We start from the raw sequence: 50677 nt of genomic DNA on the forward strand, positions 1-50677 counted from the left end.
TCTCTAGTTCTTCGTTCGTGCTTTGACTTCTCTTCTCGCTCTCTTTTGGGAACAGGTTAGCCACCATATATGCTAGTCGCTTGCTGCAGCTCCACATATTACCTTACCTTTCCTATAAGCTTAAATAGACTTGATCGCGAGGGTGCGAGATTGCTGAGTCCCCGTGGCTCACAGATTACTTCCAAACCAGATGCAGGGCCTGATGACTCCGTTCCAGATGATGCGCTTGAGCTCAAGTGGGAGTTCGACGAAGACTCACGCCGTTACTATGTGTCTTTCCCTGATGATCAGTAGTGGTGCCCAGTTGGGGCGATCGGGACCATGTCGCATGTTGGGTTGATCTTTTATTTTGGTACCGTAGTTGGACCATGAGTGATTGGATGATTGTAATGCTATTTATGTACTTTGTTTGATGTGGAGAGTGTAAGCCAACTATGTACCTTTCCCTTTATTATCTATATTACATGGGATGTTGTGAAGATTACCTTACTTGTGACATTGCTTTCAATGCGGTTATGCCTCTAAGTCGTGCTTCGACACGTAGGAGATATAGCCGCATCGAGGGCGTTACAACTTGCCACAGTCGACTACACATCAAGCATGCATGGAACATTTGCCTCACCTATGCTAATGGTTGCACCCGTTGGTGGTAAGAGTCTCAAACCCTCTATGTTAATCATGTTTAGGTGGTCTAATGCTAAGCTAATGGTCCTATAACAGTAATCCTAAAGTTTTGTGTCTGACACTAAACAATTAATTAGATCCATTGCAAAGTTACTTATTTTTAATGAGCTAAGGGATTGTATAGCACAATGTTATGGTAGTACATAGCACATTTGTATATTCTGAGATTTTGTGATACACTTTTCTTTTCTTTCTTTCTTGATTTCTAATAGAGAAGATTGCTATACTAGAGTAACAAATAACTTTAATGGATAAGCAAAATTATTATCCACATATGATAAGCATAGTTCTTGCAAAATACAACAATTCCTACAACTGAACCACATTGGATAAGCAAAATTCTTGCAAACCATTGTGGCATGCAGACTAGATATTGTTATTAGACAACAATAAGCCTACAACATACAAAGAGGCAATGATGGGCCTTGATTCGATAAATTGGCTGAATGCCAAGTCATCTGAGATAGTATCTATGCAAAAAAAAGGTTTGGAACTTGATAGACATAAAGTGTTAGACCTAACACGCATAAATGGAACTATATATTGATACGAATGAAATTGTTTATATCGATAAAGCTCAACCTGTTGCAAAATGTTTTGACTATGATGAGATCGTCTCGGCATACGATGCCTAAATCATTTTAGGTTATTATAGCAATTGATGCTCATTTCGATTACGAGACGTGGCACATGGATGTCAAAACAATTTCCTCAATGGAAGTTTACTCAAGGACGTGTATATGATACAAGCCAAGGTTTTGACGATCCTAAGGATGCTAAAAGGTATGCAAACTTCAAAAAGAGTCTAAAGTAAGCATAAAGGAGTAGGAATCTTCATAATGATGAATGGTCAAAATAGTTTGATTCGCGAAGAAGGACAAAGATGCTTGTATTTACAAGAAAGTAAGTGGGAGGTCAAATAAACATTTCTAATTCTCTATGTGGATGACATATTGTTGATCGGAAATGATGTAAATTTCTTGACACGAATTAAGACTTCATTGAAAAATGGGTTTTTCGGTGAAAAACTTGGGCTAGGTAGCATACATATTGGGCATAAATATACCTGCCCATATCTCGGGCCGGGCCAAAAAAAGCCCGGTGCTGAAAACCCAGGCCCGAGCCCGCCCCGACCATCGGGCCTACTAAATTAGGCCCGAGCCCGTCCCGAACCTGGAAAAGCCTGACACAACACGCTTGGCCCGGCCCGGCCATGGCTAAAAATCCATTTTTCACAGGCCCGAGTCCGGACCGATCTGCCCGTCGGGCTTGATTTTTAGGCCCGAGCCCAGCCTGATGGCATGTTCGGGCTCAGCCCAGCCCGGGATTTTCGGGCCGGGTCGGGTCGGGCCGTCCGGGACAGGCTGCCCATGGCCAGGTCTAGGCATAAAGGTCTATGGAGATAGATTATAACTACTAATCAGGCTAAGAAAAGATACATATTGAAAAAAAATACTAAAGTGGTTTAGTATGAAAACGCCAAGAAGGGGTTCTTGCCGAGGTCACATGGAAAAGGTTTTAAGGAAGACTTGGTGTCCTAAGATACTAATGAGCAAGACACATGAATGAAGTTTTGTATGCATCTGCATTTGGATGTTTCATGTTAACCATGGTACATACACAACCAGATATGTCATGCACTCTAAGTGTTACGAGCAAGATACCAAAATGATCAAGGTGGTGGTCATAGGATAACACTAAAAAGTATCCTGAAAGACTTGAGAGGGACTAAGGACATATTTCTCCTAATAGACATGGTGAGGAGCTAATTTGTAAACTATTACAATTATGCATTTTAAGTGTAAGGAGTTACATTTATGTAATCTTCACCATTGACTTGGACAATTTTTTATTTCAATCGGGATTTTGCAAAGACATAAAACAACGACGTAGTAAGTTGGAATTCTTCCAAGCAGGATACTTGGCAGATTTTACAACATGCGCTAAAGTATATCGCCGCATTGGAAGCAAGAATGAAGGGTGTTTGAACTAAAGAAGTTCATCACTGATCTTGGTATGGCTTCAATTGCACCAGAGCTAATGAAGCACTACTGAGAATAGTGGCGCCATAAGCTAGGCCAAGGAGCCAAGGTCCTCCCAGGAATTCAAATATATATAAAGCTGATTCCACATAATTTTTGAAAATTTGTGGAGCATGGAGACGCAAAGAAATGCAATATACATATGGATCTGAAAGTGTCAGATCCATTGATGAAGTCTATACCACAAGCAAAGCATGACAAACACCATTATGCCATTGGTGTTCGAGAATTTAGGTAACTAGATTATTAACTCTAATGCAAGTGGGAGACTATATATTGAAAATATGCCCTAGAGACAATAATAAATATATTCCTGTATTTCTATATTCATAATTAATTTTATTTTTTATGTTATAAATGTATTGATTCTTGAACATGAGATTCAAAGGAAAACCCAATTAGATATGTGGAAACATAAACACCAATCCTAGGGGATCCCTCCCGCATAACTCCACGCTCAACCCAGTCTCATTGGTCTTAAGTTTTGACTCCTAATTAGATGGGCTCTAATCTCAATCTAATTGTTTTAGTAGAATTAGACTCTAATTAGACGGCATGCTGCTAGTCTCTCTCTCTATCTCTCTCTCTCTCTCTCTCTCTCTCTCTCGTTTTCTCGGAGCTCTTCTTCCTAGATGTTGGAGTGTTGCCGGATTACTATGATACCTCAGATGGGTCATCTAATTCGTCTCTTGATCGGTGGATCATCTCGGAGAATTTCTCGCGGCTTAGAGGTATAACCTAACTGCGGGAATTGTTGCACTCACTCGCAAACTACACTGCTTCCACTACTCTGCTCATTGGTGAGATCATCGTTACCTGTCATATTCATAGTGTTCTTGGGTGCGATCGTGTGCATAACTAATACATGTAGAAGATATGCCCTAGAGGCAATAATAATTGTTGTTATTTATCTCCAAGTTTGTAATTAATGTTTATGTTCTATGCTAAAACTGCAATGGTCCTTGAGCCTGTATATCCATAAAGGATTGGAGGAAACTCCATGTGCATGTGTGGAATAATAAACGATAAAACACATTCCTAGTCTTGCCTCTAAGACTAGCTCAACCGTTCCGTGATGGTCGCGTTTTCCTGATCATTGGTATGACTATGCAGGCAATTTTGAAGACACAATGTTGTAAGAACACTTGTATTGAATTAACCCATATTGATGTTATGCTATGGGATACATTCGTCAAAAGTTAATGATTTTATAACACATGCAAATTTAGCGTTTGCATAATTGCTTAGACCATGAGAGTATCGAGTTCCTTCATACTTGCTTCATGAACTTTGGGGTTAGTTAAACATCATCTGTAACAGGGTGGCTATTACAGCAGCTTTCGGGTTGATGCAAAAGTATGACAAGGGAATTTATAACTCAAGATTGGGATTTTCTCCTCCTATGATGGAGAGATATTCTTTAGGCCCTTTTGGTGTTATGGTATCCATCATCATATGGCCAGACACAGCGTGATTTGATCACAGGGATGCCAGAACGCGGGAACCCGGTAACGAGGAAATTAACATATTGAATAAGTTGTTGATTCATGGGGATGTTGTTAAATCTCACCTGGGGTATTTGTAACATATCGCGAAGCAGCATGAAGATCATTCTGTAATTACGGGTTCGCTCGAATATTCATTCATGTGGGTATAGGGATTAATATGAATGTCCACGGTTCCGCTGTTGATCACTAATCAGAAAAGTTCCGGTCATGTCTATACTTCACCGAACCTATAGGGTCACACGCTGAAGGGTCATCTATCTGTGAAGTAATAGACAGGGAGTCCAAGAGATTGTTTCCAGAAAAGTTTCGGAGGCGACAGAAAAGTTTCAGAGAGAAAAACTGGAAATGTTTCAGAGACAAACTACATATCGGAAATGTATCGGAACACGTCTGGAATTATTTTAGGGGGGTGCCAGAAATGTCCTGGACCTTCCATAATTTTTTTGGATTAAACAAACACTGAATTTTTTTCATGAAAAGTTGTCATGAATAGTGGTAACACTATTAGGGTACAACCCCTTTTTGGTGGCCTTTTGGAAAGCCACCTTGTGGGGCTTTTGTCCCAAAATTCAAACGAATGACATGGGGTGGTGGGACTACCTTTGAGGGGGCACACATGGTGGCCGGCCATGGAAGGACCTCCTCCATGGAGCTCCACTAGCCGCCCCATATTGCCCTTATGAAGGACATATATCATAGGCATCTTGTTATTATCAAGTGGCCTCTACCCCCCTTGCCTCACACTATAAATATAGGTGGAGAGGGCTCTCCATTTCACTCAAGTTCTCTCATAGACATGCCAGGCAATAATCTGGCTTTCTATCTCCTCTCCATGAAATAGTTTCGTAGTTGAAGGTTGTCTATGAAGGAAATATGCCCTAGAGGCAATAATAAAGTTATTATTTATTTCCTTATATCATGATAAATGTTTATTATTCATGCTAGAATTGTATTAACCGGAAACATAATACATGTGTGAATACATAGACAAACAGAGTGTCACTAGTATGCCTCTACTTGACTAGCTCGTTAATCAAAGATGGTTATGTTTCCTAACCATGGACAAAGAGTTGTTATTTGATTAACGGGATCACATCATTAGGTGAATGATCTGATTGACATGACCCATTCCATTAGCTTAGCACCCGATCGTTTAGTATGTTGCTATTGCTTTCTTCATGACTTATACATGTTCCTATGACTATGAGATTATGCAACTCCCGTTTACCGGAGGAACACTTTGTGTGCTACCAAATGTCACAACGTAACTGGGTGATTATAAAGGTGCTCTACAGGTGTCTCCAAAGGTACATGTTGGGTTGCATATTTCGAGATTAGGATTTGTCACTCCGATTGTCGGAGAGGTATCTCTGGGCCCTCTCGGTAATGCACATCACTTAAGCCTTGCAAGCAATGCAACTAATGAGTTAGTTGCGGGATGATGTATTACGGAACGAGTAAAGAGACTTGCCGGTAACGAGATTGAACTAGGTATTGGATACCGACGATCGAATCTCGGGCAAGTAACATATCGATGACAAAGGGAACAACGTATGTTGTTATGCGGTCTGACCGATAAAAGATCTTCGTAGAATATGTAGGAACCAATATGGGCATCCAGGTCCCGCTATTGGTTATTGACCGGAGACGTGTCTCGGTCATGTCTACATTGTTCTCGAACCCGTAGGGTCCGCACGCTTAAGGTTTCGATGACAGTTATATTATGAGTTTATACGTTTTGATGTACCGAAGGTTGTTCAGAGTCCCGGATGTGATCACGGACATGACGAGGAGTCTCGAAATGGTTGAGACATAAAGATTAATATATTTGAAGCCTATATTTGGATATCAGAAGTGTTCCGGGTGAAATCAGGATTTTACCGGAGTACCGGGAGGTTACCGGAACCCCCCGGGAGGTATATGGGCCTTAGTGGGCCTTAGTGGAAGAGAGGAGAGGTAGCCAGAGATGGGCCACGCGCCCCTCCCCTCCCTTGGTCTGAATAGGACAAGGAGAGGGGGGCGGCCCCCCTTCCTCTTCCCCCCCCCCTCCGCGAATCCTATTCCAACTAGGAAAGGGGGGGAGTCCTGCTCCCAGAGGGAGTAGGACTCCTCCTGGCGCGCCTCTCCTGGCCGGCCGCACCCCCCTCCCCTTTGAGCCTTTATATACGGAGGCAGGGGCAACCCCTAGAGACACAAGTTGATCCACGTGATCATATTCTTAGCCGTGTGCGGTGCCCCCTTCCACAATAGTCCTCGATAATATTGTAGCAGTGCTTAGGCGAAGCCCTGCGACGGTAGTACATCAAGATCGTCACCACGCCGTCGTGCTGACGGAACTCTTCCCCAACACTTTGCTGGATCAGAGTCCGGGGATCGTCATCGAGCTGAACGTGTGCTAGAACTCGGAGGTGCCGTAGTTTCGGTGCTTGATCGGTTGGACCGGGAAGACGTACGACTACTTCCTCTATGTTGCATCAACGCTTCCGCTTCGGTCTACGAGGGTACGTAGACAACACTCTCCCATCTCGTTGCTATGCATCACCATCATCTTGTGTGTGCGTAGGAAAAATTTTGAAATTACTACGTTCCCCAATAGTGGTATCAGAGCCTAGGTTTTATGTGTTGATGTTATATGCACGAGTAGAACACAAGTGAGTTGTGGGTGATATAAGTCATACTGCTTACCAGCATGTCATACTTTGGTTCGGCGGTATTGTTGGACGAAGCGGCCCGGTCCGACATTACGCGTACGCTTACGCGAGACTGGTTCTCCCGACGTGCTTTGCACATAGGTGGCTTGCGGGTGACAGTTTCTCCAACTTTAGTTGAACCGAGTATGGCTACGCCCGGTCCTTGCGAAGGTTAAAACAGCACCAACTTGACAAACTATCGTTGTGGTTTTGATGCGTAGGTAAGATTGGTTCTTGCTTAAGCCCGTAGCAGCCACGTAAAACTTGCAACAACAAAGTAGAGGGCGTCTAACTTGTTTTTGCAGGGCATGTTGTGATGTGATATGGTCAAGACATGATGCTAAATTTTATTGTATGAGATGATCATGTTTTGTAACCGGGTTATCGGCAACTGGCAGGAGCCATATGGTTGTCGCTTTATTGTATGCAATGCAATCGCGCTGTAATGCTTTACTTTATCACTAAGCGGTAGCGATAGTCATGGAAGCATAAGATTGGCGAGACGACAACGATGCTACGATGGAGATCAAGGTGTCGCGCCGGTGACGATGGTGATCACGACGGTGCTTCGGAGATGGAGATCACAAGCACAAGATGATGATGGCCATATCATATCACTTATATTGATTGCATATGATGTTTATCTTTTATGCATCTTATCTTGCTTTGATTGACGGTAGCATTATAAGATGATCTCTCACTAAATTATCAAGAAGTGTTCTCCCTGAGTATGCACCGTTACGAAAGTTCTTCGTGCTGAGACACCATGTGATGATCAGGTGTGATAGGCTCTACGTTCAAATACAACGGGTGCAAAACAGTTGCACACGCGGAATACTCAGGTTATACTTGACGAGCCAAGCATATACAGATATGGCCTCGGAACACAGAGACCGAAAGGTCAAGCGTGAATCATATAGTAGATATGATCAACATAGTGATGTTCACCATTGAAACTACTCCATCTCACGTGATGATCGGACATGGTTTAGTTGATTTGGATCACGTGATCACTTAGAGGATTAGAGGGAGGTCTGTCTAAGTGGGAGTTCTTAAGTAATATGATTAATTGAACTTAAATTTATCATGAACTTAGTCCTGGTAGTATTTTGCAAATCATGTTGTAGATCAATAGCTCACATTGTTGCTTCCCTGTGTTTATTTTGATATGTTCCTAGAGAAAATTGTGTTGAAAGATGTTAGTAGCAAAGATGCGGATTGGATCCGTGATCTGAGGTTTATCCTCATTGCTGCACAGAAGAATTATGTCCTTGATGCACCGCTAGGTGACAGACCTATTGCAGGAGCAGATACAGACGTTATGAACGTTTGGCTAGCTCAATATGATGACTACTTGATAGTTTAGTGCACCATGCTTAATGGCTTAGAATCGGGACTTCAAAGACGTTTTGAACGTCATGGACCATATAAGATGTTCCAGGAGTTGAAGTTAATATTTCAAGCAAATACCCGAGTTGACAGATATGAAGTCTCCAACAAGTTCTATAGCTAAAAGATGGAGGAGAATCGCTCAACTAGTGAGCATTTGCCCAGATTGTCTGAGTACTACAATCGCTTGAATCAAGTGGGAGTTAATCTTCCAGATAAGATAGTGATTGACATAATTCTCTAGTCACCATCACCAAGTTAGTAGAACTTCGTGATGAACTATAATATGCAAGGGATAACGGAAACGATTCCCAAGCTCTTCGTAATGCTGAAATTGACGAAGGTAGAAATCGAGAAAAACATCAAGTGTTGATGGTAGACAAGACCACTAGTTTCAAGAAAAGGGCAGAGGGAAGAAGGGGAACTTCAAGAAGAACAGCAAGCAAGTTGCTGCTCAAGTGAAGAAGCCCGAGTCTGGTCCTAAGCCTGAGACTAAGTGCTTCTACTGCAAAGGGACTGGTCACTGGAAGCGGAACTACCCCAAGTGATTGGCGGATAAGAAGGATGGCAAAGTAAACATAAGTATAATTGATATACATGTTATTGATGTGTACTTTACTAGTGTCTATAGCAACCCCTCAGTATTTGATACTAGTTCAGTTGCTAAGATTAGTAACTCAAAACGGGAGTTGCAGAATAAACAGAGACTAGTTAAGGGTGAAGTGACGATGTGTGTTGGAAGTGGTTCCAAGATTGATATGATCATCATCGCACACTCCCTATAATTTCGGGATTAGTGTTGAACCTAAATAAGTGTTATTTGGTGTTTGCGTTGAGCATGAATATGATTTGATCATGTTTATTGTAATACGGTTATTCATTTAAGTAAGAGAATAAATTGTTGTTCTGTTTACATGAATAAAACCTTATATGGTTACACACCCAATGAAAATAGTTCGTTCGATCTCGATCGTAGTGATACACATAATCATAATATTGAAACCAAAAGATGCAAAGTTAATAATGATAGTGCAACTTATTTGTGGCACTGCCGTTTAGGTCATATTGGTGTTAAGAGAGGGAGTACAATAGTGATCTAGGAGTAGATCAATGGACAGCGGTCAAAATTATCCTTACTGGAATAAGGATATGTTTCTCGATTACGGAGGTGACAAAAGGTTCGTCGTAAAGGGTTACGTCGATGCAAGTTTTGACACTGATCCAGATGACTCTAAGTCTCAATCTGGATACATATTGAAAGTGGGAGCAATTAGCTAGAGTAGCTCCATGCAGAGCATTGTTGACATAGAAATTTGCAAAATACATGCGGATCTGAATGTGGCAGACCCGTTGACTAAACTTCTCTCACAAGCAAAACATGATCACTTTTTGGGTCTTAATCACATAGCAATGTGAACTAGATTATTGAATCTAGTAAACCCTATGGGTGTTAGTTACATGGAGATGTGAACCAATCACATAAAGATGTGAACTATTGATGTTAAATCACATGGCGATGTGATCTAGATTATTGACTCTAGTGCAAGTGGGAGACTGAAGGAAATATGCCCTAGAGGCAATAATAAAGTTATTATTTATTTCCTTATATCATGATAAATGTTTATTATTCATGCTAGAATTGTATTAACCGGAAACATAATACATGTGTGAATACATAAACAAACAGAGTGTCACTAGTATGCCTCTAATTGACTAGCTCGTTAATCAAAGATGGTTATGTTTCCTAACCATGGACAAAGAGTTGTTATTTGATTAACGGGATCACATCATTAGGTGAATGATCTGATTGACATGACCCATTCCATTAGCTTGGCACCCAATCGTTTATTATGTTGCTATTGCTTTCTTCATGACTTATACATGTTCCTATGACTATGAGATTATGCAACTCCCGTTTACCGGAGGAACACTTTGTGTGCTACCAAACGTCACAACGTAACTGGGTGATTATAAAGGTGCTCTACAGGTGTCTCCAAAGGTACATGTTGGGTTGGCGTATTTCGAGATTAGGATTTGTCACTCCGATTGTCGGAGAGGTATCTCTGGGCCCTCTCGGTATGCACATCACTTAAGCCTTGCAAGCAATGCAACTAATGAGTTAGTTGTGGGATGATGTATTACAGAACGAGTAAAGAGACTTGCCGGTAACGAGATTGAACTAGGTATTGGATACCGACGATCGAATCTCGGGCAAGTAACATACCGATGACAAAGGGAACAACGTATGTTGTTATGCGGTCTGACCGATAAAAGATCTTCGTAGAATATGTAGGAACCAATATGGGCATCCAGGTCCCGCTATTGGTTATTGACCAGAGACGTGTCTCGGTCATGTATACATTGTTCTCGAACCCGTAGGGTCCGCACGCTTAAGGTTTCGATGACAGTTATATTATGAGTTTATACGTTTTGATGTACCGAAGGTTGTTCGGAGTCCCAGATGTGATCACGAACATGACGAGGAGTCTCGAAATGGTTGAGACATAAAGATTATATATTGGAAGCCTATATTTGGATATCGGAAGTGTTCCAGGTGAAATCGGGATTTTACCGGAGTACCGGAGGTTACCGGAACCCCCCGGGAGGTATATGGGCCTTAGTGGGCCTTAGTGGAAGAGAGGAGAGGTAGCCAGAGATGGGCCGCGCGCCCCTCCCCTCCCTTGGTCCGAATAGGACAAGGAGAGGGGGCCGGCCCCCCTTCCTCTTTTCCCCCCCTCCGCGAATCCTATTCCAACTAGGAAAGGGGGGAGTCCTACTCCCAGAGGGAGTACGACTCCTCCTGGCGCACCTCTCCTGGCCGGCCGCACCCCCCCCCCCTTTGAGCCTTTATATACGGAGGCAAGGGCAACCCCTAGAGACACAAGTTGATCCACGTGATCATATTCTTCGCCGTGTGCGGTGTCCCCTTCCACAATAGTCCTCGATAATATTGTGGCAGTGCGAAGCCCTGCGACGGTAGTACATCAAGATCGTCACCACGCCGTCGTGCTGACGGAACTCTTCCCCGACACTTTGCTGGATCGGAGTCCGGGGATCGTCATCGAGCTGAACGTGTGCTAGAACTCAGATGTGCCGTAGTTTCGGTGCTTGATCGGTTGGACCGGGAAGACGTACGACTACTTCCTCTATGTTGCATCAACGCTTCCGCTTCGGTCTACGAGGATATGTAGACAACACTCTCCCATCTCGTTGCTATGCATCACCATGATCTTGTGTGTGCGTAGGAAAAATTTTGAAATTACTACGTTCCGCAATAGTCTAGTCTTTGGTAGGGCCTAGTTTTGGATGGCGAAGCCCTGCTGGATAGTTGACACTGGATGTGTGCAACCTGGTAAAGAGGTCATAGTTTCAATCTTAGTTCGAGTGATACCTAGAGGTTATATCTGAGGTTTTGTTCGAGGATCTGGCCCTGAGGCTCCAAAGGGTTGTCCGAGGACTGGTCGAGTTTCTACCCGAGGGCCTCCCGAAGGGCTGTCCGAAAGACTATCCAAGGGAGAACATCCTCGGGGTTGGGAGGTTGTAAAATCTTAGTTGTGGAGATCTGCACAGACGATCTCCACCAACTCTCCTTCCGCTGCACTACGAGTTGGTAATGATCAAATCAAACCTTGTATGCATCTTCATAGTGTACCTGGCCGTGTACGTACTACCGAAATTTTTGTTTTTTGCTGTGTTACTCTACAATACACTGCCCTACATCGGCTGACACGTTCATGTTGGTGTGTTGCCGACACTTGTGGAAGCATCAGAACGGCGTAGTGTTCTATGGTCTACAACCTTTCCTCTAGCTCATGCCCAAGTGTTTTCGCCAAGATCCTGCACTTCCGCGTGTAGACTGGAGTGAGACATGCAAGATGATGTCGACTCTTGGTTTCTTGCCCTTGCAGCCTAGCATGCGCAATGGTACACTTGTGGAATCCCCTATGGACTGCTTCTTATGGACAAGTTTCCCACCGCCACCACCACCCCTAATTTTCACTAGTGGATCCCACCTCCTCCTAAATCCCAAATATAATTTGACAACTCAAATTCTAACATCAATCTTGTAAGTACTCCCCATAAATGTACAATTGTTTAGCTCTCTCCCGTTGTGATATTTCTACATGTGTCTGAATGTCGTCCCCTACCCCTTTCTCTCTAACTATCATCGGTGTAAGCATCATGTCCCCTGGGGTCTTGGCCCTAGTTTTTATGAAAATGTTTAGGTGGGGGAACCTCTACGCCCACCCCCGGTGAAAATTCTAAAAAAATTGTACCATTGCCGCTCAGAAACCATGTATGGACTGTAGACAGGCTAATGTGGCGTCAGCTTGCAACATTCGTTGTGTATGCATCCTCTGTTGTTAAGCACCGACAAATGTGGATAATACATTGCTTCAATGCCCATTCTCACGTGAAATACTGAATCACATCCTACTCCCCTACAGGTCACATCGCTTTACACCGTGTGGGCAGTCGTCGTTGTTGGTCTGGCGGCCGTAGGTCAGTCACGCGATTGGCCCAAGATTCTCCCATGCGCAGTTTTACATTGTAGGTAAGTCACACCATGTGGTTGGAACGTAATAAGCGGTATTTCTTTTACAAGAGTTTGCTACAATGTCATGTCTGTCTATTGGCTGGATAAAAGGAAGAATTTGCATTGCGGAAATAGGCAAGTAGAAGTGGGTATGTCAATTGGATTACAAGAGTATGTGTGTGTGTGGGTGGGGGATGCTTAACACAAGTCTCGTGCATGTTATTGAAAAAGAATATCTTTAGCCGTGGCTGCCAAGATATTTAAATATATTAAAATAGTAACTATAGCATATGAAGACAATACAAAATATGTAAGTAGCACACACTAAACTTTGATATCAACATTATCAAAGTATTTATGTATTCAATATTATTAGATAAAATACAAATTACATTCTATTTAATGATGTATTTATTAAAATAAAATAAAATTTAGTCACAGTAAAATATTAAATTAAATGTTTGGTATAAATGGATAACAAATGAACTTATATATTGTTCTAATTATTAATTATTTCATAAAATATTAATATTAATATAAATGGCATGTTCCTACATGTAAAACTACCGCTTGCTTAACTCCTGATTAATGAGGTCAGTGTATAAATTTTGAAAAAACTAGTCTTATAACACAAATCGTCGTTCTAGCCAGTGTTGTAGGCACTACTTAGAATAAATGTGCAATGTTATCTGTTTAATCATTCTATTTTTTACAAAAGACAACTTTTTTGTTTCAAATCAAATGTCAAACCTGCTTTGTGTGAACTCAGTATTGTTGTGCCTTATTTTGCTGCCTTTTTGTTTTTTGTTCAAAAAATAAAATATCAGTATGAGTATTTTTTTTAAAAATAATTACTTTAGCATCGTACAATTTGGATTAATTATCCGCCAGATTGAAAATATGCACATAAAAAGTTTTCTCTTCCCGAGTTGAACTATTTATACAAAATCGTCAAAAAATGTGTTTAAAACAATAGACAATATACAAACGTAAAGTAGACAAATAATTGAGATAATGCGGTTGGGAGTTTATATGAAATAAATACCGAATTAATCTCTAATTTGTTTGTGCGACACATGACCAACTACATCAATTGTAAAAATTATATTCACAATTATGTTTTTTTAGCAATTTCAGGAATGCATATAATCTTACTGTAAATTTTATTACCCTGACACCTAACGCACAACTAAATAACACTTAACCGAAAAGTGATTGAGTAAATCATGAGAGGGAATGATCCTAAAGGAAAATGTGAGGGGTCCAAAGGTGTCGCTACCAAAGTCGGGGCAGCCCAATCCCGCTCCTCCTCATAGTGGGTTTGGTTTCTCTCTTCTTTCAGTGGCAGAGATGTTTGCAGTGTGGTGTTTTGGTGTGTCTGCTCTGATTGCCAATAAGAATCTCAAATCCTCTATGTTAAGCATGTTTAGGTGGTCTAGTGCTAGGTTAATGATCATATTATGGCAATCCTAAAGTGTCGTATCTGACACTAAACAACTAATTAGATCCATTGCTTAAAGTTACCCTTTTTAATGACCAAAGAGATTGTGTAGCACAATGTTATGCTAGTACGAAGCACAATTGTATACTCTGAGCTTTTAGTGTGATACACTTTTGTTTCTTCTTTCTTTCTTGATTTCTACTAGAGAAGATTGTTGTTAAAAAGCAAATAAATAACTCCCGTCTCGGTGACCCAAGATTGTTGTGTTGTTGATGGGACCAAAGAAAATCCCAAAATTGTTGGGCTTATTACCGACCACGACCCTCTTAACCTTGAGAGCTGAGAGATCTCGGCCTGAAGTTGGATGAAACTCATCTTTCTTAATCTGAAAAAACATACTACAATGATGTATACAGTTAGTTGCAATGTGAACTGATCCTTTTCTGAAAGGTCAAATGCTGGGACTGGTGAGATGATGATGATGGATTGCCACCAACCGCACTCACAAACCAACCTCACGAGCAGAGGCAGGTCAGCTCAGACTCTCACCAACCAGCTTCTCATTGCCAATAAAAACATATAGCCATCAAAAGTATCCACCCTATCTGCAGAGCATCCTCAAGAACACAACGTCCCCCATGGAAAGGTAATCTCTGAGTTCTTCTCTAGTAAGCAGGTCCAAAGATGTGATCTTTCTTTCTTTTCTGGTTCTCAGTAATCTCTCAGTTCTTCCTCTGTTTTTCTTTCTTTTCTTGTTCTCAGTAATCTCTGAGTTCTTCCTCTGTTTTTCTCTCTGAAATCTGAATCATGTGTGCGTTCTGCAATCTGCAGCGGTGGGAATGAGATCTGCCGGGCGCCGCCGCTGGAGGCGCTGCTGTTCGACATCGACGGCACCATGTGCGTGTCCGACCCGTTCCACCACCGCGCCTTCTCGGAGCTCCTCCAGAACCTGGGCTACAACGGCGGGGCGCCCATCACGCCAGAGTTCGGCATGGCGCACATGGCCGGCCGCAGCAACGAGCAGATCGGCCGCTTCCTGTTCCCGGACTGGCCGCAGCCCCGCCTCGACGCCTTCTTCGCCGAGAAGGAGGCCCTCTTCGCGCGGTACGCCGGCGAGGGGCTCCGGGAGGTGCCTGGGCTGGCGGAGCTGTGCCGGTGGGCGCGGGAGCGCGGGCTGAAGCGGGCGGCAGTCACCAACGCGCCGCGCGCCAACGCCGAGCTCATGATCGGGATCCTCGGCCTGGCCGACTTCTTCCAGCTCGTCGTCGCCGGCGAGGACTGTGGCGAGGGACGCTCCAAGCCCTGCCCCGACCCATACCTCCGCGCGCTCGCCCTGCTCGGCGCGTCGGCGGAGCGGTCTCTGGTGTTCGAGGACTCCGTCGTCGGCGTGCAGGCCGGCGTGGCCGCGGGGATGCCGGTCGTGGCTATCGCGAGCGAGAGCCGGGAGGCCAAGGTCGTCGCCGCCGGCGCGTCCATGGTCGTCAGGGACTACCGCGACGCCAAGCTCTGGGCCGCGTTGGACGCCGCCGCCGGAGCTCCCAAGATAGATTCAGAGCTGAGCCTGAGCGCGGTGGAGCCTCCTGTTTCCGTTCCCGTGGAGAATTGTTGAGCTAGAATTCCATTTCCTCTTTCCCTGCCATAGAAGTGCAGAATCCAGATTCCAAATTCTGTTCAGAACCAGAGAAACAAATGAAAGTAAACCGTGGTTCAAATTGAGATTTTCGTACAACCAAATCAAGCATTTCTTACAATTTTCATTCAACCAATCCTTGGTGGTTTCATACATCTCATATACACTAACCGTATGTATCAGGCCTTGTAGTGGTGGGAGCAAACTCAACAAAATAACTGTCATGAGATGGAAAATTAAAATCATGATGACAAGTTCATGGTTATCATTATTCAATATAGCATACATGTCATTACCATAATCATCATAGATAGCAACTTTGTTATCATAGTCAATTGAAACATCCTTTAAAGTAGTGGATTTATCACTAAATAAAGTAATGACCTCTCCAAATCCACTTTTATCAATATAATCATCGTAAATAAGAGGCATGCTGCCATTATAACAAATTTTCACATCAAATCTCCCCGCCCACGCCGAATCCGCTCGGTCTCCGTGCATGTTGAATGTCGAAGCAATGTGATCAGACAGGGCGATGAGATGGCTTTCTACCACATTGAACCCGACTGCTCGTTCATCTGTTTGTTAGCATTAAACAGGCGCAACAGCTGAGAAATCAACTCCGACGCCTGCATTTAAACAGACTGCCGCTTGGCTTGGTCGGCGCACGCTATTAAAACATGGTCGCGCATGGCACGATCCGTGCACCTCCGCTTCCTTCCTCCTTCGTGCACCTCTGACGCAATGACAGCGAGCTCTAGCTCGTTGCGGGAGGGCTTGTCGACAGAGCAAAATCTCGAGATGACTCGTCTTGCAGGCGGCTTGCAGGCCTGTCATGCATGACAGATAGAGGCCGGACTACCGACGAGCTAACCAGAGGTAAGCAAGGGGATGGTGACCGGGCTATGGAGGATGCGCCCCATGACGAACCCGAGCCCACACTAGCGCCCATGCTGGTTGTCGGCTTTTATTATGGCACAGGCGTAGAAGCACTACGAGGTTGTCATGGCGGAGAATGATACATTTCAAACGTATCTATATATTTTTATTGTTTAATGTTATTATATTATCACTTTTGCATACTTATTATATATTATTTTTCTAGACCAACCCATTAATTCAGCCAATTGATGTTGTATGCATGATTTTGACTTTTCAGAAAATCAATATTTATGGAGGTCAAAAATCTTGAGGATTTAATAAGTTTTTTTTTTCCAAGACACAAGGAGTCCAGTAAGTGTCGAGACCTGCCAGGGGGCTAGGCAGGGGCTCGACACGGCCTGGAGGCACCCGTCTGGCTATGCCGCATGGGCTCCCTGGGCACCGCCTTACGTTCATTCTTTTGTCTATAAATCCTATATTTTGTGACACCTTTTGTACCATTTTTTTATATTTTTTTTGTCGTTGCAAGTTCATGTTCCAAGGAGATCCAATCTAGAGGCCACTTATGGCACACTGTTGGAGGGAGAATCCATCATCGAAGGCTTCTTCATCAACGTTGTTGCCTCCATGACCATGTGTGAGTAGTTTTATTAGGACCTTACGGTCCATGGTAGTGACTAGATGGCATGTTATCTTTATTATGATTCAATACAAAGTTCCAATGAGCTGCCCCACATGATTGGGATCAATATGATCTAACCAGTGGTGTGTTTGTTGGGGTAGGATGAATTGTCACTTTATGATCACATTGTTTATTGAATTATATTGAATATTTTGAAGTTTCTTTGTTGTATAATTAAGTAGCTATGTATGCTTTCAAGATTGATAGGTACTAGAAGGGTAGGCGTGCTTTGCTGCGCCCGTAATGAGCAACGAAGAATCAAACATGCCCTATTGTCGCAAGTTATATTCTCCTATTTTTTAGATGTGCGACAAAATACTTAGGCTTCTTTCAGGTATGTGATACCGCCAATTCATTTCAGTGGAAGAACATGTTACATATGTGGCTAGGCATAGAAATTCTGGTGGAAAACCAAGGTAGAAAAAACAAAAACTCAAAAACTCAAACAGAACATAAAGCGATCACTCCTGATGAATGGGCAACACGCCTTGAAACACGCCTAGCTTATTGTAATGTTGAAATACATAACTTCTCATTTCATTCAAAGGTAATCATGGATGCATCACAACATAAAGTAAGAAAATGTGCACCGCTGATTCCTAAAGGCACTGAACAACATTCATTATCAAGCACTCTCAACATTTATTGCATCTTCGCTCGTGTCACCTTTTTTTGGCAAAGTGCAATCACGGGCAATGAAGTTAACCAATACTGGGTAAAAGGCAGTACTTTTTGCAGTCTTGATAACCAATAGTAATAAATATAGTTGCAAATTCTTGAGTAGGGCGTTTTGGAGCTCGGCCTCCATGGAGGCCGGATTTTTTGAAAAATTCAAAATTCACACTTTTCAGTTTCAAAAAAATCTGAAAAAAATCATACAAGTAAACAAGGATGTTATGTGTATGTATGTAAAATTTGAGGATGAAATACCCTAAAATGCGAGCTGTGCAAAAAAGACAAATTCATGGACTTTTAGGATGAATAGTGCATCTACTAAAAAGCCTCAGATTTGTTCTTTTTGTGTAGCACTCATTTTAAAGTGTTTGTCCTGAAAATTTACACACATATGCTTTATGTCTCTAAGTATGTGTGTATTTTTTTTCAAAAAATTTTGAAACATGAAAATTTGAATTTTGATCAAGTCAAACTCGGGCTCCATGGAGCCCGAGCTCTAAAGAGCATTTTTGCATATTCTTTGGTTTCTGAGAGTATAATAAGCTCTAGCATAAAGTTTCTTTGTTATACACGGACATAGAAGGGAAAAACAAATTGCAACAAATACATGGAACAATTCATAAGGAAGAGGAGAAATAATCGGTGCATAATGTGAGAATAACCTGCTCAAAAACAATGATGTGCATGTGCCCAAAAGTGTATGTTCCCATCAAATAACACATGATAACTCATATAGACATACAATTTAGTTCTAACATTTTATTTCAACAATACTTCTATTCAGCGGCATCAACTTGATAATTATATTGGGATTCAATTTACTTGGTGGTAATTTAACATAATGTAGCATAACTGATTGACCAAACTAAGCTCTGTTATGGCATGACTTGAAAAGGGGAACCTTTGTTTAACAAATGCTTACTGTACTATATTGGCTTTTGGGACACATAAGTGCAATTCCTTGAGTTGCAAAAAATATAAGGACAAAACCACAAGAATCAATGAATAGTTGTCGTTGCTTGTTACTCCCTCCGTCTCAAAATAAGTGTCTGAACTTTAGCAAAGTTAAGACACTTATTTTGGGATGGAGGGGGTATGATTTTGGGTCTAATAAATTGAGAGTACGCGCACAATATGGAAGAATTGGTGTGTCAAATAAAAGTTAAAGAAGCAGATATGTAATGAAACATTGGAAAAATGTTATTATTAATTGCATAATATAGGGTAATATAATTAATCAGTAACAATATTGTGATTTACATAATTATTTAAAAATTAGGTCTTCCTTATCAGAAGAACATCATCGAGAAACCAAACTAATTTCATCATGTACTAAATACTTTCAGTTAAGGAGAACATCGTGATGATCGTAAATTAAATCAAACCGTACTATGCAAAGCACTTATCCAAAGAATATGTCAACATCACTATAATGTATAACATGTCATGGATTATTTTACACATAAAGTAAAAAATGTAGGATATTTCAAGATCATAACTATAGCTCAAAGAAAATGTATAATGTCTGGTGGATAGGAAAATGACATAAAACTGAAAATTAAAATCACAACATCTAGGTGATAAGTCTCCTTAAAGAGAAATTGAGTTTTTCTTTATTGTAAACATGTTAATCTTAACTAGGTTCAATATAGAGATGCAACATAGGGCAACTATGAGTGTGGCCAATCCTTATTATTTCTAATAACTAAATCTTGCCACTGAAGACAAATTTACAAGTGTTGTCCCTCGTGATATTTATATTTTATTGGGTTATCAACTTTCATTCATTTATACTAAATATTTTTAATTCTTTACATTTCACTATCACGATATTTTTCAATTGTTGTTAATTAATATATAAGGTTCAGTATATGTTTTATTATTTTGTCTAGTAATACGGAATACACAATTGCATTGGTACTAATAATATCAAATTTTATCATTTACAACTCAAACATGTATAATCATAAACACAAAAATGATATATTGAAACTATAATTTGTTGTGTAAAAATGTATTGTTTGTTCATCTATTTTTAGTTTGGACATTTGTTAAATCAAATTCCTTTTAAACCTAAACAAAGCATAAAATATCACAAAAATCATTTCCATCCATAGAATAATTTGTGCTTCTTAACTATATTCTAGTGTCTTTATACGTTGTTGTTCCTATTTAATATATTCAAGTATCTTGGTCGAGGCTTCTATAATACACATGTCTATAAAATATTCTAATAAAGTTCCATGGAATATAATAATGTTGCTTTCTCTTGATTGATAGAAAAATATCATCTTAAAATCCTAATAAGTAGAAAAATATCGAATATACAAGGGTGTCCACAGGTGGTTTGTCAGCGTTTTCTAGTCGTTGTAGCTCAGGTAGCCCTGCCAAGTACGGCGAGGCAGACACCGGTCTTTGTAGCTTCGAGATCTTTTTCCAGCGGCGAGCTGCCTCATAGGTGGGATCCACATCCATGTTGGCCCTGATGATGTGCCATGGGATGTTCAAATTGGTAAGGAGAAGTTGCTCGGTGAGGCTTGGTTAATTGGTGAGGTTTTGGGTAATGTCATGTCATACATCATCTGACCGGTTCTACCTTTTGTCACTTGCTTTCTGAAAGAAGCGGTTCCGATTGCGATGTTCATCATCGCCATAAGTGTTTTTAGATTAACAAAGAGAAGTTCAATCAAACATAATGATCTGAAGATTAACAAGTCAGAATTCAGGTGTTAACAGATTTGCAATTTTCATATGTTCCATCAACACAGCAATCTCATGTCATTGGTTCTAAAGATATTTTATTTGTTTTTAAGAAACACGTATACCAAACTAAAAGCTCGAAATGCTTGGATGAGCTCCGTGAAACCATAACTTCAGGATGTAGAATCCCTTGAATCATAAAGAGAGGCTCTGTGTTACCATAACTTCTGTCTAAAGGAGCAATCCCCATTGCGATGTCCATCATTACCATATTGTTTTCAGATTAATATAAAGAAAAGCTCATTCAAACAGAGTGGTCAACAGTCAAAATTCAGAGCTGGTAGGTAATGAGCCTGACAGATATGCCATTTTAATAGGTCCCATCAATCGAACAAAACTCATGTGTTGGGCACTAAAGTTTTTTATTTGATTCTCTACTAGAGACCAAAAGAAACATATATCAAACTAATAGCTCAAAATACCTAGATGAGCTCTGTCCTACCATAATAACTTCAGGGCGTAGATTCCCTTATAAATAATAAGAATGGGTAAATTTGCAGTGGTCTAATCAACTGTTCATCACAATCATCTTTTTCAGGCTCCACCAGTCTTTAGCTTCGCTTCCTGACTATCAATCTCCTCAAGCGCGTTCCACAGTTTCTGGTCTTCATAGTCACTGATGATCAATGCGGCCCCAGCTTCCTGTAGGGACTTCTCTGGGTTCCTCGTCGAGACGGCGACGACGGGCATTCCCGCGGCAACGCCTGCGCGTGTCCCTGAAGCGGAATCCTGCATTCAAAGCATATACTGGTATGATGTATCTGTAAACCCAATCATATTTCAGACGGCGAGTTCAATGGATACATATGCAAGGGTATGCGTACCTCGAAGATGAAGGTGTGTGCTGCGGACACTTCGAGCTCCTTGAGGGCCTTCAGGTATGGAAAGGGGGCGGGTTTTGGCTGCTCGCATTCGCCTCCAACAATCACAGCCTGGAAGAAGTCTGATAGACCAAGAAGTTTGATCATGAGCTCTGCATTGATCCTTGGGGCATTGGTTACGGCGGCACGCTTGTAGCCGTGATCTTTCACCCACTGAACCACCTTGTGGAGGCCCTTTACAGGCTCTAGGCGCTCCATCGCCAAACTGTAACAAACAAGGGACTATAAATATTTATCCTCACCAAGTCATACTAGCCAACTAGTGGTTCTCAACAGAATTTTTAAAAATAAGAGAAAAACATTAATAGTGAGAAAAGCCCATTAAGAAATAACAGAACCATCGACAACCTTACATAAAACCAATTGCTCATTAAAAATAATCAGATAACCAAGAAGTAGTTCGCAATTGGTGTACCTTCTGTATTTGACGTCTTTGTCCTCTAGGAATTTCAGCCCCTTTTCGAGGGGCCAGTCTGGGAACAAATTCTGGGCAGCTTCAGCATCGCTCCTTCCAGCAATGTTGTTTATGAAGAACTCGTCATCAATCGGCACACCATTGTTGTACCCAATCTGTTTACAACCATTTGCCCAGTCAGCTTGTTCGCGATACTTGATAAGGAATAATAAATATCACGCACAGGCCTGATCACGCATCGTAAAGCTTGTTACCGCAAGAAGCAATTCTTGGAAAGCGATGTGATGAAGAGGATCCGAGTCACACAAGGTACCATCGATGTCAAATAGAACCGCCTCAACTGGAACGGTCGCTGCAAGAGGACTACAAAGTATGGAAAACAGTTAGAGTTCAGCAGTCAATCTTCATAGCTGCTGACGGTGTATGAAATGCAAATGATCGACTTCAATGGTATTCAAGCAACCCAACACTGAAAATCCAGAACATACAGGCGAACAGGGTCTTTTTTCTCTGCTTTCACACATACATCGGAGCCATGGATGTCTATGTCTGCCTGCAGGAAAAATTGGACGGGGCCAAGTATCTGAACCATGTTGACTGGCAAGCGCCGATACCCAAGGTATTAGAAACCGCAGATATTTCAAAGTAGCTGCGCATGGAGAATTGAAAAGTACACTCATGCAGCAGACAGGCATTTATCACGGGCGCGGAGATCTAACGACAACACTGATGCAGAGGAAGACATTCATCAAGAGCAGGTCACTAATCAAATAGCAGTATTGTTCCGCGGAAACAAACAGGACAGAGAACTTCAATCTATTGCACTCCTTTCTTGTTCGGAGACTTGAGGATTTTACCATTCGACTGCTCTTCAGTTTCGTGTGGATATGGCTGAGAGGCATTTGGTTGCTTAACAATTCTAGCTATGCCTCCCAAAAGTATCAGCCTAGCTACCTACCTTGACATGTATGAGCAGCGCAAGGTCGTTATGAATAAATAAACTATACAACTATAGACCATGAAGGAAGTTTTCTGAATAATACGGGAGTCCCCGAAGAACTTTCAGAAGGGAAAGAAAAAAAAACGGTGGTACAGTCAGACACGTGGGCGCGCATCAGCCAGGCCGGCCGCTCGGGCACGGGTGGCATCACGAGGGAGCAGAGACAGACAGAGTTGGCATGGCCGGAATCATGGCCGGAATCCGAGCCGTCAGCTGGCATGATTTGGGACAATCAGCTGCGCGCTGGCCGGGATTGATTGATGGTCTGCTGCGGCGGGCGGGCGGGCTCTTTTTCTAATCTGGTGCGCGCGCGCGAACACCGAGGAGCGATCGCCTCCCTCGGCCGGCCGGCCCGACGGATCGTCGGAAGAGAATTAGGACCAAGCAGGAAAAGGAGATCGGGTCGGGGTGGTGGTGGAAGCAGTACGTACCTGGCAAAGCCGCCATTGGTGGAAGCCATGGCGCGGCTGGTGGGTGGGTGGGTGGGCGAGAGATCGCGGCCGCCTCCGTGCGTGCGCTTGTTCTCGATGGTTGTTGCGGAGTGGAGGACTCTCGCGGAAGGCAGGTCGATGGAGGAATTTGGGAATCTGGGCGAGGGGCGGTGGCTCGTCTTATAGCACGGACGGACGGACAGAGTTGGATCCGATCGATCCCTGACTTATTGGGCTGCTGTCCTCGTCTTCTGCGGCTCCTCTTTCTTCTTCTCCTCCTCCTCTCTTTGTCTTCTTTGCAACCTGCATGGTGGGGCCAAGGCGAGGCGGCGTCTCACTGACAGGTGGGGCCCACATAAACATAATGATATGATGGTGATTACATATAACGGCAAAAGACAAGGCAGAAAATAATGTGGCTGCAACAAATGTTATGTTAGCCATGAAAACGATTTTTCTTGCTAGAAGAGATTTCAGTTGATCGTGAAAAAGCTGGACGCATATGGTTTGACAGTAAGGAGGTCGAATATGCTCCTAGCACTTGTCATGTTCCTTTTCCCCTCTGGCGTTCCACAGATCCGAATGCCAGACAATTCCCTGCCCGCTCGCTCCCCACACAAGCAAATCAAAGTAAACACCACCACCCGTCCACGTCCCAGGGAACAAATACCTCTTGCGCCTTGCAGCAGACGCCCGTCGCTCTCGCCTCTCCCTGCCTTGCCGACACCACGGTCAGCTCACTGACGCAATCCTCATCACCGTCCTCACTTGTCACGTCAAATCACCGGCCAGATCAGTTTCAGTTGAGCAGAGCAGCCAGCCGGGCACCTTCTCCATCGTCCATCCATTGGCAATGGCTGGATTGCAAGAACCTCAGACCACTGCCACTGATCCACCTCCCAACGTGTTTTCTGGCTTATTCCATCGATTGCTCATCAGCCAGCAGTTAGTTAGTCACCCTCGGCTCTCTTTGCTGCTGCTGCTGCAATGCTGGCCCTGGCATGGCATCACGACAGAGGAACACGCACGTAGATCCTCATGTCATGCCCTAACTTCCCTGCGCTCGGGCTCCTCAAACGGCAGCTTCAGGTGCGCGCCCATCTCGCCCAGCATCGACAGCACCACGCCATCATCCCGTCTTCCAACTGAGACGCCGTCCTCTGCACCAAGACGGATCTCTGGTTCGCTGGATCCCACAAGGCTCAAACCAACATCCTTCTCAGCACCATTCTCCTTCATCATCTCCCTCACTTTCTCGACGTCGTCCCACCTCCCTTCCGCGGCGTAGATGTTGGAGAGCAGCACGTACGGGCCGACCTCTGCCGGCTTCATCTCGATCAGCTTCTTCCCCACAAACTCCCCGAGCTTGGAGCCGTTCTGCGCCCGAGAGGCCGAGACCATGGCGCCCCACAACGCCAGGGACGCTTTCTCTTGCAGGTTCTGGACGAGGTTCTCCGAGCCTGTGAGCAGCCCGGCACGGCCAAGGAGGTCCATCATGCAGCCGAAATGCTCTGCCTTGGGCTCGAAGCCGTAGAGCCTGACCATCCTGTCGAAGCACCACCAGCCCTCGAGCACCAGGCCGCCGTGGGCGCAGGAGCTCAGGACACATACAAATGTCGTCTCGTTCGGCCTAGGCCCGCTCCTCTCCATCTCCAGGAACAGCCCGAGCGCCTTCTCGCTCTGCCCGTGCAGCCCGTAGCCGATGATCATCGAGTTCCATGACGGGACACTCCTCTCGCGCATCGAGTCGAAGATCTCCCTCGCGGTCTCCATCACGCCGCACTTGGCGTACATTGTCAGCAGCGCCGTGAGCAGGAGGAAGTCCGGCACAAGCCTCTCCCACCTCTGTCTGACCAGGCCGTGCACCCACTTCCCCCTCTCGAGGTCGCCCAGGCTGCCGCAAGCTGTAAGAACGCTCACGAAGGTCTTCTCGTTCGGCACGGCGGCCCCCACCGCCATCATCGCGTCAAATAGCTTCAGGCACTCCCGCCAGTCCTTCACCCGTGCGTACAGCGCCAGGACAACATTCCAGGACACGGCGCTCCTCCTCGGCATGCCATCGAACACGGCCCTCGCCATCTTGACGTGCCCGGCCTGCGCGTACCCGTCCAGCATCGAGTTCCACGACACGACGTCCCTCTCTGGCATCGCATCAAACATTCTCTTGGCTTCCTCCATGTCTCCATGCCGTGTATACCCGGCCAGCATCGAGTTCCAGCTGACCACGTCCCTCTCGGGCATTTGATCAAAAAGCTGCCTGGCCCCGGCCATGTCCCCGGCCGCGGCGTGGCCGGACAGCATGGAGTTGTAGGAGACGAGGTCGCGCTCGGGCATTTGGTCGAACAGCTGGCGGGCGGAGGGGAGGAGGCCGGAGCGGAGGCAGGCGCGGAGGAGCGTGTTCCAGGTGACGGCGTTGGGCCGCGGGATGTCGGCGAAGAGGCGGCGCGCGGAGGCGTGGGAGCCGCGCGCGAGGTAGCGCGCGAGGAGCGAGTTGGCGAGCCGGAGGTCGGCCGGCAGGTGGCCCGAGCGGACGGCGAGCGCGTGGAGGGTGGAGGCGGCGGGGAGGGAGGAGATGCCGGAGGAGGAGGAGAGGAGGAGGAGCGTGAGGTGGTCGAAGGGGAGGAGGCGGAGGAGGTGGAGGCGGCCGGCGGGGAGGTGCGGGAGGAGCGAGTTGAGGAGGCGGGAGGAGACGGCGGCGTGGGTGGAGGAGAGGTTGGAGGTGAGGACGAGCGCCAGGGATTGGAGGAGGAGGCGGCGCGGGGAGGCCTGGCCGGCCGCGATCCGGAGCTGCCGGAGCAGGCCGGCGCTGATTGGCACCGCCGGCGGCGGGCGGCGGCGGGGCCCGGGTGAGGATGACATTGGACACGGGCGGTGGCGCAAATGGCGCTCCGCCCGTCTCGTTACCTTTGGCGGGCAGTTGACACCGAGAGGCGTATTCTTCTCTCTTACGGGAACGGTAGGCGAAGGCGGGTTTTGGTACTGAGAAAAATACGTAAACATAGCGGACTAAACGTATAATTCGAGGAATACATGAGAAGGCCGGCCACGTCGCAATGCGATATTTTCAACGAATTCATGTCAGAATTTGAACAGCCTCATGCTGAATTCAAGCAAAAAAACAAAGATCATCGAACTCATGTAGGAATTTTAGGGCTCCTTCAGTTTGCAGGATTCTAAAAATGCAGAAATAATAAATGAATGTATGTACAAAACATAGTAAATATAGAAATTCTGTCAATTTGGATGCTTTGGTCCACGGTAATTGGAAAAGAACATGAATCCTAATAAACATGATCAAATCAAAGTTAAAACACATAAAAATTATAATTAGAATGTTATTGTATGCTGTTAAGGATATTAGTCTTGTTCATCATGCATAGAAATTTGATTTGAAAGAGAAAAAAACGTCCAAGTGGATGTTAGAATTCTCTTCCTTTAAAAATTGGATCAAATGAAAACTGCTTCACTTTTCCGTTGCCATTCCTTCGAACCGGAGGCGAAAACTCCTCATTTTTCTTTTGCCCCATTCGTCTGAACCAAAGGCATGAATAGTACATATCATTATAGGAAAGTTTCATATTCAATGTTTTCCCTCCACTTATCATTCCAACCAAAAGAGCCCTTAACAGTCACGTCCATTCATGGAAAATATGGAGGTTTCCAAGCAAGATGTATTGCAAATAGCAAGTTAGTAACTTGACAAGAACTTGCTGTCTGTGCAGCTGAAACTGATGGTGAGTAGCAACCATCCAGCGCATACACCAGATGTATGCAAATGCATCTTAAACCCTTGGGAACACGTCCACGATCACTCCTGCTTGGTAGCAACATACAGATTCATAACAGATTCAACGAGCTCTCGAAAAGTGCGGGTACGTTTTTTACATCTTACAGCTGCTGGCTCCTGGAATCTCTCCATGGCGGCGTCAAGAAACTAACAGTGAAGCGGAGTTCCTCAGATTCTTCTACTTCTCAAGGAATTAAATTCGGACATACAACACTCGAGCCCTCAAAAATTTGCTTCAGACATAAATTAGCTTGTAAAAAACCATCATCTGTGTCAAGCGCCAAAAAAACAGGGGCACTGAAGGCTACACGATGATCCCCATCGCTCACTCATGCTGCTCGTATATCTGCATGTAGGCTTCAGAGAGAGCGACCATCTGCGGAAGGGTCTCGGTGACATGGAGATCCTGCATCTCGTACCTGCAGGTATAGGGTTGTTAAATGATTTACCAGGCCACAGCCTGACACTCAGGGATATACACGCAAGGAATGAGACAAAGAACACGTACCACGCCTCTTCTGATTTCCGCTGTACAAACACTCTGTAGCATCCTTCGCCCGGTTTGCCGTCGTGGACGATGTTGGCTATGAGATCGTACTTTGAGCGCAGCTTCTCACTCTCTTTTGGCTTGGGCAATGGGATGTAGTCCTTCAGTTCCAAGTTCTTCACGGGAAAGTTCACTGTCACACAGAACATGGAAACCTCTTAGCATAGGTGCGGGCTCTGAATAGTCATATTCGCCATCAAGCTAACATGAGAGTTACCTAGAGTGGGGTTTTTCTCCACAAAGAAGTTGTTTTTGGTGAACCGTCGCATGTGAAGGATCATATACTTTGGAAGTCTGATGACTCGGTACCTCATCCGGGCAATAGATGGCCGTACCACCTCTGTAACTGTCTCACCATCGAACTTCTTCAGTATATTGAACAGTGGTACCTGAACACCGTGCAAGCTTCTGAATTAGAGTATTGCCAAATACCAGGATGCAGAGAACTAAAACATAAAACTTCCATGTAAAAATCAATGCCAAGATTTCGTTGTTGTGTATAAAATCATATCCCTTCAGTGAGTGCGCACTATTCCTGCAGCAAATGTGGACCTAGATTCACACTAGTTTAGGCAAACAATCATGTGGATGATAATGGGCGAAGTTGGCTCACTTGTTTACTTTACCCATCAAGAAAATTTGGTCAGAGACCCCTTAACATATATGTACATGAAAAAGAGACTCCAAGAAAGACTAGGATATTGGTTACACTTGCAGCGAGATTAATACAGAATAGTCCCGCAATTTTATCGATTTCTTTCCATCTTGTCATTTTCATGGGTCTATGGACACACGTACTTAAAATGACAAGTAGAAAATAGGCCCACAGCCAGTTCAAGTTTGATGCTCTAAACAGCAAGACCTGAACAAAAGAAAACTAGTATTACATATAAGTTAAGTGATCATAAACTTGGGAAACAAGACCTCAGGTCTAGGCTGGACCATAGGGAATTAAGTCTCTCATGTACCGATGCTCTAGCTAACTGAATTAGTCAGAGTCCGTTGGTTCTTGCATCACAACCAGGGAAGTTTCCATCATATAAATACCAGTCTAGCACCCCTTACATGTAAAAAATTGACACGTGTCCTGCAATTCCAGCAAAAAGCAGAGATGCTTGGGTGAACAAACCTGTGGAATAATATTTTTCTCCATGGCATCTTTGAAAAGAGGTGGTGGTGGCAAGTCAAGACCGAGCATCAAGAATGGGACCCGAGACGTTTGAGTGACCATACCGTCACTTGTTGTTTCAACCTGTGAACCTGCCTCGCCATTCTGCTCATCGTCCAGTAAATGCTTCCTGTGAATTTCCTTGACAACTTCAAGTTCTCCCTGCCAAGAACAAGATTCAAATGTAACAGGTAAGCTACCGCAAGTTCTAACAATTACACAGTTGATACTAAAACTAACCTGAAAGCAATCATATATGATGCTTCTATTTTTCTTCTTTGAACTTCTTAGTTTCGCATGCAGCGTGTTCAAGAGCCATGACATAAATTCCACTGGATCAGATTGTACACCAATTTGAAACTTCTTCTCACTAGCCTTCATAACTGCTTGAAGGAACTCATGTGGACTAACTTGGCCCTTGAAGTTCCTAGCATGCCAGATCTTGCGAGTTAGTTCTCCAAACCGATGAACCAGTGGGGATTTGCTATGCTGATAATTTTCAGGTATGAGAAAGAAATTTCTCAAAGGAGTAATCCTCATCAGTGATTGTATTGTGACATTCACAAAGTCAGTCTCCTTAATGTTGTTAAGACCAACCTGCAGATTTAATCAGAAGAGTGATTAACATATGATAAAAGGCATGAATATTTAGCTCTCAAATCACAAGAGCCTAAATGATTGCAGGTTTCCATCCACAATCAAGTGAATAAAGACAATCTAAACCATTCCTTAAGTCACACGGTGGCATTCATATAGGACGACTGTGAGGTAAAGTGATGTAGAATCAGATAGTAAAAATGGAGAGCTCGAGACCAAACCATTCAAGTCCACAGTATATCTCTGGGTTTCATTAGCATTGCTATGGCTTCTTCAAACAAGTACTTTTATTTGCTATCCAAAAAATACTAAAAAACAGTTTGCTAGAATGGGTAAATATTCCCTTAACTGGAAGGATTCCACAGCACAACACAGCACAATGACAGAAAACAAGCATTTAGAGAGTTTCATAGATACATACCATTCCAGGTAAATAATTGGAGCCATCCAGAGCTCTTGACCATTGCTTGTTCTTGTCAAGAATTTTAACCTGCTCTCTTGCAAACCTGCCAAACCATACCAATCAATAAAACGCGGAACTGATTACTGGAGTCAACAAAGGCGACAATAGATAACGTCAGAAACAACGAATGATCACCTTGGATTGAGAACATGTCGAATATCTTCTAGTGATGGATCATTTATCTCATATCCATCAGGAAGACAGTAAACTTTCTCGGTCTGAAGGTTAATGAAGACATGGTGGCCTGCCTCAAGACTGTGGGTATACGCATGCGATTTCAAGCCTCTTCCTTGGTAATACTTTCCACAAACTAGGCACGCATACACATTCAAATTCGATAAGGAGATTGAGCAGAACTTCTCAAAGTCAAAATCAAGGACCTACGAAGCAGGACAAAGTACAATCAGGCATCGATAAACATGAGAGTGCAGTATGGCTTGGTTAACCATAAAATTTGCCCCCTCCACCTCCCAAAAAGAGTATATAGCATATATGAACAGAGAATAGAGCACTAGAGCATGGCGTGCTTTAATATAATTAAATCTGCACAAAGCATCATCTAATGCTGGGGATTCGTTATAAAAAAGAATTCGTGTAGGACAGGGTTAGCAATCTGTCAGGAGTTTGTAGGATGTGTAGCAATATTCACCAAAAGGGTGTGCCACACAATTACTCACAGTTTTTGTAGTTACAAGTTTAAACCTAGCCTCCTAGGGAATCAAAGGAGATAACGAAATTTACACACAAATAAAAGTACTTGTGAAGTAAGCCCTGCTGTTCACAGTTTTTTTAGCTCACAGGTTAAACCAAAACTCTTATAGAATAAAAGAGAACAACCAATTTTAGTAAAACGGGGTATTTGTGAAGTCAGCCCTGCAATATTTTGTAATGAAGAAAACATAAGAGCCTTTCAGAGGTTTGATGTGCTGGATTAGGAAGCAAGTGACCATAGTGGGGTTGCAGGGGTTGAAAACTTTTAACACATACAAATCATCAGTGTACAAAGTAGGCTACTGCATTACTGCTTGAAATGAAGAGCATCAGCTGCTAACAAGCTATACCATATGAAAAATCAAGTAGACTTCACTGTGTAGGTACTACCAAGCACCAAAAAATTAAATGCCTAAGTGCCATGCTCCAGTTCTACATCTCTACATGTTCTATATTTACCAACCTACCATGCCCAGTTTCCCACAGACCGATACAAAGTTTTTGTAGCCTACAGATTCAACCTAGGGGATCAAAGGAAATAGACACATTTAGAAATGCTAGGTACTTGTGGTGTCAGCACTAGACTACAATGTTTCACACTTATTTTCCGGAAAAACAAAGGAGGTTTGCTGTACATAAGAGGCTTTCAGAGGTTTTCTGTCATCAATGTACAAAGTAGGCTACTGCATTACTGCTTGAAATGAAGAGGATCAGCTGCTAACAAGCTATACCACAGGAAAAATCAACTAGACTTCACCGTGTAGGTACTACCAAGCACCACCAAATTAAATGCCTAAGTACCAAGCTCCAGTTTTACATCTCTAGTTCTCTACATGTTCTATATTTACCAACCAATATGCCCAGTTTCACTAATACTTAAACTACCATGAGCACGTTTGACAGATCTCAGGTGATTCTAGAGCTGTGCACAGAACCAGCAGGCTCAGACCAACCTTATCACAATCAAACCGTGGGCAACTGCAACCGAATCAACATGTAAAAATGCCACTGCCAGAGAATTTCATACCTGTCGGTTGACGGTGTCGAGGTACGGGCAGTCCCGGCGCAGCTCCACCTGCCTGGGCCGCCTCTCCGGAGCCCTCCTCTCGTCCTCCTCGTCCTCGTCTTCCTCCTCCTCCTCCTCCTCCTCGTGGGGCCGGCCGTTGGCGTGCCCCCTCGGGGCCCCGCGCTCCTCCTCCTCCTCGTCCGTGTAGTTGGCGAGCCCCAGCAGCGAGGCGCCCTCCGACTCGTCCGCCGCGCGCGGGCGCTTCTCGGCGGCGGCGGCGGCGCCCCCCTCGTCGGCGGCCGCGGGCTCCTCCTCGCGCTCGCGCTTCCGCGCCGGGGGCTGCCCCTCCTCGTCCGCGCCCATCCCCGGCCGCCGGGAGGAAGGAGAAGGCAGGGAGGGGAGAGAAGGGCGGGCGGAGGAGGAGGAAGGGAGGGAGGACGGTGGGGGAGCTACCTCTGGCGGCGGCGGGGGCAGCGAGCGGCGGCAGAGAGGTCGCGACTCGAGAGATCGAGAGAGAGGTTGGCAGCTAGGGCAGGGGAAGGGGGACAGAGATCAGGTGACACCTTGAGGCTATGCATCAGCCACTCAAACGCCATCCAACGGACAGCAGCCATCCAAAGCAGAAGCCAAGACAAACATTTTTTCAGCTCGTTTTCAATCATTAGGAAATATACGTACAAATATTGGCATTTTTGTTCGGCAGTTGTACGAACAGTCAGTTTAACTGTTTAATAAAAAAAGAACATTGTTCAGCCTGTTTGCGTTATACAAATAGCATCGTATATCTGAATTGGATGCAAGTGGTTAACATTTTCTAGTCGGTTGAGGAATCTCCAATGCCGACCCTCAAACCGCTCGCAAGCGTTCGGACCGCGCGACCCGGAGGTGTTGTGACATCCAAGGCGGACCTGTATCGCTTCACTCATTGGTCCGGACACACTTTCTTCCACAAACCGGAGACAAACTAGGAGTGTTTTACTAGCGTCCAGACAGCAGTCACGCCCGCTTTAGACCACCCTGGCCCACCCAAAACCTCTTCCCTCGCCCATGCGCGTTCCCCTGGTGCCAGCTGCCCGCATTCACGCCGTTGTAGAGCGGCCGCTCCACATTGAAGCCGGCCCAGAGCGGACACGGCCTCTCAGGGCAACTCCAACGCATGACCTCAAACGGACGTCTGTTTTCTCCGGATTTCATTCGTTTGGGGATGGCAATGGGGCGGTGTCCGCCTATTTTTCTGGATGCGCCAGCCGTGCGCCCAACACGCGGACGCATCTTGTCCGGTGGAGGCCCTATATGCATTCTTTGAACTAAAAGCGAACATAGCAAATAGTTCATAATCAAATAGTTTCACACTCGAAATAGTCTTACAAACCAATTGAAATAAAAACAATATCAAATAGTCTTATAACCCAATCGAAATTGTTTTGCATGAAAAGAAAATGAATCGATAGATCAACCGGTTGCCAATGTGAGTCCACATGTGCTCAACCAAGTCATCCAGAAGCTACATATGAGTATGCCAATCACGCAATTCATGATGAAATTGGACAGATTATTCAAAGGTTGCAAGAGGTGGGCGCTCAGACTCAACATTTTCACTCTTAAAGTCAAACCTTTGGTCATAGATGCTATCACCATGCTCATCCTCCACGATTATGTTCTGCATAATCACAAAAGCAGTCCCCGCTATCCATGGTACCTTGTGAGAAAAGCGTCGAACATCATGCGGTCGTGGTGAAGACGTAGCCGGAAAGAGCACGTTATGTTGGTGCTGGCGGGTGCGCCCTGCGGCAATGCAGCGCCTGCCGGAAGTTGTTGGGGTCGATGGGCGGCGCCGGCGGCCGTAGCTTCTTTCCCACCGGCAATAAAGAACCATGAACGTCGGCAAAAAGCTCCTCCGCGTGTGTCCGTTTGGACGCAAAGGTGGTCCAAAGTTGGGTCGGGAATGGATCAAAAGCGGACGAAAAATGGATGTTTGTCCGTTTGCTTCTATCAATGATGGAATGATACGCGAGTTTTGCGTATTCGTGAAAAAAAAAGACTCCCGGTGCAGAAAATGCAGAAGCAGCAGCGTCTTTACTTTTTAGTTGATCATTCTACTTCCTATGTTTTTAAATATAAGTCTTTTTAGAGACACCATTATGAACTACATACAGAGCAAAATGAGTGAATCTACACTCTAAAGTATGTCTATATACATCCGTAGTAGTTTGTAGTGGAATCTCTAAAAAGACTTATATTTAGGAACGGAGGAAGTAGTCAATATTTAATTCGTTCAGGTGCTATCATCAGGCCTTCTATGTATTGTAACTTGACTACAAAGTTCTCGTAATGGAAACATATAAATACAGCTCAGATTGAAATTTGCACGTCCATATGCAACAGGAAAACAGCTCACCAAACCACTGTTGTCTGTCATCACACACTCGTTCTCCTTCAGAAAGGTTGGTTCTTAATTGGTCTTAACAATAATAGCACCTCCTGTCACCGTTAATAGCCAGAAAAGACCTGCATTTTGATTGCTCCCACACATCAGATTCTTGATGTTTCTCCAAAAAGGACTTCCCTAAAGTCCAGGCTACAAAATAGGGAGGCTGGGGCCAGCTTAAATTTATCGATGCCTGTGCCATTAAGCAAGTTTCGAAGCTCAATCCGTATTTCCAGCACTCACTAACAGCTGCATGATTGTTGCATACACTTGAGTAACCCATTGCATTCTTCTACCAACATTTTTTTCCCTTCTGTTTGAGATCAAGAGCAGGGTTCGAAATCCGGCCAGTAGAGTATGCTATTTTGTGGTATTATGCTCTTTTCAATCTCTTTGTGATCTTGTATGTTGTTTGAAGTTGAAAACTCTAGAGAGTTTCAACGAAATTGCAACAGGGCACGCCACAAATACAACAAAATTGAGTGACTTTGACAGTACCGTGTGGTTGCAGTCAGGCAACTAGTCGAGTGGCTAGAGAGTGGAGACTCCCAGCACAGTCTGGCCACAAAATTGTATGAACCAGACTTGATTCAGTTCCCTGAAGGACGGGTACTTTGAGCGTAGACTCCATGAGTCTAGGTATTCTGGCCAGACTACCTAATAAATACTGTAATAAAACTCAGCCTCTAGCATACTCTAGTGTGCATGCTTTGCTTCCCCGGCTAGACAGCTCATTCTTTCGGAATGTCTCGCACAACCAATCTCTTGCTCATTCTCATCAGCCTTAGCATATTTCCATTCTTCACAAATGGTGCACTACAACACCAGCAGGAGCATGCCCATGGTGGCGGCTGCATACCCGCTGAGAGGGCCGCCTTGCTCTCCTTCAAAAATGGCATTACAAGCGACAAAGCCAATCGCCTCGCCTCGTGGCACAGACAGGACTGCTGTCGGTGGAGAGGCGTCGGTTGCAGCAACCGAACAGAGTTAAAAAGATTGTTTTGCCGTGGTGATTACCTCCGGCCTCTTCTCTATTTATATTCACGTACATGGTACAGGATAGATACAGATAGTTAGGATTACAACGTGTGCTGGGATTAGATAAGAATGACCCGCACAACAAACTCAATCTAATCCTAACTATACAACTTGACGTACACGTTTAACATTCTCCCGCAATCTCACCCGGTAGTGAGGTTGAGATTGGTGCGCAGGCGCTCGAGCATAGTCTTGGTGAGAGGTTTGGTGAATGCATCAGCTACTTGATCAGCCGAGGCGACGAACCGTACTTCAAGTGCTCCCATGGCCACCTTCTCTCTTACGAAGTGAAAATCAATCTTGATGTGCTTAGTACGAGCATGGAACACCGGATTAGCAGTCAGATACGTGGCACCGAGGTTGTCACACCATAAGACGGGTGCTCGAGGTTGTGAGACGTGCAGTTCTTTCAACAAGGACTGTATCCAGGTAGCTTCAGCTGTACCATTTGCGAGAGCCTTGTACTCAGCTTCAGTCGATGAACGTGAAACAGTTGGCTGTTTCCTTGCACTCCATGAGACAAGGTTGGGCCCGAAGAAGAGCGCAAAACCTCCGGTTGATCTCCGGTCGTCGCTGCACCCTACCCAATCGGCGTCAGTAAACACGCTAATGAGCGTTGATGAGGAGCGTCGAATGGTCAGGCCGGTGGTGACTGTTCCCTTTACAAAACGCAGGATCCGCTTTACAGCTTCCCAGTGCACATCTGTGGGCCGCGACAGGTACTGACAGACCTTGTTCACCGCAAAGGAAAGATCTGGTCGAGTCAGAGTTAAGTATTGAAGTGCGCCAACTGTACTGCGGTACCTGAACGCCTCTTCCTCATTCAGACTATGACCCAACTCACGAGACAGCTTCTGATGTGTGCACATAAGAGTAGAAACTGGTTTGCAATTCGCCATATTTGTGCGCTGCAGCAAATCTAGAGCATACTTCTGCTGTGTGAGATTTATTCCCCCTGGATTGCGAACCACTTCAACTCCAAGAAAATAATTCAGAGTACCGAGATCCTTAACAGGAAAAGTGGCAGAGAGCTGCCGAAGAAGAGAATCCATAGCCTGGGAGGACGAGCTGACAATGACAATGTCATCCACGTATACCAGCATATAAATAGTCACACCATCATGCATAAAAATGAAGAGGGAAGTATCAGCGGCAGAGGGAACAAAGCCAAGTTGTTGCAGTCGATCACTGCGACGAGCATACCATGCTCGCGGGGATTGCTTTAAACCATACATGGACTTGTGGAGCTTGCAGACATGGTGTGGCCGAGATGGATCCTGAAAACCAGGAGGTTGCTGCATGTAGGCGTCCTCTTTGAGAATCCCGTGAAGGAATGCATTGCTTATGTCAACCTGACGAAGATGCCAGCCTCTGGAGATGGCAAGAGAGAGCACAAGACGAACCGTAGCAGGCTTAACAACAGGGGAGAAAGTCTTAGAATAGTCAATACCATGCTGCTGTGTGAATCCACGAGCGACGAGCCGAGCCTTGAATTTATCCAGCGAGCCATCCGACTTGTGCTTGACTTTAAAAACCCACTTACAGCTGATGATGTTCTGCCCTGGCTGCCGAGGAACGAGAGTCCAGGTGTGATTCTGCTGGAGAGCATCGAACTCAGCATCCATTGCCTGACGCCAATGAGAGTCGGCGAGGGCATCACGATATGTGCGCGGCTCAGCATGAAAGGCGCGACGCCGAGGATCATATCTCACGGTGCCGTCGGACGGGACCAGTGTCTTGACAATGTTGTCACGGAGCCGGGTCTTCATCGGATGTGTCGTAGCATCAGGAACAGCTGCAACCGGAGACGACGCGGCTGGAGACGGCGTCGCTGCCGGAGCGTCCAAGTCCAGCGGACGGGTAGGCAAGCTCGCGTGGGGACTCGGCGGAGACGAGCACGCAGGAGAGCTCGCTCCAGGCGAGCGTGCGGAGGGGTCCCTCACAGAGGAGGCGAGCGGACCGTCGCGGGAGCCTTGCCCAGGCGTGGACGCGGCCGGGGATGCAGGTGACGAAGATGCCGGGCTACCGGGGCCAGGCAAGGGAGGCTCATCTGCATGGCGAGGCGCGGACGTGCATGGCGACGTTGGTGTTGAGGAGCTGTTGGGTGGCGTCCGATCTGCACAGGTCTCATAGCTGCTCGAGGCAGGGTTAGCCAACAGGGAAAGATCATATTTTCTCATGCGATCATCAACAACAGCAGGCTCAGAAACAGGAAACAGTAAAGATGATGGCGTCGGTAAAAGTGGAGCCGAACTGGATGTAGCAAAAGGATATATGTTCTCACCGAACACAACATCACGTGAGATGTAGATGCGCCCACTCGACCGATCCAAACATTTATAGCCTTTGTGCATTGAGCTATAGCCAAGGAAAACACACTGCCTAGATCGGAACTCAAGTTTTCTATTGTTATAAGGGCGCAAATTAGGCCAACAGGCACATCCAAATGCGCGAAGAAAAGTATAGTCTGGGCGCTCATTTAAAAGACAGCTGATGGGTGTAGCATTTTGGAGAACTCGAGTAGGCATGCGATTAATAAGGTAACACACGGTGAGAAATGCTTCGTCCCAAAAGCGCACAGGAAGTGAGGAGTGGGCGAGCAAGGCAATGCCCGTCTCGACAATGTGCCGATGCTTGCGTTCGGCAATCCCATTTTGTTGGGACGTGTGTGGGCAAGAGACACGATGGTGTATACCCTCACGCTGAAAATACCGAGATAAGCGGTGGTATTCACCACCCCAGTCGGATTGTACAGCTCGAATTTTGGTGTTAAGCATACGCTCGACATGTTTCTGGAAATTGTAGAATGCTTGTTCTACATCAGATTTGCGCTTGAGCAAAAAAATCCAGGTGAACCGGCTGAAATCATCTAAAAAACTCACATAATACTTAAACCCGCCGACAGAGGTAATGGCAGGCCCCCATACATCGGAATGAATAAGTTCAAGAGGAGTATGAGTTACATGAGTTGAATCTCGAAAAGGTAATTGATGAACTTTCGCACGTTGACATGCGTCACAAACACTAGACTCGGAAGGTGCACAAGCAAATTTATTTGATCTAAGAACAGACTCAACGACGTCTTTGGACGGATGACCTAATCTTCGATGCCAATGTTCGATGGAGAGCTTGACACCAGAGAGAGCACGATGACTGGACACAAAGGAAGTGGACTTGAGGCTTGGCACCGGGTAGAGACCTCCACGGCATCTACCTTGCAGAAGAACCCTCTTCGTTGCTCGGTCCTTCAAATAAAAAAATTTAGGATGGAATTCGGCAAAGGCATCATTATCAGAAACAAGCTTGTTTACGGAAAGAAGGTGTTTGCTAACATGTGGGACGTGCAAAACATTACGTAAGTATAGAGGTCTAGATGAGCCAGCAATAGTTGAATGACCAACATGAGAAATATGCAGACCTGCACCGTTGGCGACGTGAACCTGGTCCTTGCCGCCGTAACGCTCCTGGAACGAGAGACGATCGAGGTCGCTCGTCAGATGGTCCGTCGCACCGGTGTCCGCATACCAGTGAGGATCGACGGAGTATGAGCCAGTGTTGGCCGAGTTGCCGGAACGCTCCCTATTGTCCTCCGACTGGAAGGCATGGTTGAAGCGATTGCGGCAGTGAAGGGCGTCATGGCCAAACTTGCTGCACACCTGACACTTCAAGTTGGAGCGGCCGTTGCCGTGGCCACGCCCGCCGCGGCCACGCCCATGTCCACCGCCTTGTCCGCCATGTCCGCCGCCTTGTCCGCCATGTCCACCGCGTGCACCATTGCCGCCGCGGTCATTGCCACGAGCAGCAGCGTTGGCGGAAGGATGGATTTCACCTGACGAGTTCTGTTGCTCTAGGCGAAGTTCAGCGCTAAGGAGGTACGCATAGAAACTGTTGAGACTTACTGGATCATCCCGCGCCGTGATCGACGCGATGAGGGGCTCGAACTCGGAGCCCAGCCCGGCGAGCATGTAGCCGAGCACTTCATCGTCAGTGAGGGGCTTGCCGATGGAAGCCATTGCATCAGCGAACCCCTTCATCTTGCGGTAGTAGTCGGAGGCAGAGAGGTCCTTCTTCTTCAGGTTGGAAAGCTGATACCTGAGCTGCATGATGCGGGCGCGATTTTGCGAAGCGAACATGTCGTGCAGTGCAGTCCAAACGGCGGCGGAGGTCGTCAGCTGGGTCATCTGGCCGAGGATGTCCTCGGTCATGGACCCGAGGAGGGCGATCATGACAAGATGGTCCTGCTGGTACCAGCGAAGAAACTCTGGATTGGCCACATCGACGGCTGCATCACCAGTTCCTTCCTTGATGGTGTGCGGCGGGGCTGCGTTGGTGCCGGCAACATAGCCGAACAGGCCGTTTGCAGCAAGGGCGGGGACGGCTTGGGTCTTCCATAGCAGGAAGTTCTCGCGCGTAAGGCGCAGAGTGATCAGGCTACCGAGCGAGGTGACTGAGATCGGAGCGGAAGTGGAGGAGCCGACAGACAGGGTGCCGGCGTTGAGGGTGGTGAGGGCGCCAGCGGTGCCAGAGGGGGAAGCAGGGGCGGTGCCCGTCATGGTGGAAGAAGGGAGATTGGATCTTTGGCTCTGTATACCAAGTTAAAAAGATTGTTTTGCCGTGGTGATTACCTCCGGCCTCTTCTCTATTTATATTCACGTACATGGTACAGGATAGATACAGGTAGTTAGGATTACAACGTGTGCTGGGATTAGATAAGAATGACCCGCACAACAAACTCAATCTAATCCTAACTATACAACTTGACGTACACGTTTAACAAACAGGACATGTCATCAAGCTTCACCTTCGGAATCCAAATGCGACGTTCGACCCCAGCGGTGTCTATTATGCATATGAAGATGTCAATGCTTTGTTCGGAGAGATAAGCCCCTCTCTGCTTTTCTTGAAGCATCTAGAGCACCTGGACCTTAGCATGAACTGTTTACTAGGGCCAGATGGAAAAATTCCTCATTTGTTGGGCTCCATTGGGAACTTGAGATATCTTAACCTCTATGGCATACCATTTACTGGTAGAGTGCCTTCTCAGCTTGGTAACCTGTCAAAGTTGCAGTATCTTGAACTTGCCAACATGGGTGGGCATGTACTCAACAGACATCACCTGGTTAACAAAGCTAACTTTTCTTAAGTTCCTTAGCATGTCTGGAGTAGAGCTCTCAGGGATAGCTGACTGGCCTCATACCTTGAATATGATTCCATCTCTGAGGGTCATTGATCTGTCTCTCTGTCTTCTTAATAGTGCAAACCAATCTCTTCTGCACCTTAATTTCACAAAACTTGAGAAGCTTAACCCTGTCCTCAAATGATTTTAAACACTCACTCACATCTGGTTGGTTTTGGAAAGCAACAAGCCTGAAGTACCTCAATCTTCGGCAAAACTCACTATTCGGCCAGTTCCCTGACACACTAGGAAACATGACGTACCTTCAAGTCCTTGATATTTCAGGGAATGAGATCACAGACATGATGATGACAGGATACTACAAGAATTTTTGTAGTTTGGAAATCCTTTACATCTCTGGTAATGACATAAATGGAGACATAGCAGTGCTGATGGAGAGTTTGCCGCAATGCACATGGAAAAAATTGCAGGAGCTGGATTTAGGTGGCAACCATTTCACTGCAACTCTACCAAACTTTAGCAGTGACTTCACCGGGTTAAGCATACTAAGCCTAGATGGAAACAACCTTTTTGGACCTATACCACCACAACTTGGGAACTTGACATGTCTGATTTCTTTGGACCTCTCTAGCAATCACCTCGATGGAGGTATACCAACTTAACTAGGTGCCCTTACCACTTTAACCTCTTTGGACATAAGCATTAATGATCTCACCGGGAGTATACCAGCCGAGCTTGGGAATTTGAGGTATTTGACCACTCTTGACCTCTGGACCAACGAAATTGCTGGACCTGTACCACCACAGCTTGGGAATTTGACATGTCTAACCTACCTTAGGCTCGGCCACAATCACCTCACCGGAAGTATACCAGCGGAGCTTGGGAAATTGATGTATTTGACTCACCTTGACCTCTCATATAACAGGATCATTGTTCCTATACCAGCAGAGCTCATGCATTCAACTAGCCTAACCTACCTAGACTTGTCCAGCAATTTTCTCAATGGAGGTGTACCCACTGAAATAAGCTCTCTTAGTAATCTGATTTCTCTGTTTCTAAGTGACAATAGCTTTACTGGTGTGATCACTGAAGAACACTTTGCAAATCTACCAAGTTTGAAGTTCATAGACTTGTCTTCCAATAATTTGAAGATTGTACTGAATTCAGATTGGCGTCCTCCCTTTGGCCGCTGAAGCTGGTAGTGCATCCTTGTCTATGGTGTGGACAGAGGGAGAAAGGAGGCAATTAACTACAGTCTGAATGTAAAATAGAATCGTCTGAATTAAAATAGAATCTGATAAAACAAAACAAAGGAGGTCATTAACTAGAGAATTAGGCTGGACTAGATATACATATTATACTGTATTTTCCCACTGAAAAACACCCAGCGGGGAGGCTGATGCAGCACTATCACGAATTGTTCCAGCTCTTCCTGAATCGATATGGTTTGTCGATGTTGGGATCCTCGAAGGTGATTAGCAACTGAATCGTGGTAATCATCGACACTTCTCTCCCACAGCCAACTCCCTTTGATCTGGCCCATCATTTTATATTGCTCCTCTTCCTGTTTGTTTGGATAAAGTTAGTCTTTCATATCTTTTTTACCTGTTTGATATGTCCTTGTACTAATTTTGATCAGTGTGCTATTAGATTTCTACAGCTAGAACAAAGTGTATGTGTATTCTGAATCCGGGTGCGTTGACGTTCTGTTGCTTGAAGTGATGTTTTCTTGGTGACGATGTAGGATGGAAGTACACTTTACTTCAAAGGATTGCACACATATGAAGCGGTTATTGATGAAGTCATGGAAACGGGACTTGCCAATGCTACACAGTCATGAAATCTTTGTCTGTTTCACTCTTCTTCCATACATGATATACAAGGTTCTTGGGATGCTCGGTACTGTTGCCAGGAGGTACGAAATGGTTTGATCTGTCAAGCATGGATGTAAGTTCACTTATATGATTCCCCAATTGTTAGGTCTATAGTATCACTAGCTGAATCTTCTGTTCGTGTTCAGTGCTGAAGCACGAAATACAAGGGGGTGCATGAGGAGGCGAGAGCTGACGGCAACCATTGGAGGAGGTCCGGTCGGTCGAAGAGTAAGGCGTGGGCAACTCCGGAGAGATTTGGCTTGAGAAAATGTCGATGCTGCTGCAATGAGAAGACCCTTTCTGTGAGCCCTATCCCTCTCATTTAGCGTCTCGATTTTGGGTTCTTCTTCTCCCTGTTTCTCTGTTCATTTGTGGTGATGGATAGAAAGCATCCATACTTCCATAGGCAGAAGCTTGCACTTACCAAATAGGTAATATTTCCAGTTCTGATTACCTATTTCTTAGAACAATGCATCTATTATGTCATCAGTGTGCTGATAGAACCGAGTCAGTTGAAATATTGCAGTATAGCTTGTTGGAGTAAAACATGTACTTTCGATTTTATTTATCAAAAATCCTGGTTCATTGCATGGTTTTGTTATCATAACTCTGTTTCATCAAGTTTTATTCTAAAAGTGATATGAGATTTTAGCCAAGCTGTTTTTAAATTTGTGAGCAGGCATGTAATTCAGGCAATAGCTAAGCTCCCAGCCTCCTTAGACTGGCATGGGCACATCAATAAGGGCATGGAGCCCGTCAAAGAGGAGGTCAGAGCGGCGTTGGACCTGGATCAACTCATCTAAATCAAGCGGCCGGCGCCGGCTGGGAGTCGCCAACGCTCCACCTGGACGGCGTCGGCTGGGAGCTGCGACAGCTCCACATGCAATGGCTGGCCGGGGACCAGACCTTGACAGGAACGTGTTGTCCTTTGAGCCAGTGCAGAGCGACAAGTTCGTAGCATCGTCATAGTTTTTTGCACAAAGATAGACCCTGTAGTAATGATCAGGTGAAACACATCGATATGGCACTGGTACTGAACTGAAGCAACGATTTGTTCAACAAAATATGATCCAAATAGAAAATGAGTGCGCATATTAGTTTCTATAACAAAGAATCATCGCCGGTTTTGTGCCATTCATGTGTTTTTTTCCCTATATATAGGATTGCTCTTTCGTTTTGGTTTGTCAAGATTTGAAATGGTTGTGGTGGTTAATATCTCTATAGGTGTTCTTTGACCACGAGAATGGCAACCAGGAGCTCAAGAGGGACGTCAAGGACCTCTACATCAACATTACAATGTAAGTCGCCTTCTGCTATATCCAGATCCTCCTGATCTATTGTGCATGTCGGATCTATTTGGTATCAGTGTACGAGATAATGATACAATTGTTATGTGTAATTGACTTCAACGCTGGCCTCTGTTTGGATCTCATCCAATTTTTTGGTTCACCCCAGCCCCAATAGCATCCCCTGCTTTCTTAGCCAATTTTTTGTGAGCGGCTGGCAGCGGAATCCTCCGCCAATTATATGGCGCGCCAATATTGACATGGCGAGCACATGAATAATCCAAACGGACCCAGCATCGAGCTCCGCCACTACATACTAGTATAGAATTTATCAAAAGAATGTATCGATAAGTTTAATTTTGCAACAACTCTAAAATAAAACGGTTTAATTTATAAACTGCCAGTTCGAGTGAGCACATAACCATCATTAGTCTGTTGGCTCCATTTTATCAATTTTAAGTCTTGAATTTGCACGCACAGTTAAACCTTGAAGGCAAAAATCATACTTCGAATTGAAAATGGAAACCATACTTTAAATTGGAAAGATGCGAAGTCGGTGGAGTTCATGCCTCTATGGCTCGGCCTGCCCCGTGCACACATTACTAGCCCCCGCCTCGCCGGCACACTCCTCCCCCCTATGCCTACCTGGTGCGGTGCGTCACCGGCTCCTGCCTCGTTGGACGCTAGGGTTCACCATCACGGTGTGGTCGGTTGGAGACTTCAAGTCATCAAGACCATCCTCTAGCGTACAAGAAAACTTCCCGCAAAAAAAAGAGATAATTTCATTTAAGCATACAAGGAAATTTTTCTTGAAGAAAGCGTACACCAAGATCGTAGGAAGGAAGCTAGCTATCAGATCGTGCAGTCGTACTTTTTGGGCTTAGGCCTTAGAACGTGGGCTGCGGCCTGCCATATTTTCTTGCCCATATAGTGAAGTACAGGGTGGTCCATGGAACGTGCGCTACGCCACTGTGCATCTCTGGTCCATCTCTTCATCATGTGCTTCACCGGTATTTCTGAAACTCGGGGATCAAGCATTACCTGCAACCGTAGAAGAAACAATTTTGTTAATAATTCACTTTTTTTTTCTGAAAGTCTTGGCCAACGAACTGAGTATAGTGACCTGTAATTGAAACGAAAATGCTATGTTTATCACTACTCACCTTCAACGCGTGGAAACATAGTATGCCCGAATGAGGGTAGAAGCCACACTCGCATAGGAACTGCCCCATATCCTCAGAAACGTCCACGGAAAACGCAACCTTGCACCATGATTGCCTTGTCGAAGCTTCCACGCAACTAACCAAGTATTTTCTCTTGTCAACCACTTCTTCCGTCACATATGATCCCGCTTTATACAAGGACTCACCGAACTTCTCGAACGTGGTCCTTGTGTAAATCTTCCCTGTGTGACGTTCTATTGGCCAGTTCCCTTTTAGCACTGCGCCGGCCTATACAGCAAGTGTCAGTTGGAAAAAAAAGTTGCATAGAGCATATAACTATTAAAAAAATTGTCATGGAAAAATGCGGAAAAAGTAAACTCACCATTGCTGTACGCTTTTCTTGGTAGCTCTTCTCTGAATCGTTATCAAACAATATCTTCTCGAACTGTTTAAGAAACATATGCTTTGGGCATCCGGGAGGCACATAGCATTTAAGCAAATGGTCCGCACTTTCACTGCGTTGTGTGCTTGTCATTTTTGCACAAAAAAACCCCCATGAAGTAAAGCCATGATCATCCTAGCATTTGTGTTATGTCCCCAGTTTGTTACCATGCTCCGTGCTATTGTTTTCTTGTTATTTCTATGAGTTTGTGCTGGACTTAACCATATGCATCTTTATGCATGCAGTGTTGCTTGGTGCCTTGAACGACCGTCTGCTGCTTGTGAATCCAACAGTTACAAATCCAAGACAGAAAAAGGGTGTGGAAATAAGAAGCTGTCTAGTTGGTCTTCTTGAACCTCTTCTTATCGGGTTTGCTACCATGCAGCAACACTTTAAGGAAAAAATTGATCTTTCAGAAGTGCTATACCAAATAACATCAAGGTATTTTTTTTTTTTGCTTGATTGCTGTGGTCATTTTTCAGTATACAAGTGAGTTACTTCTGTTGTAGCATTTAGCACTCATGCACTGTCATTTGGTTGTTCACTCATGTTTTATGTTGCGTAATAAACTTTAAACCAGAGTATTTTTTTCATAGTTTATGTATTTGACTGGATGTCCATGATTTACACATTTATGTTCTTATTCACTGCAGGTTTGATAGTCTGCGTGTTACTCCGAAGTCCCTGGATATATTATCTAAATGACCCCCTGTCTGTGGAGACCTTGTTGTATCATTATCTCAAGCAGGACCTCAGTTTACACAAGTGAGATTAACCTCCGCCCTCTTTAGTTTCCTTCATTCTTCTTCCGTTGATCTAATACTTCATTGCAACTTGTGGTAGATCATGCGCTGCAATTACGCAATCAAAGCTCTCCGGTTCTTTGCTGCTTTATTGATTTTGAAAGATGACACTAGTAGAAAACAGAGGCTTTGGTTCGGCCAGAAAAGAGCATTAATCCCGGTTGCATTATGAACCGGGACTAATGTGAGCATTAGTCCCGGTTCGAGCGGCTAGGGCACCGTACAGGCATTACTCCCGGTTCAAATGGGACCTTTAGTCCCGGTTAGTGCCACGAACCGAGACTAAAGGGTGCGATGCCCATTAGTACCAGTTCGTGGCACGAACTGGTACTAATGGGGTAACATTTAGTACCGGCTCGTGGCACGAACTGGTACTAATGGTGCAATTTTTAAATCCTACCCCCCCCCCCCCCCCCGTGTATTGCCTTTTCAGTTTGTAAAAAGCAAAAGAAAATGATAAAAACTTCAAAAGTTAAAATCCTTCGAGATGTAGTTATGTTACTACATCTACTAGTTAGGAAAATTTAAAAACTTAATTTTGGACATGTTTTGCAAAAAGTGTAGGAAAAATGTAAAACAGCTATAACTTTTGCATACGATGTCAGAAAAAACGTATAATATATCAAAATGTTCGGCACGAAAATCCGCATCCGATTTTGACTGCCTATGGCCTGTTTGCAAATTTTTAGAATCCTGAAATTCCAAAAGGAAAAAAAGTTATGCTCAAATTTCATTTTTTTAATTTTCGTTAAATCTGGTCAAACTATGATCAAACTACTTATTCAAGAAGTATTAGTGTTACTAAATAATTATTTCAGGTTTTTTGAATTTTGGTCAAATCTGCTCAAATTGTGGTCAAACAATGGTCAAACTACTTATTCAAGAAATATTAGTGTCACTAAATAATTATTGTTTTTTAGAACAATAGTTTCAAACTCAAACACTGAAATTTGTGATTTCATGCTCAAGCTAAACTCCTGAGGGTTAATAGGATTGACATCTTACTATTGTCAGGAAAACAACAAGTGCAGACTTGGAAACGAGGGAGAATAGAACCCGGAAGTTAAGCGTGCTCAGTCTGGGGGAGTGGGAGGATGGGTGACTGTTCAGGAAGTTAGATGATTTGGAATGATGAGGGGTGATTAGAGATTAAATTGAGCAGTGATGAGGGGTGATTAGAGATTAGAGGTTAAAATAATTCAAAATTTTGAAAATCAAGAAAAAAATCAAAAAAAATCCTTTAATACCATTTGGTGTTACCAACCAGGACTAAAGGTAGACCTCCAGGCAGCAGCCACGTGGAGGGCCTTTAGTCCCGGTTCGTATAAGAACCGGGACTAAAGGGGAGGGGGACCTTTAGTAACATCCCTTTAGTTCCGGGACTAAAGGCCCTCTAGAACCGGGATAAAATGGAGTAACATGCAGATTTCCAGAACCGGGATAAAATGCCCTTTTTCTACTAGTGTGAGTTTCTGTGTTCCAGAGATTATCCTCAGTGCCCTCCCACTTCTCATCTGTTCCAGCGTTTCAGAGAGTTGGGCTACGCATGCATTAAGTACGGTGAGCTATCATCTCTAACTCGATATACAAAAAAGATATCCTCTCCATTCATATGATTAAATCGCACATACTGTTTCATTGTTTTTCCTGTATCACACACCAACCAAATGCAAATGTATTTTGGACTCTAGAAACTCTAGAATATTGAACTTTCAGAATAGGTGTGAACCTCCCTGAAAATGTTGGCCGCTTAGACAGTACACATGATCTTGAATATGGAACTTCAAAGATTTCCCTGGCTTGGCTTCATATTCCACATTGCTACTTCAGACAAAATCAGTTAATTTTGCTTGAGAAGTTCTGATTAGTAGGACTTTTGTAGTCAAAGCAAAGTGATCTTTTGTGTTTGAATAATGCTTTATATATTTTTACGGGAGAGAGTATTTTACGTAGTAATCACATGTTGTGTATGCCATCTGCTAATTAACATAACCTTAACGATTGCCTTCTTGGGCGCGCCAGGAGAGGCGGGCGCGCCCTGCTGGGTTGTGCCCACCAAGTACCCCTCTCTGGTAGGTCTTGGCTCCAAAAATTCTTATTTATTATATAAAAATTCCTCGCAAAGTTTCGTTCCATTCCGAGAACTTTTATTTCTGCACAAAAACAACACCATGATAGTTCTGCTGAAAACAGCGTCAGTCCGGTATTAGTTTCATTCAAATCATGCAAATTACAGTCCAAAACAAGAGGTAAAGTGTGAGGGAAGTTAGATATGTTGGAGACGTATGAGCATCCAGGTTCCGCTATTGGTTATTGACCGAAGATGTGTCTCGGTCATGTCTACATAGTTCTCGAACCCGTAGGGTCCGCACGCTTAACGTTTGATGACGATTTGTATTATGAGTTATGTGATTTGATGACCGAAGTTTGTTCGGAGTCCTGAATGAGATCATGGACATGACGAGGAGTCTCAAAATGGTCGAGAGGTAAAGATTGATATATTGGAAGGTTATATTCGGACACCGGAATGGTTCCGAAGTGATTCGGGTATTTTTCAGAGTACCGGGAGGTTACCGGAACCCCCCGGGGAAGTAGTGGGCCTTATTGGGCCATAGGGAAGAAGAGGAGGCAGGCCAAGGGGAGGTGGCGCGTGACCCCCCCCCCCCACCACCACATAGAGTCTGAATTGGACTAGGGGAGGGGGCGGCGCGCCCCTTGCCTTTTCCTACTCCCTCTCTCTTTCCCTCTTTCCTACTCCGGAAAGGAAAGGGAATCCTACTAGGACTTGGGAGTCCTAGTAGGACTCCCCACCATGGCGCGCCCCTAGGCTGGCGGCCTCCTCCCCCCTCCTTTATATACAGGGGCAGGGGGCACCACAAAGCACAACAGACAATCTCTTAGCCATGCGCAGTGCCCCCCTCCACAGTTTAACACCTCGGTCATATCGTCGTAGTGCTTAGGTGAAGCCCTGCGCCGGTAACTTCAACATCACCGTCACCACGTCGTCGTGCTGGCGGAACTCTCCCTCGACCCTCTACTGGATCAAGAGTTCGAGGGACGTCATCGTGCTGAACGAGTGCTGAACACGGAGGTGCCGTACGTTCGGTACTTGGATCGGTTGGATCGTGAAGACGTTCGACTACATCAACCGCGTTACAAAACGCTTCCGCTTTCGGTCTACGAGGATGCGTGGACACATTCTTCCGTCTCGTTTCTATGCATCTCCTAGATAGATCTTGCGTGATCGTAGGAATTTTTTTGAATTACTACGTTTCCCAACAATAAGAGACCCTGGAAGCTTCGAGATGGGATGAGAAGATGTAGCAGTAGCCCACAAGGCACCAGGCGCGCCCTGGTAGCTTGTGGGGCCCATGTAGCTCCGTTTGACCTAACTCCGCCTCTGTAAATTCTCTAAAATCGGGAAACCAACAAAGGAGTCTACGAAATACTTTTTTCGCCGCCACAAGCCTTTGTTCTTGAGAGATCCCATCTGGGACCTTTTCCGGTACTCCGCCTGAGGGAGAATCAATCAAGGAGGCGCTCTACATCAGCCTTGTTGTCCTTCCGATGATGCGTGAGTAGTTTACCATAGATCTACGGGTCCATAGTTAGTAGCTATATGTCTTGTTCTCTCCTTTTGATCTTCAATACAATGTTCTCCTTGATGTAGTCACTCTTTTTGCGGTGTGTTTGTTGAGATCCAATGAATTGTGAGTTTATGATCAGATCTATCCATGAATCTTATTTAAGTTTTCTCTGAACTCTTTTATGCATGATTATTGTCGCTTCATATTTCTTTTCCAATCTATTGGTTTGGATTGGCCAACTAAATTTATTTATCTTGGAATGGGAAGATGTGCTTTCTAATGGGTTCGATCTTGCGGTGCTCAATCCCAGTGAAAAAAGGGACATGACACATATGTATCGTTGCGATTAAGGGTAAAAAGATGGGGTTTATTCATACATATGTTTATCTTGACTACATCATGTCATCTTGCTTAAGGCGTTACCCATTTCTTTATGAACTTAATACTCTAGACGCGTGCTGGATATCGGTCGATGTGTGCAGTAATTGTAGTAGATGCAGAATCATTTCAGTCAACTTGTCTTGGACGTGAAGCCTATATACATGATCATTGCCTTGGAGGTCGTCATAATTATTTGTTTTTTTCTATCAGTTGCCCAACAATAATTTGTCTACCAACCGTATGCTATTCAAGAGAGAAGCCTCTAGTGAAAACTAGGGCCCCCGGGTCTATCTTTTATCATATATAAAAATTCTAAAAATACCTTCCAGCATTTTTACTTTATTTATTTTATTTTTTATTTTTGTCCGATCTATCTATCAAATACCATACAATTTAATCTTACTCGTAACCGTCAAGTGATTGACAACCCCTTGTTCGTATTGGGTTGCAAGGTTTTGTTATTTGTGTGCAGGTGCTGCTAACGAGGTGTTGCTTGGTTCTCCTACTGGATTGATAATCTTGGTTCTTAACTGAGGGAAATACTTATCTCTACTGTACCGCATCACCCTCTCCTCTTCGGGAAAATCCCAATGTAGTTCACAAGTGGCACAC

General features: G+C 44.7%; 4 protein-coding genes, 1 long non-coding RNA gene and 2 pseudogenes across 8 annotated transcripts; 3 read left to right on the top strand and 4 right to left on the bottom strand.

The window, feature by feature from the left end:
- The first annotated feature begins 14763 nt into the window (after nucleotides 1–14763).
- LOC125523552 (haloacid dehalogenase-like hydrolase domain-containing protein Sgpp) lies at nucleotides 14764–16007 on the top strand. The gene is made up of 2 exons (XM_048688579.1): nucleotides 14764–14937; nucleotides 15123–16007. Exons 1-2 carry the CDS (start codon nucleotides 14930–14932, stop codon nucleotides 15898–15900), a joined length of 786 nt encoding a protein of 261 aa, XP_048544536.1. The 5' UTR covers nucleotides 14764–14929; the 3' UTR covers nucleotides 15901–16007.
- A 5191-nt stretch (nucleotides 16008–21198) lies between these two features.
- Nucleotides 21199–23830, bottom strand: LOC125518063 (haloacid dehalogenase-like hydrolase domain-containing protein Sgpp). Of its 2 annotated transcripts, XM_087535038.1 has the most exons (6): nucleotides 23731–23830; nucleotides 23648–23680; nucleotides 22444–22579; nucleotides 22217–22371; nucleotides 21745–22006; nucleotides 21199–21649 (listed from the first exon to the last, which is right to left on the bottom strand). In XM_087535038.1, the coding sequence occupies exons 2-6, from the start codon at nucleotides 23674–23676 to the stop codon at nucleotides 21455–21457; spliced, it is 777 nt and encodes a 258-aa protein (XP_087391164.1). In that variant the 5' UTR covers nucleotides 23677–23680; nucleotides 23731–23830; the 3' UTR covers nucleotides 21199–21454. The 2 variants fall into 2 exon arrangements, with proteins under 2 accessions (XP_087391164.1, XP_048538976.2); XM_048683019.2 differs by having other exon boundaries at nucleotides 22471–22579; nucleotides 23648–23780.
- A 269-nt stretch (nucleotides 23831–24099) lies between these two features.
- LOC125522579 (uncharacterized) lies at nucleotides 24100–26526 on the bottom strand. Its single transcript, XM_048687630.2, has one exon. The coding sequence runs from the start codon at nucleotides 26504–26506 to the stop codon at nucleotides 24689–24691; it is 1818 nt and encodes a 605-aa protein (XP_048543587.1). The 5' UTR covers nucleotides 26507–26526; the 3' UTR covers nucleotides 24100–24688.
- A 682-nt stretch (nucleotides 26527–27208) lies between these two features.
- LOC125522581 (uncharacterized) lies at nucleotides 27209–32468 on the bottom strand. The gene is made up of 8 exons (XM_048687631.2): nucleotides 31948–32468; nucleotides 30345–30589; nucleotides 30168–30252; nucleotides 29390–29746; nucleotides 29111–29311; nucleotides 28199–28370; nucleotides 27943–28114; nucleotides 27209–27853 (listed from the first exon to the last, which is right to left on the bottom strand). Exons 1-8 carry the CDS (start codon nucleotides 32287–32289, stop codon nucleotides 27760–27762), a joined length of 1668 nt encoding a protein of 555 aa, XP_048543588.2. The 5' UTR covers nucleotides 32290–32468; the 3' UTR covers nucleotides 27209–27759.
- A 2595-nt stretch (nucleotides 32469–35063) lies between these two features.
- On the top strand, nucleotides 35064–41722 carry LOC125518064 (uncharacterized; annotated as a pseudogene).
- On the bottom strand, nucleotides 39249–39387 carry LOC147957038 (small nucleolar RNA Z247; annotated as a pseudogene).
- Nucleotides 41723–41803: 81 nt separating the features above from the next.
- Nucleotides 41804–43537, top strand: LOC147957039 (uncharacterized). 3 transcript variants are annotated; one of them, XR_015610546.1, is made up of 4 exons: nucleotides 41804–42021; nucleotides 42274–42476; nucleotides 42550–42834; nucleotides 43083–43537. It is a non-coding gene; the product is annotated as an uncharacterized LOC147957039 (long non-coding RNA). The 3 variants fall into 3 exon arrangements; XR_015610544.1 differs by having other exon boundaries at nucleotides 41810–42021; nucleotides 42550–42705; XR_015610545.1 differs by having other exon boundaries at nucleotides 41810–42021; nucleotides 42274–42444; nucleotides 42550–42705.
- Nucleotides 43538–50677: the final 7140 nt, after the last annotated feature.

The sequence above is a fragment of the Triticum urartu genome, chromosome 7A (genome assembly GCF_056163025.1).
Source record: "Triticum urartu cultivar PI428250 chromosome 7A, HENAU_Tu73, whole genome shotgun sequence".
Classification (NCBI taxonomy): Eukaryota; Viridiplantae; Streptophyta; class Magnoliopsida; order Poales; family Poaceae; genus Triticum; species Triticum urartu.

What these genes read in the sequence shown, in the direction of transcription:
- LOC125518063 (XM_087535038.1), bottom strand. Translation starts at nt 23,676, where the DNA reads ATGGCTTCCACCAATGGCGGCTTTGCCAG. An exon ending in AAAGACGTCAAATACAGAAG is followed by an intron (nt 22,007 to 22,216) that starts GTACACCAATTG and finishes TGTTTGTTACAG; the next exon opens with TTTGGCGATGGAGCGCCTAG. An exon ending in CACACACCTTCATCTTCGAG is followed by an intron (nt 21,650 to 21,744) that starts GTACGCATACCC and finishes CTTTGAATGCAG; the next exon opens with GATTCCGCTTCAGGGACACG.
- LOC125522579 (XM_048687630.2), bottom strand. Translation starts at nt 26,506, where the DNA reads ATGTCATCCTCACCCGGGCCCCGCCGCCGCCCGCCGCCGGCGGTGCCA.
- LOC125522581 (XM_048687631.2), bottom strand. Translation starts at nt 32,289, where the DNA reads ATGGGCGCGGACGAGGAGGGGCAGCCCCCGGCGCGGAAGCGCGAGCGC. An exon ending in TCATATATGATTGCTTTCAG is followed by an intron (nt 29,312 to 29,389) that starts GTTAGTTTTAGT and finishes TGTTCTTGGCAG; the next exon opens with GGAGAACTTGAAGTTGTCAA. An exon ending in GGAGAAAAACCCCACTCTAG is followed by an intron (nt 28,115 to 28,198) that starts GTAACTCTCATG and finishes TCTGTGTGACAG; the next exon opens with TGAACTTTCCCGTGAAGAAC.